The sequence below is a fragment of the Salmo salar genome, chromosome 01 (assembly GCF_965601325.2).
Source record: "Salmo salar chromosome 01, fSalSal1, whole genome shotgun sequence".
NCBI lineage: Eukaryota > Metazoa > Chordata > Actinopteri > Salmoniformes > Salmonidae > Salmo > Salmo salar.
In genome coordinates, this window is record NC_138291.1 from 135,628,457 (window position 1) to 135,683,661 (window position 55,205).

General features: G+C 41.4%; 1 protein-coding gene across 3 annotated transcripts; it reads left to right on the forward strand.

Annotated features, from left to right (window-relative positions):
- Positions 1–2,360: 2,360 nt before the first annotated feature.
- Positions 2,361–54,154, forward strand: LOC106561439 (endoplasmic reticulum metallopeptidase 1). Of its 3 annotated transcripts, none has more exons than XM_014125407.3 (16): positions 2,361–2,878; positions 13,785–14,080; positions 21,818–21,945; positions 22,145–22,250; positions 23,665–23,811; positions 27,974–28,066; positions 38,116–38,328; positions 38,685–38,808; positions 39,079–39,172; positions 45,227–45,401; positions 46,166–46,353; positions 46,509–46,661; positions 46,853–47,043; positions 49,072–49,187; positions 49,422–49,585; positions 52,324–54,154. In XM_014125407.3, the coding sequence occupies exons 1-16, from the start codon at positions 2,610–2,612 to the stop codon at positions 52,489–52,491; spliced, it is 2,625 nt and encodes an 874-aa protein (XP_013980882.1). In that variant the 5' UTR covers positions 2,361–2,609; the 3' UTR covers positions 52,492–54,154. The 3 variants fall into 3 exon arrangements, with proteins under 3 accessions (XP_013980882.1, XP_013980886.1, XP_013980895.1); XM_014125411.3 differs by having other exon boundaries at positions 46,889–47,043; XM_014125420.3 differs by lacking the exon at positions 13,785–14,080 and having other exon boundaries at positions 2,726–2,878.
- The last annotated feature ends 1,051 nt before the right edge of the window (positions 54,155–55,205 follow it).

Genomic DNA, 55,205 nt, shown 5'->3' on the forward strand with positions numbered 1-55,205 from the left:
GACCCACTGCGGACCATTGACAAAAAAATCTCTGTGAAAAGGTGTCCCATGGTCTGTTTTGTCAACGAACTCAATGTATTCCAAACACTGGTGGTAACCAGACGATCCTAATCATTTAAGTGGCCTAGTAAACGATGCCCCCCTCTGGTATATTATTTTGCAAACTGTCTGGGACTCGTTGTTTCCCTGTTAGCTACTCAAAGATATTTGACATATACAGTCCAAGACGAAATTAACTGCAAAACACTGGTCTCATATTTATTAGTATAAATAGGCTACACAGAACCATGGCGGACTCATTGTAAAAAGAGTAATTTCACCATATTAAAACGTGTCCCAGTCCAACATGTCTAGCTCTGCCCACTGGGGCGTGGTGTACGGAGCACTCTTTGAAATTAGCTCTCATATCGTCTTGTTCCACCGGATCCAGTTAAATCACCACACAGACGGAGTTCTGCCTGCTTGAACGCCAATAACGCAGATACACATGAAAACCTGAAATTACTCAAGGAATCGATAGAGATGCACAAAGATGCACAAAAACAATATAACATTCCTTGGCTTTAATGCTGATTGCTAAGGTTCTGATTCACTAGGCTATCCGGCAAGTACAAGGCAGATGTGTCTATATCCAGAGCTTTATTAGCTCTTAGTCACCACCACACAGTTGCACACACACACACATCATATAAATAGTCTTTGTGGTTTATTGCGGATGAATGTATAACACTTCTAGACTGAACACAAATATAAACGCAACATGCAAAGTGTTGGTCCCATGTTTCATGAGCTGAAATAAAATATCCCAGAAATGTTCCATATACACAAAAAATGTATTTATCTCATTTTGTGCACAAAATTGTTTACAGACCTGTTAGTGAGCATTTCTTCTTTACCAATATAATCCATTAACTTGACAGGTGTGGCATATCAAGAAGATGATTAAACAGCATGGCCATTAAACAGGTGCACCTTGTGCTGGGGACAATAAAAGGCCACTTTAAAAGGTGCAGTTTTGTCACACAACACAATGCCACATGTCTCAAGTTTCGAGGGAGCATGCAATTGGCATGCTGACTGCAGAAATGTCCATCAGAGGTGTTGCCAGAGAAATTAATGTTAATGCTAACTACCAATGTAGTTCTTGATCATTTGGCAGTACTTCCTTCCGGCCTCACAACCGCATACCACATGTATGGCGTCTTGTCAACGTGTATTGCTGATGCCAACGTTGTGAACAGAGTGCCCCATGGTGGCAGTGGGGTTATGGTATGGGCAGGCATAAACTTTGGACAACAAACACAATTGCATTTTATTGATGGCAATTTGAATGCACAGAGATACTGTGATTAGATCCTGAAGCCCATTGTGAGGCCAATTTTTTTCTAAAATGTATATGGGACCAACAGATGCATATCTGTATTCCCAGTCATATGAAATCCATAGATTAGGGCAGGAGTGGCAACTTTGGTTTTAGAAGTGGGGGGGACATAATAATAATAAAAATCCATCCAGGATAGACACATCAAACAGCTTACCCAACCAGTTGGAGGCGTCCACATGGTCCTAAAGCATACCGTTGCCTCGTTTTGTATCATATTCCAATTATAAAACTGAGGGGACAAAAATGCAATTTCAGAATGTGGGGGGGGGGGGGGCATGTCCCCAGTGAAAGTTGCACCCCTGGATTAAGGCATAATTTATTTATTTAAATTGACTGATTTCGTTATATGAACTGTAACTCAGTAAAATCTTTATTGTTGCATATTGCGTTTTATATTTTTGTTCAGTATAGATTAAAACTCACTGAAAATTTGGTCGGCAGTCAAATTTGCGCCTTCATCTGCAGACAACGATAGCCACTGGGCGGATTAGATTATCCTGAGCTGCGATGACCGGTCTATGGCCCATGACGTAAACGGGAAAAACGGAGAGAGAGTGTAATCTGTAATCTGCGCCGTTTGGTCATGTTGTCAACAAGGTGCATCGTCCAGAAACATACAATATCTCTATTCCTCAAAATATGTTTGAGTATTTCAAACTAGATTTCCTTGGGAAGGCAGATAATGTGGTTTAATCAAAAGCAATCATTTTTGCACGTGGAAACACATATCACTACTCATTACTCCGTGTTTAATGATGTCACTTTTGTCTTGAAATGACTTCACCGTTGGCTTTGAACGGGGAAAATTGGTTTGTGCCTGGGAAGCAGCCCGGTTCCAAAACGAATGCAATCATATTTTGCTTGGGCTAGATTAAACGAATCCCCTCATTCTGACCTGGAGTGGGAGGGGTCAGAGTCCAAATATGCATTCGGGCACGCTGATTGGTGGAAATCAGGAGGCTGTAAGTGACTGACAACTGAGAAGGGAAGAAATCCCCGGGACTGTGTGCACAGGCATGCCCTTTATTTACAAGTATTCTCCACATAACCAAGATAGCTAATAGGTATTGAATTGATAAGACCAGAGAACCTATCATAATAATTGACTGGGAATCGATTTTATTTCAACCATCGTCTACTTCCTTGGAGTGAAAGAAGTTTTCCCCTCCTCGTCATCCATCAGGTGTTCACCGAAGCGACGCTTGAAGGTGTACCAGTGGCAAGGATGCAGAGTGGCACCAATATTAGGAGAATAAAAGCCTGCTTGCAAAACAATGTTTCCGAAAGGAATTATGACCCTGAGGATCAATGCGGAACCAACGGATGCAGTGTCGTGAAAAAGAAACCCGAAGTGAGCTTTTACCTGCTACACGAAGGCGTCGGAGTCGCACTGGTGACTGTATTTATTCTGGTGCTGTGGGGACTTGTTCATTTATCATTACAGCAACTTGTCTTTGGAAAAACTACCGGCGAGTTCAATGCTGTCAGGGCAAGGTAAGTCTTGATATTGTTGCCGATATGTATTCTCGAATCTCAACAAGTTGCATTATATAACTTATTTCACGATATCACTTCCAGGTTACCTTTAAAGTCCCCGTTGCGCAAGCTAACCTTTCCTCTAGTTGTTTATCTCAGCGAGTCCCACCTAGCGACTAACAGTACCGGTAGTTGTTGTCCTGCAAGTTAACCCACATTCTGTGGCAAAATGTTTCTGAAACGGAACTAAATAGGGAGGGACCTACCTAAATGTGTCCAATAGAAACTCTCGTTTTCGATGGAAAACGAAACTGTTTGGACTAATGATTACACCCCAGGTGTCACTAGGTTGTTGCTAAGGTCGGTTGATAATTGGAGGAGGAAATGGAAAACAATACTTCTCCATTGTTTCTTGACAGTTTGAACCTGTCAATAGTGAAAGTGATATCACCAGACAGAGAGAGACTAATGTTCCTGTACATAAGCTTAACTGAATCAAATGAAATGTATTTATAAAGCCGTTTTTACTTGAGCAGATGTCACAAATTGCTTATGCAGATGTCACAAATTGCTTATGCAGATGTCACAAATTGCTTATGCAGAACCTAGCCTAAACCCCAAAGAGCAAGCAATGAAGATATGGACGCATGGTGGCTAGGAAAAACTCCCTAGAAAGGCAGGAACCTAGGAAGAATCCTAGTGAGGAATCAGGCTCAGAGGGGTGGCCAGTCCTTTTCTGGCTGTGCCAGGGGGAGATTATAAGAGTACATGGCCATTAAAGCCAGATCATTATTTAAGATGTTCAAAGATTTGAAAAAAAAAAGTTTCACCTTTATTTAACTAGGCAAGTAAGTTAAGAACAAATTCTTATTTACAATGACGGCCTACCCCGGCCAAACCCGGATGACACTGGGCCAATTGTGCGCTGCCCTATGGGACACCCAATCACAGCTGGATATGGTGCAGCCTGGATTTGAACCAGGTACTATAGTGACACCTCTTGCACTGAGATGCAGTGCCTTAGACCGCTGCGCAACTCGGGAGCCCAAATGACCAGCAGGGTCAAATAATAATCACAGTGGTTGTAGAGAGTGCAACAGGTCAACACCTCAGGAGTAAATGTCAGTTGGGCATTCAGAGGTCGACAGCGGGTGCGGGAGGGAGGGAGAGAGGGGGTCGAAAACTCTTCCTCCGGAAGTGGAGGGAGCGAGATGTGAGAATTAGAGCGAGCATACTTACACAGGACACCAGATTACACAGGACACCAGATAAGACAGGAGAATGACATCAGATAGGATAGACTGACCCTAGCCCCCTGGCACATAGACTGTTGCAGCATAGATACTTGAAGGCTTGTATAGCATAGCACATTATCTAACATAATTATTTTAATTACCATAATAAACAGTTGATTGATGTCTGCTGTTCAGTTAATAAAAGAGCAGCTGCTTATTTAATGAAATCCTGCTTCATGACGCTATTACATAGAGCGACAAAAGAAGACACATAAACTTGATGAATGTTCACGTGACACATATAGGCTGTATAGACTGTATAATCAGAGGGCAACCCTGAGGCTAACATACAGGAAAGGATGTTAGACCTAGCCACAGCCAAACTCTCTATTAGTGACTCTTTAGTGGAGGAAAGGAAGTTAAGAGGTGGGAGTCTACATACATTAGCCTTATGAAGGTGTCAAATAATGTGACGCCTACTTAATCTGAGGACAAACCTGCTTGACAAAGGAAAAGGAATCTGAAGTTATTTGGATCGTACAGTTTACTTCGCCACACCCATGTAGCCCTTTTGAGACTTCCAAATCAAAGTGTATTGGCCATGTACACAGATTTGCAGATGTTATAGTGGGTGAAGTGAAATGTTTATACAGCGACTGCCCAGCGCTGGGCGCGAACTCGTGATGCTCGGAGCCGAAGCGCGCTACGGCAGTTCCGTCTCCTGAGTGGAGAAAGGAAAGGGGTAGCCTGGTTCCAGTTCTGTTTGTGCTGTCTTGCCAACTCATGGTGATCAACCATGACAAATGACCATAGGAGTTGTCAAGACAGCGCAAACATATCTGGGACCAGGCTAGGTAGTGGGTGGAAGTGGGGGTCTACATGCCTGTACATCAACTGTCAACTTGACTGACGTCTGTTTCAGAAGTTTGGACATCAAAGTAGACCTCAGTAGAGTACAGAACAGTGACGTTTTTTACAGTACATTATAGTGTACTCAACTCTGGTGTGCTCTATTCTACTGTACAGTACAGGACTGTACTAAACTATACTCTTACTTTCCTTTACTGTACTGTGTTGAACTATAATTTACTTATCTTTACTGTACTCTTCTGTACTGTGCTGAACTATACTCTACTTTTCTTTACTGATTTGTACTGTCCAAACGTCTATGATTGGTTCAGATTTGTGAACAAATCATGAACGTCAATGTTTGGGCCAAATAAAGGCTGGTCCAGACGTCTGTGGACGTTGAACGCAAGGCTTTACCATACATTTTTTTTATGGACGTTAAAATCAAGGCCAGGGCGGACTTACCAAATTGTAAATACAGTGGTTCCTCCTTTAAAAGTTGCGAGTTTATACCGCAGGACTTAAGAGGTAATGTGTGGTTCTGTACACCGCTTCATTCCTCCAGACCAGCGCAAGGGGGAGTTAGAGCACTCATTATGCTTTTGGGTCCCAATGCGCAAACTGTGTCTCTGACTGACAATGAATGGGCAATATAAACCAAAGAATAATCTGATAATTGTGCACGACTTCAACATTTAATTTCAATGAACTGAATGATGAGGATGAAGAAGGTGATTGAATTTAGAACAATAGTGTAAGAATTGCTATTCCTCTGTCCTGCACGCGCGCGCACACACACACACACCTGGACTGTAGCATATTACTTACTAAAACTGTTGTTACACTAAGGTTGTTATTCTAAGAGAAACGAAAATGACCTGGCCGCCATTTATGAGTCTCTAAAAGGAAAAATATTACCACGGTCTGTTTCGCATGTCATTTAACTTTCATAATACATCCTTATTAACAACGCGATTTATAACTAGATATTCTCATCGAGCAGATTTGCCCTAACGAAAAATGCCCCTTATGAATTCGGAGGGCAAAAGTGATACTTAAATCCGAAATGGGTTTTAACGAAAAATGATTATTTGTGACATTGTGGTTACAGTAAAGAATGTAAACAAGATGCTGTGTTTTTATTTACAGTAGTGATGGACAGCTTGAGGCAATTTCAACAAATTACTATGGGAGTAAATATCACTGAATGACATGTGATCGCCTGGCATGGGGACCGGTTTTGATAAATAAATCAAACAGATACAAAACAAGAGAACACACATTGTTAATGTTCTGGAATTTATTGTTATTCTTTTTTTGATTAATAATGTAATTAAACAAGCAGAGAGCAGGTTTGGAACCCTCAATCTTCTAGCCCGAAGTCCAGCGCGCTATCGACTGTGCACCAAAAGCATGCTCAAGTCGCAGAGTCGATAGCTTGCTTGCTACTTACTCAACGTCTTATAGGAACGCGCTCACTGGCCAAGCACCCGTACGTTTGTGGATACAAGGTCCGGTCACTTCTGACACCAATGTAATGAAACAAGCAGGGAGCAAGTTTCAAATCCTCAACTTTCTAGCCCGAAGTCCAGCGCGCTGTCGACTGTGCCCGAATATATTAATTGGGGTTGTGGCCGATTGTGGCTAAAAACACTTTATACATTGGAATCTTTAATAAGTGGAAAGGGGAACAAGTATTTATTATTATTAACCCGACGTTATTATTATGTAAAAGACCCTTGGATATTCTGTGTTTCGACAACTGGAGGCATTTGTTTTTCACAAGTGTACTTTAGCAGGCTGTGAATTCTGCAAAAAATGTTTCTATTAGCTGAACAATAGACTATTCAACCTTTACTAAAGAATTGTCTAATAGCCGAGCTAGGTGTGAAATCCCCCCTCCCCAACTTGCAACAAATAATTTGTATCTACCTACATGTAATGTTCTGAAAAAAATTAAATAATAATTATATATATTGATCATGGCTCCCAAGTGGCGCAGCGGTCTAAGCCACTGCATCTCAGTGCAAGAGGCATTACTACAGTCCCTGGTTTGAATACAGGCTATATCACATCCGACCGTGATTAGGAGTGGCATAGGGCAGCGCACAATTGGCCCAGCGTCATCCGGGGTAGGTCGTCATTGTAAATAAGAATTTGTTCTTAACTGACTTGCCTAGTTAAATAAAGGTTACATTTAAAAAAAAAACAACTGGGGGCAATCAACAGGTGAACAGTGGCTGGTGCTGAAAATATAGCTACACCAGTCGAGCAATTCATTTCAACAATAATCTTCATTTTAATTTACAAACAACAAGAGGGATAAATTGGAGTCTTTCTTCGGAGCCTAGACCTACAGTGACAAGAAAAAGTATGTGAACCCTTTGGAAATACCTGGATTTCTGCATAAATTGATCATAAAATTGTATCTGATCTTCCTCTAAGTCACAACAATAGACAAACACAGTCTGCTCAAACTAATAACACACAAACAATTATGTTTGTTTTTATTGAACAGACTGTAAACATTCACAGTGCAGGGTGGGAAAAGTATGTGAACCCTTGGATTTAATAACTGGTTGACCCTCCTTTTTGCAGCAGTAACCTTCTGTAGTTGCGGATCAGACCTGCACAACGGTCAGGAGGAATTTTGGACAATTCTGGACAATTCCTCAAACTTGATCAATTCAGCAATATTCTTGGGATGTCTGGTGTGAACTGCTCTTTTGAGGTCATGCCACAGTATCTCAATCGGGTTGAGGTCAGGACTCTGACTAGGCCACTCCAGAAGGCATATTTTCTTCTGTTGAAGCCATTCTGTTGTTGATTTACTTGTTTTTTGTCGTTGTCCTGTTGCATCACCCAACTTCTGTTGAGCTTCAATTGGCGCACAGATAGCCTAACATTCTCCTGCAAAATGTCTCGATAAACTTGGGAATACATTTTCCCATTGACGATAGCAAGCTGTCCAGACCCTGGCACAACAAAGCAGCCCCAAACCATGATGCTCCCTCCACCATACTTTACAGTGGGGATGAGGTTTTGATGTTGGTGTTCTGTGCCTTTTTTTTCTCCACACATAGTGTTGTGTGTTCCTTCCAAACAACTCATCTGTCCACAGAATATTTTGCCAGTAGCACTTTTTACACTACTGCTACTCTCTGTTCATCATATTTGCATAGTCACTTTAACCATACCTACATATACATACTACCTCAATAAGCCTGACTAACCAGTGTCTGTATATAGCCTTGCTACTGTTATTTTCAAATGTCTTTTTACTGTTGTTTTATTTCTTTACTTAGCTACGCACACACATACCTCTTTTTTCGCACTATTGGTTAGAGCCTGTAAGTAAGCTGTTGTATTCGGCGCACGTGACAAATAAACTTTGGTTTGTTGAACATCCAGGTGCTCTTTTGCGAACCTCAGACTTGCAGCAATGTTTTTTTTGGACAGCAATAGCTTCTTCCGTTGTGTCCTCCCATGAACACCATTCTTGTTTGGTATTTTACGTATTGTAGAATCGTCCCCAGAGATTTATGTAAGTCTTTAGCTGACATTCTAGGATTCTTCTTTATCCTCATTGAGCATTCTGCACTATGCTCTTGCAGTCATCTTTGGAGGACGGCCACTCCTGGGGAGAGTAGCAACAGTCCACAATTTGTCTTACCATGGACTGATGAATGTCAAGGCTTTTAGAGATACTTTTGTAACCATTTCCTGTTTTATACAAGTCAACAATTCTTAATCTTAGGTCTTTTGAGATCTCTTTTCTTCAAGGCATGGTTCACATCAGGCAATGCTTCTTGTGAATAGCAAACTCAAATTGTGTGAGTTTTTATAGGGCAGGGCAGCTCTAACCAACATCTCCAATCTCATCTCATTGATTGGACTCCAGGTTAGCTGACTCCAATTAGCTTTTGGAGAAGTCATTAGCCTAGGGGTTCACATACTTTTTCCAACCTACACCGTGAATGTTTAAATGATGTATTCAATATAGACAAGAAAAATACAATAATTTGTGTGTTATTAGTTTAACTTCTCAAGGCTACGTGGGACGCTACCGTCCCACCCACGGTTCACACTATTCAACAGCCAGTGAAAAATCAGAGCGCCAAATTCGAAAACAACAAAATGTCATAATTCAAATTTCTTTTACACCATTTGAAAGATAAACATCTCCTTAATCCAACCACATTGTCCGATTTCAAAAAGGCTTTACGGCGAAAGCATAAAGTTAGATTATGTTAGGACAGTACATAGACAAAATTACACACAGCCATTTTCAATGCAAGGACAGGCGTCACCAAAAGCAGAAAACCAGCTAAAATTATGCACTAACCTTTGACAATCTTCATCAGATGACACTCCTAGGACATAATGTTAGACAATACATGCATTTTTTGTTCTATCAAGTTCATATTTATATCCAAAAACCCTATTTTACATTGGCGCGTGACGTTCAGAAAAAGTATTTCCCCCAAAACTGCCGGTGAAAGGGCACATCAATTTACAAAAATACTCATTATAAACGTTGATAAAATATTAAACTGTTATTCAAAGAATTATAGATTAACATCTCCTGAATGCAAACGCTGTGACAGATTTCAAAAAAGCTTTACGAGGAAAGCACACTTTGCAATAATCTGAGTACTTCGCTCAGAAAAATACACTAGGCAATACAGATACCCGCCATTTGAGTCATCTAAAATCATAAATAGCATTAGAAATATTCACTTACTTTTAATAATCTTCATCAGAAGGCACTTCCAGGGATCCCAGGTCCACAATAAATGTTGTTCGATAAAGTCCATAATTTATGTTGAAATACCCCCTTGTTGTTTGCGCGTTCAGTAAGCTACTCCAAGTGTAGGAAGCGCGCGGAAAATGTCACAATAAAAAGTCAAAAAAAGTTGTATTTACGTTCGTTCAAACATGTCAAACGTTGTATAGCATCAATCTTTAGAGCCTTTTTATCTTAGAACTTCAATAATATTCCAAACGGACGATTGCAATGTCTTGAAAAACGTTTTGGAACACAGCTACCACCTCACGTGAACGAGCGTCAGAAACCCATGTTATTTTCTGAGTCATCTACTTCCATGTCCTCTTGTTCGCTCTGTGTTTACCGTAAAAGCCTCAAACAACTTTCTAAAGACTGTTGACATCTAGTGGAAGCCTTAGGAAGTGCAAACTGAACCCTAAGTCACTGTGTGTTAGAAAGTCAATGACTTGAAATGACTACAGGCATCAGATTTCCATTTCCTGGTTGTATTTTTCTCAGGTTTTTGCCTGCCATATGAGTTCTGTTATACTCACAGACATCATTCAAACAGTTTTGGAAACTTTTGTGTTTTCTATCCAAATCTAATAATAATTTGCAAATATTTGACTCTGGGCCCGAGTATTAGGCCGTTTACTCTGGGCACGCTTTTCATCCAAAAGTGAAAATACTGCCCCCTAGCCCAGACAGGTTTTAAGCACACTGTGTTTGTCTATTGTTGTGACTTAGACGAAGATCAGATCAAATTTTATGACCAATTTCTGCAGAAATCCAGGTAATTTCATAGGCTTCACATACTTTTTCTTGCCCCTGTATATAAAATAACTTAACTGGCTGAGGTAGGCTATGAGGCTTAACAGCCTAATAGAAGTAGGATTTTTTTTATTAGGCCTACTTACAGTTGCGACTGGTCAAAAATGTAGCATCCTACATAAAACAATCATTTAAAGGAAAAAAGTCTGTTTTAGTTCGAACGTGCAATGTAAGTAATAATGAAAAGCGCACATTTGTAAATCCCAAACTCTAAAAGTAATTGTAAATGTAGATACAAATTATTTGTGACATTGTGGTTACAATAAAGAATGTAAACAAGATGCTGTGTTTTTTATATACAGTAGTGATTGACAACTGGAGGCATTTTGAAAACAGGTGTAGCCTATCATGCAAACAATGTTTCCTATTAGCAGGACAATAGATCCCTCAACTTGCAATTTATTCGATGCTTAAGTACTCTAAAGTGTTACATTTCTAACTCAAAACAGCAGTACATTATTTCTTCATCAAAATCTTTATGCTTTCGTTAACAAAATGATGAGAAAACCACAGCTAAAACCTTGCTGAGAAGATCAATGTATTTATTGCATTGTTGTATCGTCAATTTCTCTAGCCAAAACGTCTTGAAGGCCTTGACCAGTTCATCTTTGCTTGTAGGCTTGGCAGAGTTACGGATGAATGTTTTCAGTTGATGCCAAACAAGTTCCATCGGCTTTAAATCAGGAGACCTACATGTAGAGATTAAAAAATATATATTTGTAGATATACTGTAGGTCTACCGTAGGTGTTGTAGGTCATTTTATTATTTAATTTAACCATTATTTTACTACATAAAGGTCTACATACTCTGTTGGCATTTTGACCCAGTTTATGCCCTCATTTGCAATGCAAACCCAGGCGGCAGTGTGTTTTGGGTCATTGTCTGCATTCGGAGAAGAAAAATACAATACTAGAAATATACATGTAATAAACATAACAAAATATTGCTATAATCCTACCTTTAAAAGAAACAATGTGGTCCCAGAAACACCTCTCTGACATAGGGTCCAGCATATCTCTTGATGATTTGTTCCTCAAAGAAATCGAGTCATGATACCTGAAAAAGGAGGCAACAGTGAATTATTGTTGAAAACATAACAGTCCGTGAGGTGTAGGCTACAATATTTGATGTACCTTTTTCTTTGTAAATAGCTGAACTTACCATCAAAAATCAAATATGGGCTTGGTCCCTGGTGAGAAATTGCCTCCCACACATGGAGTTTGAGCAGATGCTTGGGACTCGGCTTGCTTGATCTTCTTCCTTTTTTTCTGTAGCAATTTTGAGCAAATTGCTCAAGGGCCACGGTTGATTCGTTCTTTGTTTGTCAGACGAATCATTGGGCCAAAACTACAGAACAGTACAAAACAAGCAAACACATGGTTAATGTTCAGAGAATAAAATACAAAAATAAAAAACATTTCTTACCGAGCCTTTCCATAAATCCACGCAAGTTTCTTCAACTGTCTTCTGACTGTGATTAGAGCGATGTTGATATTGTGCCATGATGCTAGCCGATTACAGATGGCCTTTGCCGATCGCTCATCATCTTCATTCATCAGTGAGTCGACGGCTTGAATAATCTCATTGGAAATGGAATACAATGTAAAAATGTGCAGCATACAGTAAAGACCAGCAGTCGATTTATTCATGCATTATTTTTTGCATTATTAGGCCTACTTTACAGTATTGTCGCCTACTGTACCTGTTCATTTTCCTGGGCTTTCGAGTTGAATGTCTAATGTCCATTGCTCGTATTTCTTGGCCCATGCAAGTCTCTTCATCTTATTGGTGTCCTTTAATAGTGGTTTCTTTGCAGCAATTCGACCATGAAGACCTGATTCACGCAGTCTCCTCTGAACAGTTGATGTTGAGATGTGTCTGTTACTTGAACTCTGTGAAGCATTTATTTGGGCAGCATTTTCTGAGGCTGGTAACTCTAATGAACTTAACCTCTGCAGCAGAGGTAACTCTGGGTCTTGCAGGGGACATGCTCAATTGGTGACATGTCTGGTGAGTATGCAGGCCATGGAAGAACGGGGACTTTTTCAGCTTCCAGGAATTGTGTACAGAGTACAGACCCTTGTGACATGGGGCCGTGCATTATCATGCTGAATGCTGAAACATGAGGTGATGGTGGCAGATGATGGCACAACAATGGGCCTCAGGATCTCGTCACGGTCTATCTGTGCATTCAAATTGCCATCGATAAAATTAAATTATAAGCCTGCAGCTTATGCTTGCCCATACCATAACCCCACTGCCACCATGGTGCCCTGTTCACAACGTTGACATCAGCAAGCCGTTTGCCCACACGACGCCATACATGCCGTCTGCCCGGTACAGTTGAAACTGGGATTAATTCATGAAGAGCTCAGTTCTCCATGGTGCCATTGGCCATCAAGTCGGGTACGACGCCGAACTGCAATGGGGTAAAGACCCTGTTGAGGACGACGAGCACGCAGATGAGAAACCCACAGTTTCATCAGCTGTCTTGGTGGCTGGTCTCAGACGATCCCACAGGTGAAAAAGCCGGATGTGGAGGTCCTGGCCTGGTGTGGTTACATGTTTTCTGCGGTTATGAGGTCAGTTGGATGTACTACCAAATTTTCTAAAACGATATTGGAGGCAGCTTATGGTAGAGAAATTAACATTAAATGATCTGGCAACTGCTCTGATGGACATTCCTGCAGTCAGCATGCCAATTCCAAGCTCCCTCAACTTGTGACATCTGTTGTGTGTTGTGACAAAACTGCACATTTTAGAGTGGCCTTTTATTGTCCCCAGCGCAAGGTGCACCTGTTTAATCAGTCCATCCACCTGACAGGTGTGGCATATCAAGAAGTTATCTTGGCAAAGGAGAAATGCTCACTAACAGGGATGTAAACTAATTTGTGCACCAAATTTGAGAGAAATAAAGTGCATAGAGAAATTATCCATGATGTTTTATTTCAGCTCATGAAACATAGGACCAACACATGTTGCGTTTATTAGTTGGCAGGGGACTTCAACATTATTGTGTTTTGATATATTTCTAATACCTTTTTAACACATTTTTATGTTTTTTGAACCCCTTTCCATTTGTTTGACAAGAAATCAAAGCCTTTGCCTAGCTTTCATTTTACACCCAAATTTGACATGCTCCTATGTACTTCACATGTTGGTGCTCATGGGTCCTTGTACATGGATATGGCCATACCTCAGCATATTTGCTGACTCCCTGTATGCCTTGTCTGGTACCAGGAAGCACCTGGAGCGCATCACCAGTGTTGGTCCCCGTCCCGTGGGCAGCCGAGAGAACGAGGTCCTAACGGTAAACTTCCTGCTGGAGCAGATAGAGCACATCAAGGCCATTAGCGCCTCAGGACCCAACTCTGTCACTGTGGACGTACAGAGACCCACAGGCTCCTACAAGATCCCGGGAGGGTTCACATCCTACTGTAAGGTCAGCAACATTGCTGTCCGTCTGGAGCCCAAGGCTGGGGCTCAGCACCTCATGCTGGCCAATTGCCACTTTGATACTGTGGCCAACAGTCCAGGTACAGTACAATACAACATATTTGTATTTTTCATTATGTTACTCACAACTCTACTGACTATATATATATATATATATATATATATATATATATATATATATAGTTGAGGTCGTAAGTTTACATACCTTAGCCAAATACATTTAAGCTCAGTTTTTCACAATTCCTGACATTTAATCCTCGTAAAAATTCCCTGTTTTAGGTCAGTTAGGATCACCACTTTATTTTAAGAATGTGAAATGACAGAATAATAGAAGAGAGAATGATTTATTTCAGCTTTTATTTCTTTCATCACATTCCCAGTGGGTCAGAAGTTTACATACACTCAATTAGTATGTGGTAGCATTGAAATTGTTTAACTTGGGTAAAATGTTTCAGGTAGCCTTCCACAAGCTTTCCACAATAAGTTGAGTGAATTTTGGCCCATTCCTCCTGACAGAGTTGGTGTAACTGAGTCAGGTTTCTAGGCCTCCTTGCTTGCACACGCTTTTTCAGTTTTGCCAACACATTTTCTATAGGATTGAGGTCAGGGCTTTGTGATGGCCGCTCCAATACCTTGACTTTGTTGTCCCTAAGCCATTTTGCCACAACTTTGGAAGTATGCTTGGGTTTCATTGTCCATTTGGAAGACCCATTTGTGACCAAGCTTTCAAATCAAATCAAATCAAATTTATTCATATAGCCCTTCGTACATCAGCTGATATTCTCAAAGTGCTGTACAGAAACCCAGCCTAAAACCCCAAACAGCAAGCAAAGCATGTGAAAGAAGCACGGTGGCTAGGAAAAACTCCCTAGGAAAAACTCCCTAGAAAGGCCAAAAACCTAGGAAGAAACCTAGAGAGGAACCAGGCTATGAGGGGTGGCCAGTCCTCTTCTGGCTGTGCAGGGTGGATATTATAACAGAACATGGTCAAAATGTTAAAATGTTAAAATGTTCATAAATGACCAGCATGGTCAAATAATAATAATCATAGTAGTTGTCGAGGGTGCAACAAGCACGTCCGGTGAACAGGTCAGGGTTCCATAGCCGCAGGCAGAACAGTTGAAACTGGAGCAGCAGCACGGCCAGGTGGACTGGGGACAGCAAGGAGTCATCATACCAGGTAGTCCTGAGGCATGGTCCTAGGGCTCAGGTCCTCCGAGAGAAAGACAGAAAGAGAGAAAGAGAGAATTAGAGAGAGCATATTTAAATACACACAGGACACCGGATAAGACAAGAGAAATACTCCAGATGTAACAGACTGACCCTAGCCCCCCGACACATAAACTACTGCAGCATAAATACTGGAGGCTGAGACAGGAGGGATCAGAAGACACTGTGGCCCCATCCGATGATACCCCCGGACAGGGCCAAACAGGCAGGATATAACCCCACCCACTTTGCCAAAGCACAGCCCCCACACCACTAGAGGGATGTCTCCAACCACCAACTTACCGTCCTAAGACGAGGCCGAGTATAGCCCACAACGATCTCCGCCATGGCACAACCCAAGGGGGGGGGGGGGGGCGCCAACCCAGACAGGAAGACCACGTCAGTGACTCAACCCACTCAAGTGACGCACCCCTCCCATGGACGGCATGGAAGAACACCAGTAGGCCAGTGACTCAGCCTCTGTAAAAGGGTTAGAGGCAGAGAATCCCAGTGGAAAGAGGGGAACCGGCAAGGCAGAGACAGCAAGGGTGGTTCGTTGCTCCAGCCTTTCCGTTCACCTTCACACTCCTGGGCCAGACTATACTTAATCATAGGACCTACTGAAGAGATAAGTCTTCAGTAAAGACTTAAAGGTTGAGACTGAGTCTGCGTCTCTCACATTGGTAGGCAGACCATTCCATAAAAATGGAGCTCTATAGGAGAAAGCCCTACCTCCAGCCGTTTGCTTAGAAATTCTAGGGACAATTAGGAGGCCTGCGTCTTGTGACCGTAGCGTACGTGTAGGTATGTACGGCAGGACCAAATCGGAAAGATAGGTAGGAGCAAGCCCATGTAATGCTTTGTAGGTTAGCAGTAAAACCTTGAAATCAGCCCTTGCCTTAACAGGAAGCCAGTGTAGGGAGGCTAACACTGGAGTAATATGATCAAATTTTTTGGTTCTAGTCAGGATTCTAGCAGCCGTATTTAGTACTAACTGAAGTTTATTTAGTGCTTTATCCGGGTAGCCGGAAAGTAGAGCATTGCAGTAGTCCAGCCTAGAAGTAACAAAAGCATGGATTAATTTTTCTGCGTCATTTTTGGACAGAAAATTTCTGATTTTTGCAATGTTACGTAGATGGAAAAAAGCTGTCCTTGAAACAGTCTTGATATGTTCTTCAAAAGAGAGATCAGGGTCCAGAGTAAGCTTTATCTTCCTGACTGATGTCTTGAGATGTTGCTTCAAAATGTCCACATAATTTTCCTACCTCATGATGCCATCCATTTTGTGAAGTGCACCAGACCCTCCTGCAACAAAGCACCCCCACAACATGATGCTGCCACCCCCGTGCTTCACGGTTGGGATGGTGTTCTTCGGCTTGCAAGCCTCCCCAGTTTTCCTCCAAACATAATGATGGCCATTATGGCCAAACAGTTCTATTTTTGTTTCATCAGACCAGAGGACATTTCTTCAAAAAGTACGATCTTTGTCCCCATGTGCAGTTGCAAACCGTAGTCTGGCTTTTCTATGGCGGTTTTGGAGCAGTGGCTTCTTCCTTGCTGAGCGGCCTAAAGAGCATTTTTTTTAAAGGAGTGATGGATCCTGTTTTGTACACTCAGTGTATATGTGGACATCTATACTGAACAAAAATATAAACACAACATGGAAAGTGTTGGTCCCATGTTTCATGAGCTGAAATAAAAGATCCCAGAGATTTTCCATATTCACAAAAAGCTAATTTCTCTCACATTTTTGCACAAATTTGTTTACATCGATGTTGGTGAGCATTTCTTCTTTGCCATTGTTGTGGAAATTCTAACCAGAAAAGAAGACTTCAAATAACAATTCTGGAGCAGTTAAAATTTCACTCAATGGTGTAGAGTTAAGAGCCCAACCAACAAGATTTGGGTCTCAGCTTTTATAAGCTTTGTCTACGTGGCAGTTTAGCAGATGTGTGAGAGTCTGGTGGGAACATAGTTAGTTACAAAACTGGCGTTATCACTTGTTTTTACGCTATCTAGTTGCTGCTGCTCAAGCTAGCCTCTTCATATCTCCACACAGCTGTGCCCTTGAAAGATATGAAAAGAACAGGATGGACCAAAAACTGATCACACAGACGGCCCTTTGTCTTGGGCCGCAAAAACAAGAGTGGAAGAACTCTAGCTTCTTCTTACATGACAGAAGCAAACAGTGGAAATGTACAGTTTTAAGGCGTATGTGCAAAACAGAGTTTATACATTTCCCACCATACCATCCACCTGACAGGTGTGGCATATCAAGAAGCTGACTAAACCACATGATCGTTACACAGGTGCACCTTTGTGCTGGGGACAATAAAAGGCCACTCTAAAATGTGCAGTTTTGTCACACAACCCAATGCCACATATGTCTCAAGTTTTGAAGGAGCGTCCAATTGGCATGCTGACTGCAGGAATGTCCACCAGAGCTGTTGCCAGAGAATTGAATGTTAATTTCTCTACCATAAGCCATTTTAGAGAATATGGCAGTACTTCCCACTGGCCTCACAACCGTTACACACCAGGCCAGGACCTCCACATCTGGCTTAGATTAGGGCCTAATGAATTTATTTCAATTGACTGATTTCCTTATCTGAACTGTAACTCAGTAACAAAAATATAAAACGCAACATGCTTTAATTTCAACAATTTTTACTGAGCACATGAACATATTCCATGAATAGAATAAAAAGCAACAATAACCTGTTGGCCCTGTGTACCAAACACACACTGGTAGGAATGTCAGCAGAGAAGTCACTATCACAGGCACACACACAAAGGAATTTAAGTTTGTTTGACATTTGACAAAGTGAAACCACCCAGATCAAATAATACAATGTAACAAATAGTCAAACTCTGATTTGAATTATAGCTCAACTATGTGTGAAAAAGCCTTTACTCTAACACATTCACCCACTTACGCTGTCTTTCTCTCTCTTACTCTCCCACACTCTCTCTGACATTCCCTCAATCTCTCTCATGTGCTCTCTACTCTTACTCTCCCACACTCTCTCTGTCATGGTGTCTCTATTACTCTCTCTCTCTCCCTCTTATTCCCATCTCTCTCTCTAGCCCTCTCTTACTCTCTCCTTGATGCTGATGGTGTCTCTGAGGTTTTCAGAAGGATATGATGTGTGCTGTGCATGTTAAAAGAGATAATATGTTCTGACTTGACAGCTTATATCAGATGATCTTGATGTAGGCCCTACTTGTACTTCTCATCAGCATACTAATCTGCATGTTTTTTTGTCACTGCTCCAGGCACTGACTCATAGTAACCACCAACACTCTTGAGTTGAGCTTCCCGTGCCTTTACACCTGTTGCCTTGCTTCAGTCAGGTGAAGATCTACTGTTGCGGCCTATGCAGTGCATTCGGAAAGTATTCAGACCCCTTGACATTTTCCACATTTTGTTACGTTACAGCCTTATTCTAAAATGGATTAAATAAATAGTTTTCCTCATCAATCTACACAAAATACCCCATGACAAAGTGAAACAGGTTTTTAGAAATTTTAGCAAATGTATTAAAATAAAAAAAAACATACCTTATTTACATTCAGGCCCTTTTCTATGAGTGTCAATTGAGCTCAGGTGCATCCTGTTTTTCATTGATCATCCTTGATGTTTATACAACTTGATTGGAGTCCACCTGTGGTAAATTCAATTGATTGGACATGATTTGGAAAGGCACACACCTGTCTATATAAGGTCCCACAGTTGACCATGCATGTCAGAGCAAAAAACAATCCATGAAGTTAAAAGGAATTTTCAGTAGAGCTCTGAAACAGGATTGTGTCGAGACACCGATCTGGGGAAGAGTATCAAAACATTTCTGCAGCATCGAAGGTCCCCAAGAACACAGAAGTTTGGAACACCAAGACTCTTCCCAGAGCTGGCCGTCTGGCCAAACTGAGCAATTGGGGGAGAAGGGCCTCGTTCAGGGAGGTGACCAAGAACCTGATGGTCACTCTGACAGAGCTCCAGAGTTCCTCTGTGGAGATGGGAGAACCTTCCAGAAGTACAGCCATCTCTGCAGCACTTCACCAATCAGGCCTTTATGGTAGAGCGGCCAGACAGAGCCACTCCTCAGTAAAAGGCACATGACAGACCGCTTGGAACTCTTTGGCCTGAATGCCAAGCGTCACGTCTGGAGGAAACCTGGCACCATCCCTACGGTGAAGCATGGTGGAGGCAGCATCATGCTGTGGGGATGTTTTTCAGCTGCAGGGACTGGGAGACTATTCATGATCAAGGGAAAGATGAACGGAGCAAAGTACAGAGAGATCCTTGATGAAAACCTGCTCCAGAGCTCTCAGGACCTCCGACTGGGGCGACGGTTCATCTTCCAATAGGACAACGACTAAGCACACAGCGAAGACAACACAGGAGTGGCTTCGAGACAAGTCTCTGAATGTCCTTCAGTGGTCCAGCCAAAGCCCGGACTTGAACCCGATCGAACATCTCTGGAGAGAACTGAAAATAGCTGTGCAGCGACGCTCCCCATCCAACCTGACAGAGTTTGAGAGGATCTGCAGAGAAGAATAGGAGAAACTCTTCAAATACAGGTGTGCCAAGCTTGTAGCGTCATACACAAGAAGACTTGAGGCTGTAATCGCTGCCAAAGGTACATCAACAAAGTACTGAGTAAAGGGTCTGAATACTTGTGTAAATGTAATATTTTATTTTAAATACATTTGCAAGAATTTTGAAAACTTATTTTGCTTTGTCATTATGGGTATTGTGTGTAGATTGAGGGAGGAAAAATAACAATTTAATCCATTTAGAATGAAGCTGTAACGTAACAAAATGTAGAAAACGTCAAGGGGTGCGAATGCAAAGCTGTCATCAAGGCAAAGGGTTGCTACTCTGAAGAATCTCAACTATAAAACATATTTCAATTATTTAACACTTTTTTGGTTACTAAAGGATTCCATGTGTCATTTTATAGTTTTGATGTCTTCATTATTATTCTACAATGTAGAAAATAGTAAAAATAAAGAAACTCTTGAATCAGTAGGTGTGTCAACTTTTGACTGGTACTGTACACTCAGTGGCCAGTTTTAGGTACACCACCCCGTTCACAGAAATGGTTCACTCCTATAGACAGTGAGTCACGTGGCCATGGCTTGCTATATAAAGCAGGCAGACCGGCAGACCGGCATCAAGGCATTCAGTTACTGTTAGAATGGGCAAAATGAGTGACCTAAGCGACTTTGAACGTGGTATGAACATCGGTGTCAGGCGTGCCAGTTCCAAGAGCTGAGAAATGGCCTGCCTCGTGAGCTTTTCACGACCGTGTCTAGGGTTTACCGAAAAATGGTGCGACAAACAAAAAAACATTATCAGAGGCAGTCCTGTGGGCGAAAACCACTCATTGAGAGGTCGAAGGAGAATGGCAAGAATTGTGCAAGCTAACAGGTGGTCCACAAAGAGGAAAATAACGGTGCAGTACCACTGTTGAGGCATCTCGGAATGCACAAAGTTGTTGGTCCTTTTCACAGATAGGCTATTGCAGCAGACTAACACACCAGGTTCCACTCCTATCAGCTAAAAACAAGAAGAAGCAGCTCCAGTGGACCCACGATCACCAGTACTGGACAATTTGAGGAGTGGAAAAGCATTGCCTGTTCCGATGAATCCCAGTTCCTGTTGTAGAGTCAGGATTTGGCGTAAACAGCATGAGTCCATGGCCCCATCCTGCCAGGTGTCAACAGTACCGGCTGGTGGTGTAATGGTGTGGAGTATGTTTTCCTGGCACACGTTAGGTCCCTTGATTCCAAATGAGCAATGTTTCCATGCCCCGAGGAATCTGGGCTGTCCTGGAGGCAAAGAGAGGTCCGACCCAGTGCCTAATAAACTGGCCAAACTGGGTGTATATCTCATCAATAGCAAAACTTAACTGCAAAATAGACATGTTGGAATGTCTGACTGAAATCCAGGACAAATTTGCCTTTTTTGTAAATTAGCTGTTTGAATTTGTTGATTAAAATGCGGTACGTGATTTTTTTGGGTTGCGGGACAAAGGGCCTAAGTGTGGAATTCCACCCTCCTTCTGTTTTACTTGTAGTGTATTTTTAAAGTTTTTATTAGATGGGAATAGCTTTAGAAGGCAACACGGGTGAGTGGCCGGACCGGGACTCGACCTTGCATTTTCGGGGGTGATTTGTGGTCCTGAGTCTTCAGCACCAACCGCTGAACCAGAATCTGGCACGAGATGGGCATTTTACCTACAGGGCAGGCTATGCATTGGGTGCGCAGTGCTGAATAGCTTTTCTGATGAACGGTTCTAAGTGGACTTAGGCTACTGTTGCTCCCACTGTGTAGCTTGTCTGATGTTTAGGCAGTAACAGTTAGGCATTAAGTGATCACTGTTGCTCCCACTGTGTGATTAGGCATTCATCCCTCCAGGTAGGAATTTCAGCAGAGCGTTCACTGGCACAGGCGCGCACACGCAAACACACACTAATCTCGCTCGCCAATATTGACAAACACACCTGTGTGATTCTACGAGACTATATATACATGTGCGCGCAAAGCTATTCTGACAGCATTTTTTTTGTGTATGACCCCATGCCACCTGTGCGTGTGACAGGTGCAAGTGATGATGCGGTGAGCTGTGCGGTGATGTTGGAGGTGCTCCGCTCCCTGGCCAATCTCTCCACTCCATTACGACACGGGGTGGTGTTCCTCTTCAACGGAGCAGAGGAGACCTTGCTGCAGGTGAGAGAGAAACTGGGGACAGTAGTGAACACTGGTCAGGTCAACTAAGAGGAATTTCACAATCACATTTCGATTTTGTTTCAGCCAGAATCATAAATACTATTCCTCTTTTGTGCAAGGACACATTTTTGTTCTTTGTAAAATTCTATTCAATGGCGTAATATGGAATGTGAAATATTTTATACTCTATCTATGTTAGGCGAGTCATGGCTTCATCACTCAGCATCCCTGGGCCAAGCAGGTCCGAGCCTTCATCAACCTGGAGGCAGTGGGGGTGGGGGGCAAAGAGTTGGTGTTCCAGACAGGTTTGTGGACACATCTATATTAGGGCACACTGCAGCAAAATGTTTTGCAACTGCAAACAAAAAAGGGATTCAGGTGGGTCAGTTAAAATCAATGTTTATTGGTCGCATACACAGTTTAGCAGATGTTATAATGGGCACAGCGAAATGCTTATGTTAGTAGCTCCTAATAATGCAGTAAAATGTCAAACAAGTACACAAATAGGGGGCTCCCGAGTGGCGCAGCGGTCTAAAGCACTGCATCGCAGTGCTGAGGCGTCACTACAGCCTCGGGTTCAATCCCAGGCTGTGTCACAGCCGGCCGTGGCCGGGAGCCCCATGGGATGGCACACGGGAGGGTTTGGTCGCCGGGATTTCCTTGTCTCATCGTTCTCTAGCAACTCCTTGTGGCGAGCCGAGCACCTGCAAGCTGACCTCGGTCGTCAGTTGGACGATGTTTCCTCTGACACATTGGTGCAGCTGGCTTCTGGGCTAAGCGAGCAGTGTGTCAAGAAGCAGTGTGGCTTAGCAGGGTCGTGTTTCGGAGGACGCATGCCTCTTGACCTTCACCTCTCCCAAGTCCGTAGAGGAGTTACAGCGATGAGGCAAGATCGTAACTACCAATTGGATACCATGAAATTGGGGAGAAAAAGGGGGTAAAGTAAAAAAATTCATTATAAGTACATAAAAAAACTAAATCAAGAACGTCGGGACAAATTCAGTTAACCCAGTTTCAGTCAGTTTTCTTCAGTTTGTTGCCTAATGAACACGACTCAGGAACTGGGCCAATTAGAAAACATATTTATATAGGTGTCTGTGTCTCTGAATCAGCAGCTGAACAAGCCTTCTTGCCCCTCGGGACGGAATAGAGCTGTGTTGCACTATACTGCCTGGCAAAAATGCAAATGTCCCCATAAATGTCAACTTGAGGAGAGGTGTTTTAGGAAAAACAATTCACTGGCGGCAGAAAAAAAACTGGCCTGCTGTTGTACATTTGAATACCTTACCTTATATGCTGCTTGCTATTGTTTTTGTATCCTTTAAAGCAGGGGTCAGCAACAGGTGGCCTGCAGGGATTTTAGTTTTTGGTAAAATCACCAGGAATGAATCTAAACATTTGTTTCATTTAAGAAATCTGTTCCCAAGTATTCCCACTAGTAAAATAAAATGTGTGATCGTGTCTCAATGTAATCAAGATATGAAATTGTTATTTTCAAATACAATAATTTATTTTTGGACTTATTTGTGATCATTTTGCAGTGTAGAAATTATTATAATTATGTTCCAGACCCCCAACCATTTGATCCGACAAAAATCGTCCCACGGCTTAATCTAGTTGCCTACCCCTGCTTTAAAGGGTGAATTCTGTATACAAGTGATATTTTCACATCTTTTACAAGTCTGTCTTCTCTCGTCTCACCTTCATTGATACACACAGGTCCTGAGAACCCCTGGTTGATCCAGGCCTATAACCATGCAGCCAAACATCCCTTTGCTTCTGTGGTGGGACAGGAAATCTTCCAGAGCAGGTTGATCCCATCCGACACAGACTTCCGCATCTACAGGGACTTTGGAAACATTCCAGGTCGGGTAAAGCTTCAGTATCAAGCAGATTTTACTCAAAACTGTTATTTGGTCACTCTGGGACATTCACTGTCTTCTTGGTAAGCAACTCCGATGTAGATTTATATTGCCTTGTGTTATAGGTTATTGTTCTGCTGAAGGGTTAATTCCTCTCACAGTGTCTGGTGTAAAGCAGACTGAAGCAGATTTTTCTCTAGCATTTAGACTGCGTAGCTCATCACGTTTTTTTATCCTGAAAAACTCCCCAGTCTTTGCTGATGTCAAGCATACCCATACCATGTCGCAGGCACCACCATGTTTAAAAATAAGGAGGCAGTTACTCATTGATGTGTTGTGTTGGACTTGCCCCAGACATAAGGATTTGCAGTTAGGCCAAAAAGTATATTCCTTTTGTGCTTTTTTGCAGTATTACTTTAGTGCCTTGCTTATTTACAGGATGCATGTTTTTTGAATATTTTTATTCTGTATATTTGTATTCTTTTCACTCTGCCATTTAGGTCATTATTGTGGAGTTACTACAATGTTGTTAATCCATCCTCATTTTTCTCCTATCACAGCCATTAAACTCTGTAGCTGTTTTAAAATCACCAATGGCCTCATGGTGACATCCCTGAGCAGTTTCCTTACTGTCCTGCAGCTCAGTTCAGAAGGATGACTATCTTTGTGTCTGGGTGGTTAAATACATAATCCACAGCATCATTATTAACTTGACCATGCTTAAAGAGAGATTCAGTGTCTGATTTGTTATTGTTACTCATCTACCAATCACTGCTCTTCTATGAGGCTTTTGAAAAGCTCCCTGGTCTTTGTAGTTGAATCTGTGCTGGAAATGCAATACTTAACTGAGGGACTTTACAGATGTTGTATATATGGGGGACAGCGGAAGGGTAGTCATAAAAAAAATCATGTCAACCCCTTTTATTTCACACACTGAGCCCATGTAACTTATAATCAAATCAAATGTTCTTTGTCACATGCGCCGAACACAACACGTGTAGACCTTACAGTGAAATGTTTACTTACAGGCCCTTAACCAACAATGCAGTTTTAAGAAAAATAAGTGTAAGAAAATACTAAAATAAACTGAAGTAAAAAAAAAAGAAAAATAACAAATAGTTAAAGAGCAACAATAAAATAACATTAACGAGGCTATATACAGGGGGTACCGGTACAGAGTCAATGTACGGGGGCACAGGTTAGTCGAGGTATTTGAGGTAATATGTACTTGTAGGTAGAGATAAAGTGACTGCATAGATAATGTAAAAATTGGGGGGGGGGGGGGTTAATGCAAATAGTCCGGGCAGCTATTTGATTAGCTGTTCAAAAGTCTTATGGCTTGGGGTAGAAGCTGTTAAGAAGCCTTTTGGACCGAGACTTGGCACTCCAGTACCACTTTCCGTGCGGTAGCAGAGACAACAGTCTATGACTAGGGTGGCTGGAGGCTATTATGTGATTTGTTAAGCGAAGTGTTTGAGTTCTGAATTAATTTAGGCTTGCCTAATCAAAGGGGGTAAATACAACACCTATACTTCAGTTATAATTTTTTTATTTATTTGTAAACAATTGTTGAATTTTCTTTTCCCTTTGACCTTATGGAGTATTTTATGTAGATAGATGACAATGAAATGTATTTCAATCCCACTTTGTAACGCAACAAAATCTGAAAAAATCCAAGGGGGTGAATACTTACGATACCCACTAAATATTTTTTATATTTTCTCCCGATTTTATTATCGTCCGATATTTGCCTTACCGTTATATCAATATCGGATGATATTCCACCGATAACAGATATCCATAAATAGGATGAAAAAAGGGAATTTCATGCTCATCTGATCATTTGCACCCATTCTCGTGATGTCATTATTGTTGTAATGTAAGAGGTCAACATTTGAATCATATTTCTTGGACAATTGCTATTTTGAATGGCAATTTATGAGAATTATCAGTGTGGGAAAATTACACTTTAATTTCCCCGCTGTAAAACAGTATATTGGCAGAAACAGTTGAAAGTTTACATACGCCTTAGCCAAATACATTTAAACTCAGTTTTTCACAATTCCTGACATTTAATCCTAGTAAAAATTCCCTGTCTTAGGTCAGTTAGGATCACCAATTTATTTTAAGAATGTGAAATGTCAGAATAATAGTAAGGCGAATGATTGATTTATTTCAGCTTTTATTTCTTTCATCACATTCCCAGTGGGTCAGAAGTTTACATACACTCAATTAGTATTTGGTAGCATTGCCTTTAAATTGTTTAACTTGGGTCAAACGTTTCGGGTAGCCTTCCATAAGCATCCCACAATAAGTTGGTTGAATTTTACATTTTAGTCATTTAGCAGACGCTCTTATCCAGAGCAACTTACATTAGTGAATACATACATTTCATTTCATGCATTTTTATTTTTTATTTTATTTTTTATACTGGCCCCCCGTGGGAATCGAACCCACAACCCTGGCATTGCACACACCATGCTCTACCAACTGAGCCACAGGAAAAACAGGGAAGATTTTGGCCCATTCCTCCTGACAGAGCTGGTGTAACTGAGTCAGGTTTGTAGGCCTCCTTGCTCGCACACACTTTTTCAGTTCTGCCCACAAATGTTCTATGAGATTGAGGTCAGGGCTTTGTGATGGCCACTCCAATACCTTTACTTTGTTGTCCTTAAGCCATTTTGCCACAACTTTGGAAGTATGGTTGGGGTCATTGTCCATTTGGAAGACCCATTTAAAACCAAGCTTTAACTTGTTGACTGATGTCTTGAGATGTTGCTTCAATATATCCACATCATTTTCCTACCTCATGATGCCATCTATTTTGTGAAGTGCACCAGTCCCTCCTGCAACATGATGCTGCCACCCCCGTGCTTCATGGTTGGGATGGTGTTCTTCGGCTTGCAAGCTTCCCCCTTTTTCCTCCAAACATAACGATGGTCATTATGGCCAAACAGTTCTATTTTTGTTTCATCAGACCAGAGGACATTTCTCCAAAAAGTACAATCTTTGTCCCCATGTGCAGATGCAAACTGTAGTCTGGCTTTTTTATGGCGGTTTTGGAGCAGTGGCTTCTTCCTTGCTGAGCGGCCTTTCAGGTTATTTTATTTTTATTTTACCAGGCATGTCAGTTAAGAACAAATTCTTATTTTCAATTATGGCCTAGGAACTTAACTTAACTTAACTCCCTTGTTCAGGGGCAGAACGAAAGATCTTTACCTTGTCAGCTTGGGGATTCGATCTTAGTCCAACGCTCTAACCACTAGGCTACCTGCCACCCCAAATGCCGATTTATGTCGATTATAGGACTCGTTTTACTGTCGATATAGATACTTTTGTACCGGTTTCCTCTAGCATGTTCACAAGGTCCTTTGCTGTTGTTCTGGGATTGATTTGCACTTTTCACACCAAAGTGCGTTCATCTCTAGGAGACAGAACGCGTCTCCTTCCTGAGCGGTATGATGGCTGTGTGGTCCCATGGTGTTTCTACTTGCGTACTATTGCTTGTACATATGAACGTGGTACCTTCAGGGGTTTGGAAATGGCTCCCAAGGATGAACCAGACTTGTGGAGGTCTACAATTTATTTTCTCTACAATCTTTTTCTCTGAGGTCTTGGCTGATTTCTTTTGTTTTTCCCATGATGTCAAGCAAAGAGCCACTGATTTTGAAGATAGGCCTTGAAATACATCCACAGGTATACCTCCAATTGACTCAAATTATGTCAATTAGCCTATCAGAAGCTTCTAAAGCCATGACATCATTTTCTGGAATTTTCCAAGCTGTTTAAAGGCGCAGTCAACTTAGTGTATGTAAACTTCTGACCCACTGTAATTGTGATACAGTGAATAAGTGAAATAATCTGTCTGTAAAAAATTGTTGGAAAATTTACTTGTGTCATGCACAAAGTAGATGTGCTAACCGACTTTCCAAAACTATAGTTTGTTAACAAGAAATTTGTGGAGTGGTTGAAAAACGAGTTTTAATGACTCCAACCTAAGTGTATGTAAACTTCCGACTTCAACTGTATATCGGTAAGTTGTCCCTCACAAAATTGGTATCGGACCCCAAAAAACTATATCGGTCGGCCTCTAATTAGTAAATTCCATCCCCTATACTCTCCCTGGAGTCTTTCCTCCAATGTGACTCATGTTCCTCTGTCTGTAGGCATTGATTTAGCCTTCATTGAGAACGGCTTCATCTACCACACCAAGTACGACACACCCGACAGGATACTGACAGACTCCATCCAGAGGGCAGGTGAGTACTTTGGGCCATATAGCGGTGCTTCTCAGATAAGAACAAAGATTGTGTGGGTGGAGGGCAGTTTCTCCGTCATCAATCTGAAGCTGCAGGGAGTCGAAGAAGACTGGTACCGTGGTGTTTGGATGGCTCAGCTGCATGGCTGGCTCAGCTTAGCTCCACTTTGGTGGGGTTTAAGCGAGGGATAGTGGGCTACGCCTGTTTACAAGTGCTTAGTTTGAGACAGAACAGGATCCTGCACCTCTCAGATTTGACTGTTTGTTTCAGCACCTATTTACCCGGATCCGGTACCTCTTGCCGGATGATTTTATTGTTTCACTGTTCTCACTGTAAACATTCTAATAAAAGCGATGAGTGTTAAATCTTGTTCCCTCCTCGTTATTTTTCTGTGTAGATTGACGTTATTTCCCCCCAGAAAGACCATTTTAAATCATCCTTCTGTGTAATCATTCTATCCTGAAACACACTGATTCCAGTCTTGCTCTCTTATTTCTACATAGAGGTTATGGGGAGGGCCAGTGGGGTAAGTAACTGATCTTAACACAGGTCTTGGTTATGGTGGTCAACTAGTGAAGAGGTCCCTATGTGATCACGTCACGTAGCCTAGGCTAGTCGTCTCCCTACTGAATTTGAAATGTGGGAAAGTCAAATAAGGAATGGATAAGAAAAGGTAATTGAGTTTGATGACAAATGTACAGTAACATCCTCTGCCTCTGACAAAAAAAACAAAGAGCCCTCAGAAAAAAAGTTTTTGAACATGCCCGAATCAAGGTGTATTTGGTGGCAGCAAGCAATGTAGATGAGGCTGAAGAGGCCACCCAGGTTATAGTTAACACTCAAAATGAAAAAGTAGACACTACAGCCAGTCTTCAGAACAGCTTTAGAAGAAGACTAAACGTCACTGCCACAAGCCCGTTCATGGCTTTGAGACAGAAATTGACTGTCTGGCGTTAAATGGATTTGACATGGGGAGTGTTGTTGTGGTCAGGTTTTGAAAACTAAGGTAGGAAAAATGTGTTTTCCTTTACAAACTGTACTGTGAAGTTATTCTGAATATTTGGTTCATATGATCACATAGGCAGGAGGCCTACAGTGCCTTCGGAATGTATTTGGACCCCTTGACTTTTCCACATTTAGTTAGGTTACAGCCTTATTCTAAAATTGATTTGAATCGTGTTTTCACCCACATCAATCTACACACAATACCACATAATGACAAAGCAAAAACTTGTCTTTAGAAAAAAATATAAAGTGATAACCAGGGGCGAAAATCTGATATCAACTTTGGAGGGGACAATTACATTACATTTTCTCAAGAACAATTCCTGAGGGGGACACCAAAAGTAGTGCTGTAACACATAGCCTACGTTTAATATGGTAACTGTATATTGAGGAACCAAAGAAATAAGGTGTTTGCCGTACTCCTAACTACCGGTACCCAAAACTACACAACTAATCACAACAGCAATACCATTGCCTTTAACAAATCTTAGTTCAGTCACCAGTTTAAGTTGAGAGTGGGGGTATCCATGGCATTTTCCAATTATGTTCCTATTTTACAAGTAAAAAAAATGGAGAACCTTTCATAATGTTGCCAAACAAAGACTCAACAAACTTACCTGAGACTCCCTGTCTCTGCCAGTCTGTCCCTGCATATCTGTCCCCAACTCTGCTGTCTGTGTGCCATCTGTTGCCTGCTCTGCCTAATGACATCATTGTGAAACATTTCCATTAGAATTTCATTTCTTTCTTATGAACATTTTATCAACTAGTCTTTGAGATATTAGGCTACTAGGGTTCTTACTTTGCGTTTTGGTGTACTGAAAAATACTCTGATGTCCGTCTTTTTTCTGCCATTTTTCTGCCATTTTTCTACCTGGTTGGCTACACACACACAGTATGTAGGTTATTTACAGTAGGAGATGGGCTTCTATCATCTTTTCTTCTATCATTCTATATGGGCTTCGATCTAAAAGGTAGCTAGCAAATGTGAAACGGATTGCAGTGACAAGAGTTGACAGCTGTATGAGTTCCCCATTTACACAACATATGCTGCAACCTTTTGTAATTTTAATTGTTTGTTTCATATTGGCTGGCTTCTAACAATAGCTGAATTTGCAAAGCTAGCGAGCACCAATTCAGTGGTGTTTGCTATAATCTTTGCTACCCGGGTTAAATAAAGGTGAAATAAAATATATAAATAAAAGTTCCCTTGCGACAATTTAGCTTTTGCAACGAGACCATTAAATATATTTAAAACAATGGTAGAAGAGAGTGTAGTTCTGTTCAGTTTATCGCTAACCTTATCACAGGGACTTTGAAGCACTAACTTACATGCATGCTGATCTTGGAATAAATTGACGATAGCAAAGATTCCATCTTTGACGACGCCACATAAATGGAATAGGTACTAGCTAGCTTATTAGTTAATATTTGCGCGCTAGCTCTGCATATTCAGCTAGTGTGTGTGCGCGATTGACTGGATTAACCTCACGTCAGTTACGTGCATTGAGTGCCTTTCAGACAGTAGATACGACCTCTACGTTACCTCGCAAGCTAAGGAACTGGCAGTGGATCAAACCATTGTGAGGCAAAGGGTGGGGGTGTCGCAATCTTTTGAAACTTAAAAACGAGCTATTAAGTGTCTATAATCAGCACATGACATTCCTGGATTACCCATTGTACTAATAAAAGTCCGATTTAATCAACAAATAAGATTTAAAAAAAGGTTAAGGGTACCTGGCTGTGCTGGCAAAATCACTACATATCACACCGAGCCAAGCGGGGATAGGCTGCCCGTTGTCACAGTTCCAAGACCAGTCAGAGACATCTAGCTAACCCTACGCCAATGACGCCGGTGAATCTCAAAACTGAACTTGGATCCACGTTAAGTAGCAATGATATCCTTTGCCACCATTGTTTTACGAAACGACAGATCGCTCGAACCATTCTTGACTATTCAACAAAACAAGAAATTATTCAAGTTTCTTTCCCGAAAATGTCTTAGTTACATGATTGTATAACTAGCAAAGAAGTTTTAAAGTTGAGGGTGCAGTATTTATGAAGTTTGGCAATGAGGACGAAAGCTAGCATAGTTCAGCTAGCCAGCTAATTTAGCCAGGGAAAACCGGGGAAAACATGCTGGGCTCACATGCGCAATAGGCTAATTCAGGACACAGATTGCAGATTTTATGCCCTGATATCAGGAGTTGGTAGCTAACAGTTTAATAAAACAATTCAGAGACCAAAACGAATACATCAGATGACAAATATTTAAGGAGAGAGAATTGGAGTCGTTATGCTGCGAAGCAGGGTGGCTGTCTGAAAGGAGCCTCCTGATAAAACCCTCCCAATTTCCTCAAAGTTCGATAGAATAGTCAATTTAGTATAATTGTTGAGGGGAAAGTTACTTTTATTTGTTTTATCGTCTGCGGTTTTTTTAAATTCAGCTTCAACACATACACGTAGCACGATCACTAGCGCAGTGGCTAACAAGGATAGCTCTGTTAGCACTTCAGCAAGCATGACGTTGAAAGGGCAGAACATAGAACCCAGCTCGTTGTCGGCCTTGCAATTATCCCTACAGAAGGCCATGGAAGAAATGGGTGTAGTCGGCACTGTTCTTGAATCGGATGTTTCTCAGGTCAAGCAATCTCAGATGGATATGCAAGAAGATGTATCGGTCATATTACAGAGGCTAGATGAGGCAGTTATTCAGGTATCAATGCGGGAGGATGATAATGACCGACTGATCAAGAAAGCTGAGAAGAACGCCAAACTTTATGAGGATCTCCACAGAACCGTGCAGGATGCAGCTAACCGAGACAGGCACCTCATTTTAAGACTTTTAGTAGTCAAGTAGGGTCTGGAGGATGGCAAGCTGAGGAATGCGTGAGACAAATTATCTTGAAGGCTCTGGGGGTGGATTTGGTAGAATCTGAGCTTCAACGAGTCCACGGTTCCCTTGCACCAATACCACACGAGAATCAGCCGCCCAGACTGATCATCATCCGCTTTCTCAGGGGTCTGGAGATAAAGAGTGCTGGCCTCTGCGAAGGGAATGTATCGGGAGAAGAGAGAGGTGGCTTGGAAGGACTGCAAGCTATCATAGTTTCCCGATATGACCAAGGAACCGCGGATAAAAGGAGGCTGCATGAGTTGGATGTACATTTCACACTCTCCCCGGTTACAAGCGGTCTCTAGCAGACCAAGTGGAGGAGGGCTTTTTTCTTCAAGTAGAAAAACAAAGGGAGAGGGGTGGGTTGGTTGTTATTGTTTTGTGTTGTGTGGGGTGGTTGTTACTGTTTTTTGTGTTGTGTGGTTAGGTTCATGGCTCAAGCAAGTGTTTTTAGCGCAACCAATGTTGAGGTTGTAATAATATATGACAGCACCAAAAATGACTGATTTTCAATATAATTCTAACACCCAATATGAAAGGTTTGATAAATGTCTAAAACATATACAAAGACCATTTTATGGAATATCAACGGTTCACAGAATCCTATTAAGAGGAAGAAATGTGTATGTTATCTCAAATCCCAACAAGTGGATATAGCTTTTATTCAATAAACTAAATTGGTTGATTCAGAGGCTGCTAAATTGAAAAGGGATTGGGTTTGGCAGGTATTTCATATCTTATTTTCAAGCAAAAACATGGTGTTGCAATTTTGGTACAACATACATTGAATTTTGTCATGTTAAAGCAACATCAGGATGAGGAAAAAAGAATGATTTGTGTTGAGGCTCTGGTAAATGGTAATAAGGTTAAGTGTAATATTTATGCACCAAACAAGGAGGATCCTGGGTTTTTTCATGAGGTTAAGGTTATGAGAGAAATCATTGGTGGAAATACAGTGGTGGCGGGAGACTATAACCAGGTTCAAGATGGTATCTTTGATAAAGCTACTTATTCTAAAGCTGTACCAAGGGACAGAGCAGCGATACACCAACCTCTTAAGGATCTGACCCTTTTTTTTTCTTCAATTTTCGCCTAATATGACATACCCAAATCAAAAAAAAAAAAGACAGCAGGGGTTCAAACTGTAGAACCCATTTCCTACATTTGAATATAAAAATAGATTTTACCTATGCTACATTTTATCTCTGGGACCCTCAGGATGACCAATCAGAGCAAGATTACTGAATGTAAGTACATTTATTTACCTTCAGAGGTGAATGTCAAACCAGTTGCGTGATAAGTAATTTTTTTTGTGCACTCTCCTCAAACAATAGCATGGTATTTTTTCACTGTAATAGCTGGTGTAAATTGTGGCACACTATATGGCACAACTCAAATCAAATTTAATTGGTTACATACACATTTAGCAGATGTTATTGCGGGTGTAGCGAAATGCTTGTGTTTCTAGCTCCAACAGTGCAGTAATATCTAACAAGCAATATCTAACAATTTCACAACAATACACACAATCTAAAGTAAAGGAATGGAATTAAGAATATATCAATATTTGGTCGAGCAATGTCGGAGTGGCATAGACTAAAATACAGTATAATAGAATACAGTATATATGAGATGAGTCATGCAAAATATGTAAATATTATTAAAGTGACTAGTGTTCCATTATTAAAGTGGCCAGTGATTTCAAGTCTATGTATATAGGGCAGCAGCTAGTGATGGCTATTTAACAGTCTGATGGCCTTGAGATAGAAGCTGTTTTTCAGTCTCTCTGTCCCAGCTTTGATGCACCTGTACTGACCTCGCCTTCTGGATGATTGCGGGGTGAACAGGCAATGGCTTGGGTGGTTGTTGTCCTTGATGAACTTTTTGGCCTTCCTGTGACATCGGGTGCTGTAGGTGACCTGGAGGGCAGGTAGTTTGCCCCCGGTGATGCGTTGGGCAGACCACACCACCCTCTGGAGAGTCCTGTGGTTGCGGGCGGGGCAGTTGCCGTACCAGGCAGTGATACATCCGTACAGGATGCTCTCAATTGGGCCTATGTAAAAGTTTTAGGTGCCAACCCAAATTTCTTCAGCCTCCTGAAGTTGAAGAGGCGCTGTTGCGCCTTCTTTGCACCTTCTTCACCACACTGTCTGCGTGGGTGTACCATTTCAGCTAGTCAGTGACGTGTACGCCAAGGAACTTGAATCTTTCCACCTTCTCCACTGCGGTTCCGGCGATGTGGATTGGGGGGTGCTCCCTCTGCTGTTTCCTGATGTCCATGATCAGCTCCTTTGTTTTTGCAAGGGTTAACACGCTTAAATGTCTTACTCACGTCGGCTACGGAGAAGGAGAGGCCACAGTCCTTGGTAGCTGGCTGCATCGGTGGCACTGTGTTATCCTCAAAGCGGGCGAAAAAGGTGTTTAGCTTATCCGAAAGAAAGACGTTGGTGTCCGCGACGTGGCTCATTTTCCTTTTGTTGTTCGTGATTGTCTGTAGACCCTGTCACATACGTCTCGTGTCTGAGCCGTTGAATTGTGACTCCACTTTGTCTCTGTACTGATGTTTTGCCTGTTTGATTGTCATACGTTGGAAATAACTACACTGTTTGTATTCAGCCATATTCCCAGTAACCTTGCCATGGTTAAATGCGGTTGTTTGTGCTTTCAGTTTTGCACGAATGATGCAATCTAGGTTTTAATAGTCACAGTGGGTACAATATCTCCTATGCATTTCCTGATAAACTCAGTCACCGTATCGATGTTATTCTAAGAGGCTACCCGGAACATATCACATTTTATTAGTCACATGCTCCGAATACAACAGGTGTAGACCTTACAGTGAAATGCTTACTTACGAGCCCCTAACCAACAGTGCAGTTTCAAAAAATACGAATAAGAATAAGAGATAAAAGTAACAAGTAATTAAAGAGGAGCAGTAAAAAATAACAATATATACAGGGGGGTGCCAGTACAGAGTCAATGTGCGGGTGTGGGGGCACCGGTTAGTTGAGGTAGTAGGTAGAGTTAAAGTGGCTATGCATAGATAACAGCAGAGAGTGGCGGGGGGGTGGAGAGCGGGGGGGGGAAATGTGAATAGTCTGGGTAGCCATTTGATTAAATGTTCAGGAGTCTTATGGCTTGGGGATAGAAGCTGTTTAGAAGCCTTATGGACCTAAACTTGGCGCTCTGGTGCCGCTTGACATGTGGTAGCAGAGAGAACAGTCTATGACTAGGGTGGCTGGAGTCTTCAACAATTTTCAGGGCCTTCCTCTGACACCGCCTGGTATAGAGGTCCTGGATGGCAGGAAACTTGGCCCCAGTGATGTACTGGGCCGTTCGCACTACCCTCTGTAGTGCCTTGCGGTCGGAGGCCGAGCAGTTGCCATACCAGGCAGTGATGCAACCAGTCAGGATGCTCTCGATGGTGCAGCTGTAGAACCTTTTGAGGATCTGAGGACCCATGCCAAATCTTTTCAGTCTCCTGAGGGGGAATAGGTTTTGTATCCCAGTCCGCCTGATCAAAATAATGTTGAAGCATGGATTTCGATTGGTCAGATCAGCATTGAATAGTCTGTAGCACGGGTACTTCCTGTTTGAGTTTCTGCCTATAGGAAGGGAGAAGCAAAATGGAGTCGTGATCAGATTTGCCGAAGAGAGGGCGGGGGAGGGCCTTGTAGGCATTTCAAAAAGTTGAGTAGCAGTGGTCCAATGTTTTGTCAGAGCAAGTGCTACAGTCAATGTGTTGGTAGAACTTCGGAAGCGTTTTCCTCAGATTAGCTTTGTTAAAATCCCCGGCTACAATAAATGCGGCCTCAGGATATGTGGTTTGCAGTTTGCATATAGTACAGTATAGTTCTTTGAGAGCCATGTTTCCGTGAAACAGAGTATGTTACAATCACTGATGTCTCTCTGGAAGGAGCTCCTCGCCCTGAGCTCGCCCTGAGCTCGTTAACTCGTGGATTTGCATAGGAAAACATACATTTATCTGGGAGGTAGGGCTTAGACAAGGCCTGCGTGCACTAGGGGATCTACAGTTGAAGTCGGAAGTTTACATACACCTTAGCCAAATATATTTAAACTCAGTTTTTCACAATTCCTGACAATTAATCCTAGTAAAAATTCCCTGTCTTAGGTCAGTTAGGATCACCAATTTATCTTAAGAATGTGAAATGTGAGAATAATAGTAGAGAAAATGGTTTATTTCAGCTTTTATTTCTTTCATCACATTCCCAGTGGCCAGAAGTTTACATACATACACTCAATTAGTATTTGGTAGCATTGCCTTTAAACAGTTTTAACTTGGGTCAAATGTTTCGGGTAGCCTTCCACAAGCTTCCCACAATAAGTTGGGTGTATTTTGGCCCATTACTCCTGACAGCTGCTCGCACACGCTTTTTAAGTTCTGCCCACAAATTTCCTATGGGATTGAGGTCAGGGCTTTGTGATGTCCACTCCAATACCTTGACTTTGTTGTCCTTAAGCCATTTTGCCACAACTTTGGAAGTATGCTTGGGGTCATTGTCCATTTGGAAGACCCATTTGCGACCAAGCTTTAACTTGCTGAGTGATGTCTTGAGATGTTGCTTCAATAAATCCACATAATCTTCCTCCCTCATGATGCCATCTATTTTGTGAAGTGCACCAGTCCCTCCTGCAGCAAAGCACCCCCACAACATGATGCTGCCACCCCGTGCTTCACGGCTGGGATGGTGGTCTTTGGCTTGCAAGCCTCCCCCTTTTTCCTCCAAACATAATGATGGTCATTATGGCCAAATAGTTCTATTTTTGTTTCATCAGACCAGAGGACATTTCTTCAAAAAGTACGATCTTTGTCCCCATGGGCAGTTGCAAACCGTAGTCTGGCTTTTTTATGGCGGTTTTGGAGCAGTGGCTTCTTCCTTGCTGAGCGGCCTTTCAGGTTATGTCGATATAGGACTCGTTTTACTGTGGATATAGATACTTTTGTACCTGTTTCCTCCAGCATCTTCACAAGGTCCTTTGCTGTTGTTCTGGGATTGAATTGCACTTTTTGCACCAAAGTACGTTCATCTCTAGGAGACAGAACGCGTCTCCTTCCTGAGCGGTATGCTGGCTGTGTGGTCCCATGGTTTTTATACTTGTGTACAATTGTTTGTGCAGATGAACATGGTACCTTCAGGCCTTTGGAAATTGCTCCCAAGGATGAACCAGACTTGTGGAGGTCTACAATTTTTTTTCTGAGGTCTTGGCAGATTTCTTTTGCTTTTCCCATGATGTCAAGCAAAGAGGCACTGAGTTTGAAGGTAGGCCTTGGAATACATCCATAGTACACCTCAAATTGACTCAATTGATGTCAATTAGCCTATCAGAAGCTTCTAAAGCCATGACATCATTTTCTGGAAATTTCCAAGCTGTTTAAAGGCACAGTCAACTTAGTGTATGTTAACTTCTGACCCACTGGAATTGTAATACAGTGAATTATAAGTGAAATAATCTGTCTGTAAACAATTGTTGGAAAAATGACTTGTGTCATGCATAAAGTAGTTGTCCTAACCGACTTGCCAAAACTATAGTTTGTTAACAAGAAATTTGTGGAGTGGTTGAAAAACAAGTTTTAATGACTCCAACCTAAGTGTATGTAATGTAATTTGCCAGATAAGATTTCTGGAAATATTTACAACTAAGGAGCTGCATGGGGTCTCTTGTGAGTATTAACCTCCAGAGAATTTAAAACTTGTTAGAATAATATTTCATTTTACCAGGAATATCACACTCCGCTTCAGTGTTTTATAATGGTCTCGTGTGCACAATATGGAAATGGAGAATTTAAGGTTGATTTGGCAGGGTGTACTTAATTGTGACATTGAGGAGGATGTATGGAAAAACTATTGTACCATGGATACAATTAGGAAATGTACACATTATAAGATTGTTCATTGTTACTATTGGACCCCAGTAAAATTACATAAAATGGGTTTATTGCAAAATATGTTATGCTGGAAAGGAGGTTCGTAAGGGAATGGGCAGTGGGAGGGGGCAGTATAATCCAGATGGGATTTGAACAGACAAAACCCTCTGATCCATTGTTCATTTATTAAACTGCTTATCCAAATTTCCCTTACACAAATAAATCAAATGTATTAGATATATTACCTCATCGTATCCCTAGGTGACAACATCCTGGCAGTACTGAAGCACCTGGTCATGTCTAAGGAGCTGGCGGACTCGTCCGAGTATGCCCATGGCAACATGGTGTTCTTTGACCTGCTTGGCATGGTGGTGGTGGCATACCCGGAGCATGTTGGCACCATCATCAACTACATGACTGCCTTAGCAACCTTCCTCTACCTGTTTAAGAAGTGCTTCCATCCCAGCAACATGGGTAAGTGGTATCAAGAGCATATTTTGATATTTATTAATTCATTTGTTTGTGTTTTTATTAAATGGATAGGACCCGTGGAAGGGAAAGGTTGGAGGAGTGCGAGTCAGAAGGGCAGTGGTTCTGATTCGAGCCCACGCCGACGTGTTCCAGATTCAGCGGCACTGAGCACATGACACTCTGCCCTCTAATGGGTGTTGTATGTTTGAAGGATGTTAATGTGGTCTAAGTGTCAGTGCAGAGCAGGGTCTTTTCTAGTGCGGAATAGCCAACTCCTATGGTCGTTCCATTTACAGGCTAGATCTTTTCTTCTGAAGTAGGTTAAAGCTGATGTCTGTATATCCCTGTCTCTCTACCAGGAGGCCGTTACGTGAATGAGTTGGCATGTGCCACGGTGGCGGTCATCCTCAGCTGGTCGGTCACTCTGCTGACCGTGGTCTTTATAGCCTTTGTGGTGTCACTGATGGGACGATCCATGTTCTGGTAGTACCACTTGAAACACACATTTTCTTCAGGAAATGTACCTTTTCCAGTTTATTCTGTTTTTATTTAAAAACATTGAGATATAATATTGAGTATAACAAGAAAAGATATATGGAAGTAGACTCAATATTTGTTCTGTATGTATATATTGGCTCGTCCCCACCACCCACTTCGGAGGACAATTCTATAATTTTTTTTATATTGTCATTACATAATAGAAGTCAAGTCAATTTTGCATAAATATTGTATTTTCCATTGTCCTCTCTTTAGGTACAACAACTTCTACACCTGCATGTTTATGTACGGTTCTGCTGCCACTGGGATGATGGTCCTCTTCCACACACTTTCCAAGAACCTCTATGGGGTGAGGGTGTGTGTGTGTGTGTGTGTGTGTGTGTGTGTGTGTGTGTGTGTGTGTGTGTGTGTGTGTGTGTGTGCGTGTGTGTGTGCGCACAAGAGGTCAAGAACCTCTTGTACGGGGTGAGCAGAGCATTCTGTCTACCTGTACATTCACAGTGGCTTAAAGTTGAAACCACAGTAAGCTTTCCTCCCACTGGGCATAAACTGGTTTAATCAACGTTGTTCCAAAGTAATTTTCTCCGTGTTGTGACCTGGAATCTACATGGATTTGAAACAAGTCATCAATGTAAACTGTTGTTTTGAGGGTGAAATTTCAACCTCGGGATTATGTCATCATGATAGGCAAACTTTATATAAAATATGTTGAATTTCTACCATTAAAACGTCAGATCGTCAAGGATATTTTTTAAACAATAGGCTAGGCAGAACCTCCTACTGGAGAATTGATCTATCCCTTTGGTCTCCCATTCAGAGTTTTAACCAAGCCCAGCTATGATGCTGTTCACTGACCATTACCAATGTGCTATTGTGGGAATGATTGTGTGAGATCCACTTAAAAAATAAATAGATTCACTGTTGCTATCGAAGTCATTCCAAAGAGTAGGTTTAACAGAGCAAATGAAATGGAACGATACTTTATAAATCATATATCTTCAATTGTACTACTTAGGCCTGTATAGCATTTTCAAAATCGTCTACAGCTATTGTTTCAATTCAACCCAGAATTCAACAAAAAATTGACAGTACAATAGGCCTAGGGTTTCAAGCTCTGGTTGATTTTCAAATGTAGTGATATTGAATTGTTTGTCAACGCAACCAAATATCAACATTTGAAGGAGATGTATCTTCTGCTTGGATAGTTCCATCTGTGCCACTTACTTATTCTGGCTTTAATGTCTACAAAATGAATAATTGCTCTGTTGGATTCACCTATCCATCTCATCCAAAGAACAGGACTCAATCAAATCAAACTTTATATTTGATTTAAAGTTTGATTTGACTTACACCTTTTCTTTAACTCTGATTTGAGCACATCCATGGCCACATTTTGAGGTTCCTATAACTAGAAATGTGTTCTTATGTAATCATGGAAAGCGCGCATGTTCAATATAGCATGCATAGGTTGTCGCAGGTCTGTGGAGATCTTCACAGTTGCTGTAATTTGTGCAGAAGCTCGAACAACATTGATCACTTGCACCTTGTACTTTTAATGTAATCTCATCTGCAAATCCAGGTCATTTGGTTCTGCTATTAGATGAAGCACAGTGATAATACATTAGTCTGTTGTATAAATAAACAAAATATCTGTCATTGTATTCCCATTTTTAAATTTGCTGTGACTTTAAATGGTTGAAAGCGCAGTGATTTAGACATTTGGGTGACAATTAAACCAAAATCTGACATTGATTTTCCATTGGAATTTGGTTGAGTTTTAGATGGTTTAAAGCATAGTGATAGCACATTGGAAATTCAACTACATTTTGGCTGTATTTCTGAGTGGGTGAATATAGGTTTTAATCTCATTGATCAACATCTCAACCAAATGTTACCCACGTTGAAATGATGTGGTGTGCCCAGTGGGCTGTCTACACATGGTTTTACTTACTGTGGGAAAGGATAGGGACAGGAAAGAGACAAGAGATATGGGGATGAGAGAGGGCAGGATGCAGAAAGAGAGAAAAAAGAGCAAAGGAGAGAGATGGGAGGAAGATATAAAGAGCAGCTATCCCAAACTTCTGCTACACATTCAGCAACTGAATTGTGTTAACCTCAGGTCCTCCATGGTAGATTAAGTATTTCATTTAAGAGACCAGGGAACTCAATCAGTTAGTATTATATACCTTTGTCCAAGACGTTTTTCCGCCAACTTTACCATGCCGCCAACTTTTTGACGACTTTTGTTGATCTGAAAGTTATTGCCAACAACAAATCCTGTATTTTTATTTCCGCCAACCGACTTAGTCATGAGTTGGAAGTTTACATACACCTTAGCCAAATACATTTAAACTCCGTTTTTCACAATTCCTGACATTTAATCCTAGTAAAAAGTCCCTGTCGTAGGTCAGCTTTTATTTCTTTCATCACATTCCCAGTGGGTCAGAAGTTTACATACACTCAATTAGTATTTGGTAGCATTGCCTTTAAATTGTTTAACTTGGGTCAAACATTTTGGGTAGCCTTCCACAAGCTTCACACAATAAGTTGGGTGAATTATGGCCAATTCTGAGTCAGGTTTGTAGACCTTTCTCGCACACGCTTTTTCAGTTCTGCCCTCAAATTTTTTATGGGATTGAGGTCAGGGCTTTGTGATGGCCATTCCAATACCTTGACTTTGTTGTCCTTAAGCCATTTTGCCACAACTTTGGAAGTATGCTTGGGGTCAATGAATGAATGATGGAGCTGAGTTTGCCTTTTTGCCTAAAAGGTCATTTTAAGGTGCTCCAAAGATTTTGACTATCATTCTTTATATCATTTATCTTTATTTTATAGTGTACTTTCTTCTTTTTATTCATTTTTGTAACATGATTTCTCAATTTGTAGTGCGTTTGCCAATCGGTCGTGCATCCAGACTTATTTGCCATACCTTTTGCCTCATCCCTCTCAACCATACAATTTTTCAATTCCTCATCAATCTACAGGGATTTAACAGTTTTTAGTCATTTTCTTAATGGATGCATGCTTATTAGTAACTGGAATAAGCAATTTCATAAATGTGTCAATTGCAGCATCTGGTTGCTCCTCATTACACACCACAGACCAGCAAATATTCTTTACATCATCGACATAGGAATCACTGCAAAACATTGTTGGACCTCTTATACACTATATTATGCCTAACCTTTGGAATTTTGGTATTCCTGGATATGGCTACTATATTGTGATCACTACATCTGATGGATTTGGATACAGCTTTAAAGCAGATTTTTGCAGTATTAGTGCAGATGTGATCAATACATATTGATGATTGAACCAGAGCAAAGAGAAGGCAGGCAGTAGTTAATCACTACATCACTACAGTGCCAGGATACTGCCTGTATTTTCCCATTTGTCCAAGTCTCTTATCAGAGTTTATCAATAGGTAGATTAAACAACATTCTCCTCCTTGCAATATGACGGCTTCCCCCTAATGGGTACAGAAGGATGCAGTATGCTGCAGTATTTACTAGCCTCAGAGGAGGAGAGCGTTATTCGGTGTGTGTGGTAAAAGGTATTCCCAGGAGGGTATTTCGAGTGTGCAGACATGCACAGTGGCTAGTAATAATGAAGTGGTTTTGAACTCTGAACAGCCTGTGAATTAGGCCTCTGTTAGTGCTCAGCTCATACATCTATAAGTGGAGCTGGGAGAGAGTGAGAGGTTGCCATGGCACGAGCGAGTGCGAGCAGGGGGAAAGGAGAGAGTGCGAGCAGGGGGAAAGGAGAGAGTGCGAGCAGGGGGAAAGGAGAGAGTGCGAGCAGGGGGAAAGGAGAGAGTGCGAGCAGGGGGAAAGGAGAGAGTGCGAGCAGGGGGAAAGACCACAGGAAAGGAAGACCCAGAGTTACCTCTGCTGCAGAGGATAAGTCCTCTGAACATCAACTGTTCAGAGGAGACTGTGTGAATCAGGCCTTCATTGTCGAATGGCTGCAAAGAAACCACTAATAAAGGACACCAATAAGAAGAGGCTTGCTTGGGCCAAGAAACACAAGCAATGGACATCAGACTGGTGGAAATATGTCCTTTGGTCTGATGAGTCCAAATTTGTGATTTTTGGTTCCAACCGCTGTGTCTTTGTGAGACGCAGAGTAGGTGAATGGATGATCTCTGCATGTGTGGTTCCCACAGCATTCTTCATATATTTTTCAACAGGACAATGACCCAACACACCTCCAGGCTGTAAGGGCTATTTGACCAAGAAGGAGAGTGATGGAGTGCTGCATCAGTTGACCTGGCCTCCACAATCACCCGACCTCAACCCATTTGAGATGGTTTGGGATGAGTTGGACCGCAGAGTGATGGAAAAGTATATGTGGGAACTCCTTCAAGACTATTGGAAAAGTATTCCATGGTGAAGCTGGTTCAGAGAATGCCAAGTATGCAAGGCTGTCATCAAAGCAAAGGGTGGCTACTTTGAAGAATCTAAAATATATTTTGACGAGAGAGAGAGAAAGAGGACCGTATTAGAGATACAGATCCACAAAGAATTTGAAAACAAACCCAATTCCCATATCTAATGAGTGTAATACCACAGTGTGCCATCACAGCAGCAAGATTTGTGACCTGTTGCCACAAGAAAAGGGCAACCAGTGAAGAACAAACACCATTGTAAATACAACCCATATTTATGTTTTTGTACAATACTTTGTATATAGACATAATGACATTTGAAATGTCTTTATTCTTTTGGAACTTCTGTGAGTGTATCGTTTAATTTTAGTTTATTTCACTTTAGTTTATTATCTACTTCACTTGCTTTGGCGATGTTGGCATGTTTCCCAGTCCAGTAAAGCCCTTAAATGGAATTGAGAGAGCGAGGGAAAGAGCAAGAGAGAGCAGGGGGAAAGAGCAAGAGAGAGCAGGTGGAGAGAGCAGGTGGAAAGAGAAGGTGGAAAGAGCGAGAGAGAGAGTCCCTCCCATCCCTCTCACTCTATCTAGACTGAAGTTCAGACACACTCCATCTCTCACATGTTCACTTTGCAAGGCCACAGTTGGGCTCCAGGGAGAACACAGCTCAAAACGTGTAATACCCTTGTTTGAACCAGGTATTGAATTTATTTGTTATAATTAATTGGTATTATATTTAAAAGATTATTGAATTGCTCCTAAACTGTAATGTAGTTAATGCATTATGCTTTTTGAAGAAATATTTATTTAATGTATAAGCGAATAGTTTGTTTTACTTTGAAGTTTAAGTTTTGACCAATAAGGTCGTTTGTTAAGTTGTGGCCAATGGGAGTTGACCTCTTTAACTGGAGGCCTGGGAAAAAAGAGAGGGAAAAAGACGTTAATGAAAGGATGGACGTTTTACCTTAGGACGGTTGGTGAAGAAAAATTATAAAAGAAGACGACAGAACTAGAACAAAACCCATACCTACTAAGACATGAAGGGAAAAGACTGAAGCTACCGTCTCGTTGTGGAGGTATTTGCCAGCCTTGAGGTTAGCCTAGCATCGTGTGACACCGGGAGATAATTGCTTGGGAAGCTTAACGATGATCCCAACGTTCCCATGGGATATCGGTTACGGTTAAGGAGTACTGTCTGCATGGGTAGCTGTGCTTGCCTTGGACTTTGTGAGGAAACCTGCATGGAACTGCCATACTTCGCTGAGGGAATATCGACCAAGGAGTGAGTAACCACAAAGTGAGGTGCTCCTGGATATTTTTGGGTGTCTCATTTTTTTTTAGCTCCAACGCGCGCCAACGGTTTATTTAAGCAAACTTGAAATCATTTGGACACGGGTTGTGCACGACTCATTGGGGATTCTTTTTTTTCTTTTCTTTTGATGTTGTGTCTGAAAATGTATTTGTGTTTGAAAATGTTTTAATACACATATGGAACGTTATGTATGTTGTCTTGGTGGAGTCATTGATTGTTTCAATTTAATTTAATGCATTGGATGGTTTATCCTGATTCAATAACAGAAACCTATAATCATTTAATCTGAAGTTAATACCCTATTGTCATAACCCTAGATAGTTTATAATGGGAATTCTTATTGGAGATGTCCTTCTCACCTAACATCCCATGCTGCTGAGATACTCTGCATAAGTTCATATTGTGAGAGTCATATTCGAGCCTGGTGAGAGGGTTACACATGCATCAAAACAAATGTTATTGATTTTATGTAGCTAAGAGGTGCAACTACCCCTGAGAATCAAGGAACATTGTATTGATATGAACTGAAATTGATGGGCCTTTTTTTGGGAGAATAATAATCTGATTGCAACGGTTAAGTGGTGATAATGTGTTTGCCCTTAGTGACCTGTCTCTCTATGGTTTTCTCCTGCTATAACTGTCACCAGGGTTCTTCCATGCCCTTGTTGACCCCTCTCACTCCGTGTATCTGTCTGTTCCTCCTTCAGGGTGTGCGTCGTCTGGAGGTGGGGGAGCTCTACTTTGATGTGAGCCTGTTGCTGTGGTGTGGCGCACTGGTTTACTTCACAGCTATCGGCCTTTGCTCTGCCTATGTCCCGATGCTCATGGTGGCCTTCCCCCTGGCCACCAAGCTGCTCCTCGCCAGGGAGTTCAAACTCCGAGGTAAAGAGACTTAAGCGGTCAAAACATTGTACCAGACTGTACCAGACTGTACCTGGTTCTGTGTTACAGATTTATAACTTTTATTCGAATTTCTCTCCCATGAGGAAGTTCCTTTTCATGGAAAATAAATGGATACTGGTTAGTGTTGGATACTAGGGTTGGGTGATATTTGCGGTATGCTACTCCAAATGTCTCGATATCCAATATAATCGTTTGGCGCCAATAATGGCCAAATCATTTTTTTGTACTGATTTACAATATTATAGTCACATCCTCATTAAATAATCTTTGTGTGGCAAAAAAATGAGGCTTAGTTAATTCATTTGGACTTCATTGTCAACATATCGATACATCCTAACTGATAAAAGGGTCGTTTTTATTTGTGAAGTTCAAACGGAGTATAGTCTTTCTTCCACTTCACGATATATCGTCAATGTCAAATATCACCATATTCTATTTTAATCATATATCGACCCAACCCTACTGGATACTGTTCAATGGTCCCATTGTTGTTATTATTAAGTGTGATGTTTAATCAGGTCTTTTTCAGTCCATTTTCACAGCTCAGCAACAACACTGATGCATTGATGTGTCTAACCGTTAGTGTTTCTTTAAATGGAAAGTCAGGAATTGTTATTATTCTGGCTGTTAATATGTCCCTCCTGTCCTGCTTTGGTCCAGGTGTATCTGTGGATAACTCTGTGCTCTACCAGCTGGGTTAGAGTTAGTTCATGTAAACGTATCTCTCCTGTCTATATCTCCAGGTGCTTCGGTGAAGTACTCTGTGCTCTACCAGCTGGGTCTGGCTTTGCCCTATGTCCACTTCATGTTCCTGATCTGGTTGGTGTTTGAGGTCTTCACGCCCACCCTGGGGAGGAGCAACACATACCCTCCTGATGTGTTCCTGGCCACCATCGTCACCCTCACCATACTCTTCTTCTCCTCCTTCTTTGTCAGTACAGTTACTGTACATCTTTAGCGAAAGATTAGAAACTCAATTGTCTTGTTTCAAGTGTCTCTTAGGAGCAAAATGTGATGACAGGTAAACCACTGTGTTTTTAAGCCTCTCTCTTTCTCGTTTTCTCTCTGTTTTCTTCTCTCTTCTAGCTCCACTTTATCTACCTGGCCAGGTCTACTAAGTGGCTGTTGGCAGGTCTGGGAACCGTGTTTACTGTGTTTCTGTTGCTTGTATCCTGTGGTATGTTCTTCCCCTACACAGCAGACCCCTCTGGCCCACGCCCCAAACGGGTCTTCATCCAGGTGAGACCATCTGAGGCTCTTTCTGTTTACACACACACACACCTGACCGATTTTTATTGAACCTTTTATTTATCCAGGCAAGTCAGTTAATAGCAAATGTATTATTTTAATGAAATTCATTAATGGTTTATTTAGTTAGAAACAGATACAAACACGTTGATACATTGAATAAACTATTATCTGAAAAAAAGCACACCTCTCGTATCTTCCATGGTCTGGACGGCCAGGTGGAGAGTAGAGACTCAGGTCTGTGGATCAACAGCGTTGACTACACTGGCATGCAGCACATCACGCCTATCATACCAGAGATCAATGATACCATCATGACAAATTGTCAGGAGGACAGGCCTTTCTGTGGCTACCCCTGGTTCCGATCTGATAAGTATGTCACACCCACAGAATTAAATGGAACGTTATTATAATTCTAATACATTTGATGTGTTGTTGTATCTCCGTGACTAGTCTGCTCTGTTGTTTAAAGTTATGTTGCCCATGATGGATTTTGTTTGTCTTATGACTTGATGGTGCACTGTCCATGTAGTTAGGCAGATCATATCTTTCTTTGACTTGTTTTATATTGTATGACATTGTATGTATGTTTCTGCATATGTACCAAGATGTTCAAATAAACCTAAACTTAACCTAAACCTCGTAGAACGTACAGTACCAGTCAACAGTTTGGACAAACCTACTCCTTTTTTAATTTAACCTATATTTAACTAGGCAAGTCAGTTTAGAACAAATTCTTATTTACAATGACGGCCTACACGTTCAAGGGTTTTTCTTTATTTTTTTACTATTTTCGACATTGTAGAATAATAGTGAAGACTTCAAAACGATGAAATAACACACATGGAATCATGTAGTAGCCAAATAAGTGTTAAACAAATCGAAATATATTTTAGATTCTTCAAAGTAGCCACCCTTTGCGTTAATGACAACTTTGTACACTCTTGGCATTCTCTCAACTAGCTTTGTGAGGAATGCATTTCCACATATGCTGAGCACTTATTGGCTGCTTTTCCTTCACTCTGCAGTCCTACTCATCCCAAACCATCTCAATTGGGTTGAGGTCGGGTGATTGTGGAGGCCAGGTCATCTGATGCAGCAATCCATCACTCTCCTTGGTAAAATAGCCCTTAAACAGCCTGGAGGTGTGTTTTGGGTCATTGTCCTGTTGAAAAACAAATGGTAGTCCCACTAAGAGCAAACCAGATGGGATGGTGTATCGCTGCAAAATGCTGTGGTAGCCATGCTGGTTAAGTGTGCCTTGAATTTTAAATAATTCACAGACAGTGTCACCAGCAAAGCACTAAAACAACAGCACACCTCCTTGCTTCACTGTGGGAACCACACATGCAGAGATCATCCGTTCACCTATTCTGCATCTCACAAAGACACATTTGGACCTATCAGACCAAAGGACAGATTTCCATTGGTCTAATGTCCATTGCTCGTGTTTCTTGGCCCAAGCAAGTCTCTTCTTCTTATTGGTGTCCTTGAGTAGTGGTTTCTTTGTAGCAATTAGACCATGAAGGCCTGATTCATGTAGTCTCCTCTGAACAGTTGATGTTGAGATGTGTCTGTTACTTGAACTCTGCAGCCCAAATAAATGCTTCACAATCTGAGGTGCAATCTTCTGCAGCAGAGGTAACTCTGGGTCTTCCTTTCCTGTGGCGGTCCTCATGAGAGCCAGTTTCATTCTAGCGCTTCATGGTTTTTGCAACTGCATTTGAAGAAACAGTCAAAGTTCTTGAACTTTTCCGGATTGAATGACCTTCATGTCTTAAAGTAATGATGGACTGTCATTTCTCTTTGTTTATTTGAGCTGTTCTTGCCATAATATGGACTTGATCTTTTACCAAATAGGGCTATCTTCTGTATACCACCCCTACCTTGTCACAACACAACTGATTGGCTCAAACGCATTAAGAAGGAAAGAAATGTCACAAATTAATTTTTAACCAGGCACCCCTGTTAATTGAATTGCATTCCATGTGACTACCTCATGAAGCTGGTTGAGAGAATGCCAAGAGTGTGCAAAGCTGTCATCAAGGCAAAGGGTGGCTACTTTGAAGAATCTCAATCTATATTTTGATTTGTTTAACACTTTTTTGGTTACTGCATGATTCCATATGTGTTATTTCATAGTTTAAATGTCTTAACTATTATTCTACAATGTAGAAAATAGTTAAAATAAAGAAAAACCCTGGAATGAGTCGGTGTGTCCAAACTTTTGACTGGTACTGTATACTTAAAAAGAAAGACATGAACTGTTTTTAAAATGTTACTGTATCATGCATATACCATATATTTATTCTTGAACACTTTCTGGCAAGTTTTGACTGTTTCAGCAAAAAAAACTAAATAACAGCTGTAAAAAAGAAAATAAACTTTTTCTTGTTTTCAGGAGTAACTGGTACCTCCCAGCCCCTGAGGTCTTTCCCAAGTCTCCTGTGGAGTTTCAGCTCCTTTCTAAAGAGGAGACAAAATGGGGAACAGTTAAGATGACTTTTGAAGTCAAAGGTGAGATGTCCCTTTCATCCTCTAATCCTCCGCACCGTGTGTCTACCTCCTCTCACCTTCTGTAAGATCCATTACCCCTCCCAGCTCTTTCCAAATATTTTGTAAAAATGGCACTACCCTCGTGTGACTAGAACCCATAGTTTGTTACATCATGTGGTCAGGATTAACTCCTGACCCTATGCGTTGTGTGTGAGACTGTGTGTGTGACTATATAACTGTATGTGTGTCCTCCAGGTCCCAGCCACATGTCCCTCTACCTCATGCTCCACCAAGGAGCCTCTCTGTCTAGCTGGTGGTTTGGGGACGCCACCCCCCAGTTATACCTGGCTAGAGAGTATTCCATATTCTACACCCATGGCCTGGACGCTCCCGCCTGGAACTTCTGGTTCGAAATACAGGTATTGAATATTAGGGATTTAAGGTTCCAAGCAGGCAAAGCTGGTGACAATCAAAACTGTCTGTTATCTGATTGTAATGACATAATTTGGACCAGTTTTGCCTGCTGGGGTAGCGCTTAATTTCATAAATAGCTTTTTTTTGCGCACAATGTGCAGTACCAGTCAAAAGTTCTGATACACCTACTCATTCAAGGTATTTTTTTTATATATATATATATATTTTTTTTAACAATTTTCTACATTGTAGAATAATAGTGAAGACTATGAAATAACAAATATGGAATCATGTAGTAACCAAAAATGTGTTATCCTCTCTAGGGTAGGTGGGACGAAATCGTCCCGCACTATTCAACAGCCAGTGACACATCAGAGCGCCAAATTTAAAACCACAAAATGTCATAATTCAAAGTTCTCAAACATAGGACTATTTTACACCATTTGAAAGATAAGACTCTCGTTAATCTAACCACACTGTCCGATTTCCAAAAGGCTTTACAGCGAAAGCAAAACATTAGATTATGTCAGGAGAGTACCCAGCCAGAAATAATCAGACACCCATTTTTCAAGCTAGCATATAATGTCACAAAAACCAAAACCACAGCTAAATGCAGCACTAACCTTTGATGATCTTCATCAGATGACACTCCTAGGACATTATGTTATACAATACATGCATGTTTTGTTCAATCAAGTTCATATTTATATCAAAAAACAGCTTTTTACATTAGCATGTGACGTTCAGAACTAGCATTCCCACCGAAACTTCCGGTGAATTTACGAAATTACTCACGATAAACATTCACAAAAAACCTAACAATTATTTTAAGAATTATAGATACAGAACTCCTTTATGCAATCGCGGTGTCCGATTTTAAAATAGCTTTTCGGTGAAAGCACATTTTGCAATATTCTGAGTAGATAGCCCGGCCATCATGGCTAGCTATTTTGACACCCACCAAGTTTGGCACTCACCAAACTCAGATTTACTGTAAGAAAAATTGGATTACCTTTGCTGTTCTTCGTCAGAATGCACTCCCAGGACTTCTACTTCAACACCCAATGTTGTTCTGGTTCCAAGTAATCCATAGTTATATCCAAATAGCTGCGTTTTGTTCTTGCGTTCAAGACACTATCCGAAGGGTGACGCGCCGGCGCGTATCGTGACAAAAAAATTCAAAATATTCCATTACCGTACTTCGAAGCATGTCAAAAGCTGTTTAAAATCAATTTTTATGCGATTTGTCTCGTAAAATAGCGATAATATTCCGACCGGAAGACCTTGTTTTCGTTCAAACACTGAAAATGTAAAATGGATTCTTCACATGCACGCGCACGCCCGTGTCATTGTTCTCAGATCGACCACTTTCCAAATGTCCTACTGTTTTTCGCCCACGGACTGCAGAGTCATCATTCCCTGTTCTGGCACGTTCTGAGAGCCTATGGGAGCCTTAGAAAATGTCACGTTACAGCAGAGATCCTCTGTTTTCGATAAAGAGGCTATAGAAGGCCAAGAAATGGTCAGACAGGGCACTTCCTGTATAGAATCTTCTCAGGTTTTGGCCTGCCATATGAGTTCTGTTATACTCACAGACACCATTCAAACAGTTTTAGAAACTTTAGGGTGTTTTCTATCCAAATCAAACAATTATATGCATATTCTAGTTTCTGGGCAGGAGTAATAACCAGATTAAATCGGGTACGTTTTTTATCCGGCCGTGAAAATACTGCCCCCTATCCTAAACAGGTTAAACAAAATATATTTTATATTTGAGATTATTCAAAGTAGCCACCCTTTGCCTTGATGACAGCTTTGCACACTCTTGGCATTCTCTCAACCAGCTTCAACTGGAATGCTTTTCCAACAGTCTTGATGGAGTTCCCACATATGCTGAGTACTTGTTGGCTGTTTTTCATTCACTCTGAGATCCAACTCATCCCAAACCATCTCAATTGGGTTGAGGTCAAGTGTTTGTGGAGGCCAGATCATCTGATGCAGCACTCCATCACTCTCCTTCTTGGTCAAATAGCCCTTACACAGCCTGGAGGTGTGTAGGGTCATTGTCCTGTTGAAAAACAAATGATAGTCCCACTAAGCGGCGGTTGGAGCCCAAAATCTCAAATTTGGACTCATCAGACCAAAGGACAGATTTCCACCGGTCTAATGTCCATTGCTCCTGGACTTCCTGACGGGCTGCCCCCAGGTGGTGAGGGTAGGCAACAACACGTCTGCCACGCTGATCCTCAACACTGGGGCCCCTCAGGGGTGTGTACTTAGTCCCCTCCTATACTCCCTGTTCACCCACGACTGCGTGGCCAAACACGACTCCAACACCATCATTAACAAGGCACACCTGTTAATTGAAATGCATTCCAGGTGACTACCTCATGAAGATGGTTGGGAGAATGCCAAGTGTGCAAAGCTGTCGTCAAGGCAAAGGGTGGCTACTTTGAAGAATCTAAAATATATTTAGATTTGTTTAACACTTTTTTGGTTACTGCATGATTCTATATGTGCTATTTCATAGTATTGATATCTTCACTATTATTCTACAATCTAGAAAATTGTAAAAATAAAGAAAAACCCTGGAATGAGTAGGTGTCCAAACTTTTGACTAGTACTGTATTTTCAAAAGCTTCACATGAATTTGTGCACAATGTACATTTATATTGATGTGTATATTTATATATTGTCCATATATGATTTGTGTTTTTGATGTGTCTGTATTTCCCCTCTCCAGCCTCCCAGAGAGGAGGGCCCAGAGGGGATGATCTCAGTAGCCATCTCATCTCACTACTACTTTGGAGAGGACCAGAGGACTGTTCAGCTAGACGACATGCTACAGAGGTTCCCCAAGTGGGCCTTCCCCTCTTCCTGGGTCTCCACCTATCACATGTACCGATACTGAGATAATGGGACCGTTGTTGGGCCTGCTTCCCCTCCACTCCAACACACTGAAACAGACACAGATGGCAGACACACGGACATGCACGTCCCCAGTTCCCTGGCATATTCAAGAGAACCCCACCATCACTTTGTCAATAGGCTAGTTGCTAACAGGAGAGCCACTTAAGCCAAGCATCCTTTTTTTATACAGTATATAGTAACAGGTAGGACTAACTTACTGACAAGGGCATGGTCCACCGGAGTTCTTCCTTTCTTTGTGGGGATAGAGGTAATTAGGGCGTTGTTTTTTTTACTCTCTCTGCCTAACTGTTTTGTATCTATTCTACCTCCTGCCAGCTCTGTCAACAAGCACAAGGTCAAAAGCATCAGTCTTTAGCGTCACTATATTTTCAGGAAAGGCTACAGTGCCTTAGATGGACGGTTATATCTCTAACATCTCTGGTTCTGACCTTTCCAGGGCCAAGCTTAAAGGGACAATTCACTTATTTTACATTTCCCTAGGGTGTATTTTGTTTCCTTCACACTGTTCTTTTTTATATATATATAAAACAATGTAATGGGTTGAAGAATGAATGTTTCTGTGTGAATTAAATTGTCATGTTTGGATTGTTTATATTTTATTGTGCTATGGATTTATTTTTACAGGGAAACTGCGGATAGTTCAGAGGGAGTGGCACAAGGGTGCACTCCTATCATTTAAATATAGTTAATTAGATACAAATCTGGCTGTCTTTTCCTGTCTTTTGTTTTAACTAGGAAAGTGCAATGAAATGTTAATTCATGTTTGGTGTGAGTTTTTGCATGAATTTGGTTTAAAGGACAGTGAATTTGTTCATACTTTGAGAACTTGCTACCAAGCTTGTGTGTATCAGACACACTGTTTTTTCTCAGAGATTATGCTGAACTGAAGACACGTGTTGCTACTGTTGGGTTCTGAGAATATGAAATATACTTATTCATGTCACTGAGGGAGAGAGGGTAATGTATAACGTTTACATTATATCAGGCATCTTATTGAAATATTGAGTGCAGGGAAGCAATCACATGTGGCAGGCATTGATAAGGGGAGAGAGCCATGGATTAGTGATGAAGGGGGGTCGAGATCAGGTCAGGTCATGTTAAGGGAGAAAAAAACGTTTATGACCCGTATCACTTATTGTCCTGCCTAGCAGTAAAGATGCAATGTTTGTACAGATGTGTAGAAGGAGACTCAGCCTAGGAGGAAGGGTTAAATATCAGTGCTTGTGTGAAAAGGTTTTTGTCTGAATGCAGCTGTATGGACCCTCTGGGAAGAACAAACTTGGTTAAGCTTTTATATTGACCGTTAGGTTATAATTCTCAGAATAAAAAACTTGACAGTTGGTGCTGCGAGCAGGGTTCACCACGATTTGCAGTCAAACTAGAATCAGTGAAACAGGAGCCGGTGCTGTGCTGAAAATCTCCCCCTGCCAGAATTCCCCCACCTTTGCGTGAACGCACACGCACTCAATTCTTCATTGCTGCGACTTGCTTGCTAGTTGAGATTTCTGATCACGTTAGGCTGCGTTTCATAAACATTTTTATGTCGGTTTGATTGTGGGGGAAGGCACTAGTAATGTCTGCAGTTTTCGGTTTGGCTATTTGTTTCAAGTGTATTAGTTTATAAATAAATATCTTTGCCAAAATTCGTCATCCCTCTCATGTCTTATTCGACTAGTAGTTGTTCTGAAATGTTTATTGCTTGCCTAAGTTTTACTCCCTCTGTTTAATATAACACACATACATGAATTATTCATTTCGGTTGCCTATCCTGATGTTAAGTTTGTTCTATAGAAAGTGTTTGACTCTGTGTGCCACAGAAAGTTTTTGACTAGCCACAAAATTAAGGAAATTAGAAAGGGAGGAGGATTTCGGCAAGGCTATTTTCTTGCCTGCCAAAATTCTCCTTGATCCAACTTCTGACTAGATGGCCACTAAAACATATGTATGTAAATAATTCTGTTACAAGAAACCTATACTATTCTGTTGTTCCCTGTTTGCTCAGAAAAATACATGTAAAGACTACTTGCCATTTATGTTTTGCTAGATGACCTGAGCCAAGGTGGACAAGGTGGAGGTGGACAATAATGAGGAAGACACTAACTGGGTAATTGCTTGTTCACTTCTAAAGGCACATTTTTAGGAATACGATTTTTTTTAAGCAGTAATATTTCTAGAGGTAGTATCATCGCTTTGTCTGATAATTAATTAATTGTAACTCAAGAAAATGTATTTGTTCTAAATATATTTAAAAAATTCATCATACGTTTCAGATTAGTTGTGAACGCTGCCCACGATGGTTCCACCAGTCCTGTATGAAAACCATCCCATCATTGGAGGATTATGTCTGCGCTGCCTGTCAGGACTAGGTTAGGCTTGAGTTCCAGGTGTTGGGGTTCGTTCCTTGTTAATCATTGGCGAAATTAGCATTCTGACAATATCTTTCATTAAATCATTCAAAAACCTTTATTAATGCAATTGCAGACAGAAGTTGACAACAGGAACATGTTTCCGAGGAAGTTCTGCAAAATAGGAAAAGTCCCAAGTTATTTTATTAAGCACGAAGTCCAGCCCTAGTGATGTCACTGCATACGTCATTACCTTCTACTCATCAGACCAAGCCCATGCATACACAGCTATACAATAGTTCCAATGTTTTCTAAGGGCTAAGCAGTAAATGTCCACTCCCCTAGTTGA

Bases quoted from the DNA above. Each gene is read 5' to 3' on its own strand.
- LOC106561439 (XM_014125407.3), top strand. From the start codon at position 2,610: ATGCAGAGTGGCACCAATATTAGGAGAATAAAAGCCTGCTTGCAAAAC. The intron at 21,946-22,144 runs GTGAGAGAGAAA...TATCTATGTTAG, and splicing joins CAGAGGAGACCTTGCTGCAG to GCGAGTCATGGCTTCATCAC. The intron at 39,173-45,226 runs GTGAGGGTGTGT...TTCCTCCTTCAG, and splicing joins TTTCCAAGAACCTCTATGGG to GGTGTGCGTCGTCTGGAGGT.